This window comes from Myotis nattereri (assembly GCF_964212035.1).
Source record: "Myotis nattereri genome assembly, chromosome: 2".
Classification (NCBI taxonomy): domain Eukaryota; kingdom Metazoa; phylum Chordata; class Mammalia; order Chiroptera; family Vespertilionidae; genus Myotis; species Myotis nattereri.
In genome coordinates, this window is record NC_138076.1 from 163,136,819 (window position 1) to 163,207,650 (window position 70,832).

Below are 70,832 nucleotides of genomic sequence, written 5' to 3' on the forward strand. Positions count from 1 at the left end.
AGCTACAACCTTCCCCGTGTTTACATATATAGCTGGTGCATGTAGGACTGTTAACCAGAGACAGGGACCCACCCTCATCTTTAGGCACACCCCCCTCTGCCCTCAGAGTGCAGCCCTTTCCTCTCTCTTCCTACTTCCTGAACTGCAGGAGGAACTTTTCTTCATTTATAATTTGTGTTTTTCACTGATTTCCAGTAGCTCCTCAAAGCTGCAAACAGAGAAGCCCTTTCCCAGTTCTAACCGTGGTTCCTCTTACCACATCCCTGTACAGATGGAGAAGGGGGCCTCCCAGGCCCCAACTCTCTCTTCCCAGGGATCCTCTCTCCCAGGCTCTTCACTCCTCCCCTCCCCTCCCCTCCCCTCCCCACCCCTCCCCTCCCCTCCCCTCTCCCTGTCCCTCTGCTGGCCTGCCTATTCTTCCTCCAGATCCTTCTTGCTACCATTGGCCTCCTTTAACCTCAAATGCTGAGTCAGCTAGGAAGGCAAGCGCAGAAAAGAGAGAGAAGGAAGGGCAGGAAGACGGGGGAGAAACCTAACTGCAAGTCCCCAGAGAGCTCTGTCCTGTTGGCTTTACCCTCAGCTGGGAAGTTCTGCTTTGAGTCTGATGGCAGTCTTCTGTCTAGCCCTCACTCCTTCCACTCTCCCTGGAGCTGGAGAGCTGATGGAGGTCAGGGTGACTGAGGGCTGGAGCCAGTACTGGGGGCCACATGTGAAAACTCGGGCTCATGGGCTGAGTATGTACCCACATGTGAGCCACACACCACCCCTTCCGGATAGCTCACACACGTACTCCATGCCATTCCCCGTCAAGGACTCCTTCCTTACAAAACAGGAGAAAAACATCTGTCTCTCAATTTAATCCAACTTCCATCCTCTTTGGGAAACCCGAAAAGACGAAACCCTCCTTTCTTTCCCTCTCCTCATCGGCCTCCTTGTCCACTCTGGCTTTTGAAATGTCCACCTAGACCTTCTGGGTGCCGCCGGCCCCACACACTCCTTCCCCCGTACCAAGGAGGCACCAGACAGAGGCTTCTCCCTGCAAAGGACTGAGACAAATGCCAATCACGTTGGGGCCTCTCACGGTGCCCATTCTGCGATGAATTCCCAAGGTCAAAACCATTCTGGTGTTATTAAAAACATAAATGTTGCATACCAGGCAGCGGGGGGAAAAATTATAAGGCAGCCAGATGAGAGGGAGACGGAGGGGCCGGTAATTGTCTTCGTCTTCCCAGAGTCAAGCTCCATGGGGCTGGAGCTGCACACAGAACATTGCTTTTTAATTTAACTCAGTAAGGTCAGCGGCAGCAAATGAGGCAGCGGAGGAATGGCACCTCTGAGGGAGGGCGCGGGGCACAGCCCTCACCTGCGCCTGCAGAGCCAGGGCTCGGGCCGAGATCTCCAGGCAGTGCCAGGGGAAGCAGAGGGAAGGCGGCAGGGAGGACTCCGTGGCTCTAAGCCCTCCGAGGAAGGGAGTGGCTCGGGAGGTAGAGAAGGAGATATCACTGAGAGGGCTCCCTAGGGACTGGGATTTGAGTGCACAGGAAGGAAAAGGCTTCAAAGGGGCTCGAGGTGTGGCCAAAGGGAGTCAGGCTGTTGGAGACTATATTCCCTTCCCATAGACCCATTCTACAGAAGCGAATAACAAGGGCCATGATTAGAACTCAGGGGTCCACCTTGCCCCCAATACCTGTGAACCCTGAATTCCAAGCCGAGAGAGTTCGCCAGTGAAGTGAAACACTCCGTCCTGTCCCCTTCATCTCCAAGGATCCAGTGGGGCAGCGGGAAGGAGGATGGGAGGAGAAACTGAGGCAGAACTGCCCTCCCTCAGAGCCTTCCTCGCAGCTTCCGCTCTGCCACCTTCCCTTCCGCAGCTCTGCTAGCTGTATGGGGGCCTCTCCGTTTCCAGTGCTACAGTTAGACCAAAGAAGGGGCTTCCCAGATCAGCATCTGGGTCAACACAGGCTGGGGTAGGAAAGGCCAAGGACCCTGGGCTGAGCACGATGGGATCAGGGGACCTGAAGGGGGAGCAAGTCACTGGGCATGGGGTGGGGGCTTTTAAAAAGCTGTGCAACTGTCAGAAGCAATGGTGTCCAAAAACGCTTTGGGGTTTATTGGGAAGTTCTTATACAGGTCAGACCTCCACTCCTCCTGCTTCAGTGTTAGCCTGTCCCCTTTCAGGAGGAAGCGTTTGAATAGTAGGTTTGAGACTTTAGGACAGAGTTTCAGTTCTCCCTTTTCATCTAGACGTGCCCTTGCTGCTTGGCTTCCCTTCCAAGTTTCTGCCCCCCTGTCCGTCGGGCACCCCAGCGCTCCCTGAGGAAACCTCCGGCGTCAGTTAGGAATGCTGAGGCCACCACTGTCACAGCGCACGGCGCTGCAGGCGTCCCCTCTCCCTTCCCAGGCGTCTTCTCTCAGCTCTTGGGCCCCAGCCCTGCAGTTCTCAGTGCCTGCCACAAGGTGGCGGCCAATGCGCCGATGGATCGATCCAGAGTCAGAGCCGGGACCGGGTCCTCCACCCCGATCTCCGATCGCCCCAGCTCCTCCTCCCGGGGAAGGAATCAACCCTGACGGTCTCTGGAGGAAGACAGCTTGCTGAAAGAATTCTGGCTCTGTGTACTAGGTGGGCTGCGTGAGGACTGGGACGGGGGAAGGAAAGGGAGGGTGGAAGAGAAGCCCGAGAGAAAACTCTGAACACACCCAATGGTCCAGTGCAGTGCAAAGGCCAAGGCGAGGGGTCAGAGTGGGGCTGCCTGCTGCTCCCCACGCCAGGCCCAACATCCCAGGGGCTCCAGAGCAGTAGACTAGAAGGGCCTGTTCACTGGGCCAGAGGCAACCCAGGAGGAGAAGGACCAGGAGCTGCCGGTGAGGTCTCACCCAGAATAAACACCAGGATGCATACAGGGAAAGAAAGGCCGAAGCTGCCGCCTCCCTCCTCGGGATGACGCCCAGTTGGACGCCATTATCTCTGCCGTTCCCAGAACACAGAAAACAGGGACGGGTTCGGTCAGTTCTCCCATGCAGTCCTGACCTACCTGGCACATGGAGAGGGCTCCTGGGAGAAAGGAGAAAATGCAGGCCTGCCCGTGGGTGCTAGGCCATGTGGGTGGGGGAGTGGAGAGGGAGGAACGACCACAAGACACAGAGCTAGGAAACAGGAGAGAGAAGAACAAGGAGAGACCTGCAGGCACCTCGACAGTGGTTTAGAAAGAGGAAGTTTGGGATCTAGAACCAGGAGGATTAATCAAGGAAGACTTCCCAGAGGAGGAGAGTACGGGGTGATCTTGCTGAGAGGAAAGGGCTGAGAGGAAAAGAGAAGATGCTTCAGACTGTGGACAGACTATGAGGCTAGGAGATGGGGCGGGAGGACTGAATACCGAATAGCTGCCCAGGTGGATCTCACAGACCAGAGTCCTGGGGAGGGAGAGTGGGAAGTTAAAAGACAGGTGTTGAGAGGCCTTGAAGCCCAGCTGAAAGTCACTGTAGGCTTAAGCAAGAGGAAGGGGACCGCGCCGGTCTGGCTGCAGTATCCCTCCCTCTCCCCACCCCACTCCCCAAAGCCCAGAGAATATGAACAGAGTATAAGGTCCTCCGAATGGGGCACGAGAAGGGCTCCTAGATCAGGATCGGGCCTGGGTTTTCCAGAGGCAACCACCACAGAGCAGGGACATTTAGGGAACCCTCTCCCGCTGAGGCCTCTGGCCCCTGTCTGTAAAATAGGGGGATGGAACTTATGGCCTTTGATCTCCCGTCTCTGAAACTGTCCTGTTGATCCTTGCCCACCTCCCCCAAAATGGTCCAGCTCCTCTGAGATCCACCAGGCTTTCGCCCCACATTTTCTCAGTGTGCCTATCCTCCAGACCACGCCCCTAACCAGAAGAAACTATTTCCACATGGGGAGGGTGCGAGGTTCCAATTTCACAAGCTCAGGGTGGGGTTGTGAGCACAAAGTACAAGAGGATTCAAGGTTAGACTCTGGAAGAACTTCCCAGCACAAGGAGTCTGAAAGCTTCAGCTCGTGTGAAGGCCAGTAAGAATGAATCCATGGACTTACCAGAGGCCTCCCAGAGACAAGGACATTGGATTGAACCTGCCCAGGTAGTGCTGACTAAAGAGAGAAGTTTTCACGCTGGGTATGGTCCCCCAGAGTCAGAAGTTTGCACACAAAGATTTCTGGGGACTCTACCACCCTAGGGCAGAATAAGTTTAGCCTAGAATAAGAAATGGCAGCCTGGTTAGAAGTTTATTCCAAAAACCTGGGGGGGGGGGGAGAAGAGAATAGACATGACCCCTCCACTGTTTGAGCACCTCTCACCCTGGCCCACCTCCCCATTGCCCTCTCCAAGCAGAGCAGGGCCTATGCAAGTCCTGAGTAGAGATCTCAGGACCCAGTTTCCACCCAGTCTCAGATGCAGGAAGTTGACACCATCCCCCTGTGCCTGGCAGGCCAGAGGCACCCACTGCTCAGGCTACCCAACCCCCACACCCTAAGCCAGTGATGGTGAACCTATGACACGCGTGTCAGAGGTGACACACAAACTCATTTTTTTTGGTTGATTTTTCTTTGTTAAATGGCATTTAAATATATCAAATAAATATCAAAAATATAAGTCTTTGTTTTACTATGGTTGTAAATATCAAAAAATTTCTATATGTGACACGGCACCAGAGTTAGGTTAGGGTTTTTCAAAATGCTGACACGCCGAGCTCAAAAGGTTCACCATCACTGCCCTAAGCAGATACACACCATTACATACCATAGCCTGGAACCTGCTAGAGATTTAGGCAAATCAAATCAAAGATACCTTCAGCGATGAGTCTTCAGGCTCCCCTGGCACACCACACACACATACACATATGCACACATTCACCTGTACACAGGCAGATAGACACACATATGCACACACCCATACATCACAAACATTCTCACACATAGGCAGCACAAAGACACATACTCAGAAATGCATACATTTACAGACAGGCATAAACCCACAAACGTATACATACATCAGACACACTTGTGTACACACACACACACACATACACACACACACATTCATGCCTTCCTTTCTTCTGACAAAGGACCAAGAGCCCTGTCCTCTAGTTCTGAGGTCTAGAATGTCCAGGGGAAGCGTGGAAATCCACAGAAACCTCTTTCCGGTTTCCTGGCCCAAACTGGAACTCCTTTGCTCTATTCCCTTTCTCTAGGATTCTGGCCCACACCATGGAAGTGGAACCTGCAAAGATATTTCATACAGCAAAGATTTCTGAGTACCTACCTCCTGCCACCCGCCACTTGCACACACCCACTTTGTGCCAGAAGCTGGGGCAAATGCATAGAAGAGTAAGACCTTTGCCCAGTGGTGTGGTGGAAAGAGCAAAAGTTCGGGAGTCAAAGACCTGAGTTCAAATCCTGCCTTTGCTTTTTCTTTTTTTAAAATTAATACATAGCCTTTGCTTCTTAAGCTGTGTTACCTTGGGCACTTTACACAACCTCTCTGAACCTCAGTTTCATCACCTGTGAAGGGTGAGGGGGTAATAAAATTCACCCAATCATTCTGTGAGGATTAAAAGACCGGGAAAGCCTCCATCAGCAATGTGTCCACCCGTGGCAAGCGACCCCCTTCCCTTTCCCAGCCTCTGTGGTGAGCGTCTCCCCAACACCCTCCCTGTCCAGAGTGGCTGACACGGAAACCCGGCTTCCTGGGCCTCAGACCCCCCGGTGCGCGCATCTCGGGAAACTTGATCTTCGACTTGGCCAGCTCCATCCTCCGTCGACTCCCGCCCCCACCGACTCCCGCCCCTCCTGGTCCATGATGCCTCTCGCCCGCCCGTTTGCAGGTCGCGTTTTCCGTAATAACCTTTAATGCGGCTGGCCACGGCCCAAATGTTCGCGATGGAGCGCTGGGCCCCGCGCATCAGATGGACGATGAAGTGTTAATCATCCCCCAGGGAGCCGTCCCGCGGAAAGTCGTCATTAATTTCTCTGAATTACACCAATTCCGAGACATTCTTTATGGACAGACAGTGCGGGAGACAGTTATATGACAGGACTTGCTGTGCTAAGCAGATGTGGGAGAGATTGCGTCGCCCCATGAATACTAAACAATCGCTCGGAAGAAACCCACAGGCTTCCGCGCTCGGAACTGGGAAGCTGCCCGGGCCGCCCCCACCCTGACAGGGGGCGCACCCTGCAGGCGCCTGCAACCGCCGTGGGGAGGGGGCGAGCGGGGGTCGCACCTCCAACCCCTGCGGCTTAGGTGGCCCCCTCGGTTCTGCTCCGCGGCCAGGCCTCAGCCCGAGTGGCAAGTGGCTCTGGGAGTCTTACCCTCACCCTCCTGGACCCTCCGAGGACCCACAAACACCCTTGCTTTCCCCCTGTCTCAGCCTCTGCTGCCTGCATCCCGCCCCCTCGCCCCCCCCCCCCCCCCACCCAGGGCCTGCCCGGCTTCGGACGGCAGCCTCTGCCCGCCTCCCCCGCTCTGATCCGCCTCCTGCTCTCCCTGCAGGGCAGGCCGACCACCTCCGAGTTCCCGCCTAGCACTGCTTCCCCTGGCTCGTCCCCCTCCCCACCCTGCCCACTCCATCGCTCTGACCCCTCATCCTGCCCACCTCCCCTCCGCGCCCCGCTCCAGCCTGGCCACCTCTTTCTCTTGCCCACCTCCCCCGACAAGCCCGCCGCCTCCCAGGGGGCTCCACTGTCCCATTACCTCCGTCTCCTCAACCTGCTGCCTCTTCCATTTTCCCCCTTTCAAGCCACCCCTCCTGCACCTGCTCTCCCCTCTCCCACCCTTCAGGGCCTGGGGGGTGGCAGGGCTCCGAGCAGAATGAACGGAGGAGGCTTGCCCCTTCTCGCCCCTCAGGCCCTCTGCCTGCCCCCTCCCTCTCTTCCTCTGGCAGCCCAGGGGGTGTTATTGAGCGCTCGGGTCATCTCCCCACAAGCAAAGCGGTGGGCGGGCGGGAGGGGTGAGGAAGAGGGTGACCAGGGGAAACCTGAGCCGGCGATTCATTCCCCCCTTAGGGAAGCCCCGCCCACCGGGCAGCCCCGCCCCTCCTGGTGGCCTCCGGAGGGCCCGCCCCAGCCCACCGCCCGCCCCCCCAGGCCCGAAGGGACCTTGGGCAGCGCTGGGCCCAGTTTCTGGGTCACCCGAAGCCACTCCTCTTCAAAAGAGGACGGAGGCAAAAGGTGACTGTTCCCCATCAGGTCGCCCCCCCCCCCACCTCCACCCCCACCTCCACCTCCACGCCAGCTGGAGAGAAGACTCCCCCGCAGCTCCGAGCGCGGGGGGGGGGGGGGGCGAGGAAAGTGCGCAGCCTCTGCGCCTTTTCTCCTCGCAGATAATTTATGTCTGAGAGCCGAGCAGATGGCGGGTAATTTAGCAATTACCGTATGCAGGAATGGGACTCGTGCCTCCGCACGGAAGCCGCACATTCCCCGCCGCAGTCTCACCTTCTTTGCTGCCTGTTTCCTCTATTTTATCTCCCCAACCCCCTGGCACACCTCCCCGAATCCCAACAGACCAGGCGAGAGCCTTTCCTAAGGGTCCCTCTCATCCCGATCCCTTCCCGTTTCCAGCGCAGAATTTCTGGAAACAAGGAGCGCTGTCTGCTCGCTGGAAGTTCGTCCTCTCCTCTCACCTTAATCTTTCTTGCTGCTATAGGTGATCATATTGTCCCGGAAGATTGCGGGGCTCTGTCCCAACCTTCTCCCTTCCCCCAACGTCTTCAGATTTTCCACGGCATTTCTCCCGGATGCCTAGGTTCCAGATCCCCGGGCTTCAGAGGAATCACCCCAGGAGCTGAGGGGTCTGGGTACCTGCGTGGGCGGTGAGGGCGGTGAGGGGAAGGCAGTGATTATTAGGTGACAGTGGTCCCAGAGCACTTTGGGGCTCTGTGTACACAGTGGGTGTGAAATAGCTGATCGAAAAGTTGATTTTGTGACATGAGGGAGGGCAGAGGAGACAGGAATGAGACGGAAGGGTCTGAAATGTCTCCTCCCCCTGCCACACTTCCTCTGGGCACCGGAAAGAGGATGCTATACGACAGGCCCTAAGCCTCCTTAGGCTGAGGGTAGGTGTCCTCCCCTCTACCCAGCCCAGGCCCCCAGGACACCTACCACCAAGCGCCCAAGCCACTGTGCCCCCCACACCCTCCCTTCAGTGGGCTCCCAGGTCGCTGACCCCCACCCTGTACACTAGCCTGAATGCCCTCCTTCTGGCAGAACCCTGGCTGGCCTCTGGGCTCTGAAAAGCTGGGCTCTCAGGCTTTCAGACACCCCACCGCCATCCACCCCAGTTCCTCCTCATTCCTTAACACCAGAGGAGCACTAATTAATTAGCGTGTGCAACCAGCCATGGGCACGATCTTGTTCCTCACCACGGGGACCTGCTGTTAACACACCAGACCCCCTGGGACGGGGCACACACCAATTACACAGCCAGCAGCTCGGTTAATCACGGCTCCTGGTGACACAGGCTCACAGAGGAATCCCCGGCTTCCTCTCCCTACATCCACCCCACACCCATGCTCCTGCCTCATGGAACAGGAGGCTGGAGGGAGGTAAAGACTGTGGTGTCTGTGTGTTGGGGCAGGGGGTGAGGGGAGGTTTTGAAATTGCTGGGAAACAGAAGGCCAGCATGGAGTAGCTGAGGGAAGAGTTGGAAGGAAGAGTAAGTTAGAAAGAAAAGAAAGTTTTCCTACTAATCACTTGGGGCTACAGATGGCCACTCTGCCATTAGTAACTGCAGCAAGAGGAGTGCTGGTTAGACAACAAGGACTTCCTAAGGAGGCCCTCGGGAAGGACTGGGCCCGCGAAAGAGCAGCCTTTCTCCCTATAAGCAGGAGGCAAGAGACGATGGCCACTGAGGAGAAGTTGGAAGGGAGATAGGCTGCTCTAGGGGCAGTTCTAGGAACTTGGGTGTCTGCTCCATCCTGTCCCCCAGCTGCAGTTCAAGGGTACAGAGAGGAGGCGGCCTCACTGCAGACACAGATAGACGCCTTCCCCCACGCACGTCCCATTGACTTTGCCATTCCGCTGTCAATCCACAGCTTCTCTGAGATTTAACATATTGACTCTCCGAGCTGCAGAAAATTGAATTTTCTTCATTACGACTGTCTCCCGACAAAAGCAGCTCATAAATTCTCCATCTTTTTCAGGCTTCCCACCCCCTCATCACCCAACATCTCCCCAGGGGGTTCACATATTTGAACATACAATTCACATGGCTGTAAAGGCATGACATGACCAGCACTCCCCACAGACACCCCACTCACGAAGACCATCCCTCACTTCCTGGACATAGATGCAGCCTACATCCAGACCAGGCCACTGCTCTCAGAAAGAAGGGCGTACATCTTTCACAACCAGGGTCCACGTATATGGTACTCATATGCCCCACAGAGCAAATGCGGTTAATCCATACCAAGGGACTGAAAAGTCCCTTGCCTCAGCCATGCTTGTACTTCTCCTGTGCCCTCACAGCAGTCTCATAGCTGCCATTCACATGCAGGATAGTCATATGTCCTGACATGCAATATCCACCCCAGGTTTACCTTACCATTGCCTGGGCATAGCTAAAGGCCCCCCACCACCACCAGTCTCAGAGCCTTGCACACACCCCCACCTGGGGATATACCCACAAGTAGGAAGCATGCACAAGTCTACACGCTTTGCACAGGCATGGACGGAGAAGAGGAAACATCTAGGACCCAGCAGAGAGTCCTCCTTCACACTATAGCAATCGCTGTTGCCTCCTCCCGACACCGGCCCCAGCCCATACCCATACTAAGGTGCCCGCCTCCATGGACTACAGCCTAGCGCCTCGGCAGTCCCTCCCCAGGCACACACACCCCTTCCACCACCAAGGGGTGTATGTTAGCATTGGTTCCCCACCCAGAGTGTGCTCTCTCCATCTGATTCTCCATCACTTCAGCCCCAGGAACAGAATTAGGGGAGGGCAGGGCCTCGCAGAAGTTCCTTTTGATACCTGTGCCAGCCTGGCAGCTGAGGCTATAATGGATGGGCAAGAGGCCAGGCTGATGGCCAGCACCATGTGGCTTGTGCCCAGGGCCAGATTGGGGCGGGAAGTAGTGGGCTAGGTGCCCAGGCACTCCACCCTCCAAAATGCCACACAATCTGTGAGTGAAAAGAGATAGAAAGAGGGACCCAAATAGATACACACAAGGCCATCTTCTGAGACCAAACTAAGCCAATTTCTGCCCCCATACTGGCCTCTTAACAGCCTCTCCCTTCCCCTCAACTCTGACTCAGGCACAAAGGGAAGTCACCCTGATCTGACAAAAGAGAGGCCAACCTGTTATTTCTTTTCGAGTATGACCAGCCCAACCTTACACAATATAAGCTAAAGGTTTGGGGGTGCAACCAGAAAAGAGGAGAAGGATGATTCCTCATTTAGGACAGGGGCTGAGACTTGGGGTGTCTCCTTGCATTTTTATGTGTGTTATTTACTGTGCAAATGTCATGCCCAATGCAGGTGAACATTTATTGTCTTTGCAATTTCAACCCTGCTTTTAATGGCATTTACACACACACACACACACACACACACACACACACACACACACTTATCTAATTCATCTATGATTGGCTCTTGTGTTTCTCCCAGCACCTGAATTTCTGAACCACCTTCCATCTTCTCCTTTAAGAGAAAATTTAGAGCTGCAGAAAGATAACCAGAAAAGTTGAGTTCCACAGTGCAAGGAATGCTTTCTGGAGACTGAGAGGTACTTCAAACCGTCTATGTCCAAGAGACAAACAATTTCCCCCACCCCCAAATCTGCTTCTGCTGCCAAGGTCCCCATCCACCAAGCCAGGAACCTGGGGTCAGCCATAATTTTTTTTTTCCTGGGTTGGGGTTGGGACAAGGTAGTCAGTTACACTCATTAAGTGACTTTGTTGACATTGAAGGAAAAAAAAAAGCTAAAATTTTACTTTTGGCGGGGGGGGCACACATTCACAGTCATCAAAATTATTTTTTTTAAAAAACAAAATGTCCTGTTTTCTTCTCCTTCATCCCCCCACACCCTGCCCATGCTACCTCCTAAATATCTCCTGAGTACATCGCTTCCTTCTCTCTGGCAGATGCAAGTCAGTTCTCAGCAAGATGACTGAGCTGTCTTCTTACTGCTTTCCCAGGCTCCAGTATTCTTATTGCTTCTCCATGCCCCAGGCACCGGGGAGGCCTGGAAGCTTAGGAGACATGCCCACCCACACAGCTTCCCAGAGTGGAGTATTTTGAAAGGTGATAGAATTGTCAAGTTCATGAAATCAACTACTAAAATTATGACTACAACATAGCTCTGTTTATTTTGTGATAGCGTACAAATTTCCAAACTTTTGGATACAATATAAAAATAAAGAAAAATGATAGGAATACACTCTCTTTTGGTGAAAAAGACCACTTCCACCACCAATCAGCCTATGGCCTGATGCCTTACCAACATTTTAGCTGCCTGAGCTTCCAATCTGTTCTTCAGTCAAGAGATCTTTGACTATGAGTGGTTCACAAAGTTGGTGCTTTATGAATTCTGGTAGAATGAATGAGAGACAAATAGAGATACAGACATATGGGCAGATTTGAATCATTGTCATCAGAGGCATCTTTTCTCCCATGACAACTCTATTAACTCTACAATTTTGACTCGACTCCATGTTGATAGAAAGTGGCGCGGGCACACGACTAACTCAATCTCCAGCCCCTTTGCAACGAGGTGAGGTCTTATGTAACTGGTGATAACCAATGGAATATAAACGGAAGTGTATGTTACTTCCAAGCTGAGAAAATTAAGAATGGTTGTGCCTTCTCCACCTGTTTGCTCTTCCCTTCTCCTGGCAGGATGACACCTGAGCAACCTGAAGCCACAGCATGAGCAGATCTGGATTCCTTGACCCCGAATATTCACATTGGACTATATAACACACAAATATTTCATGTTACTACACTGAGATCTGGGAGTTGTCTGTTGCAGCTGTTATATCTACTCTAACTAATGCATAAATCAAAGTAGTAAGACTAAAATGGCAAGAAACCAGGCTTGAGGCACCGTAGGATTTGAACTGTGATGGATATAGAGGGCAGAGGGGAGCACTTAGGAGTCAGATATTCTTTTTTAACTTCCTTTTTTCCTTTTTATATATTTTTCATTGATTTCAGAGAGGTAGGGAGAGGGAGAGATAGAAACATCAATGAGGAAAGAGTATCATTGATCGGCTGCCTCCTGCATGCTCCACAGTGGGGGATCAAGCCCACAACCCTGGCATGTGCCCTGACCAGAAATCGAACCGTGACCTCCTGGTTCATAGGTTGATGCTCAACCACCGAGCCATGCCAGCTGGGCAGGAGTAAGAAATTCTTTATTTGGACCCTCTACTTGCAGTGTTACCTTGGTCAAGTTATTTAATATTTCTTAGCCTTGGTTTCTGATAAAATTACATAACAATATGACCCACTTCATAGTATTGGTTGTGAGAATCAAGTGAGTCCAAAAATGTGAAAGACGCCCTGACCAGTTCTCAGTGGTTAGAGCATCAGCCCATGCACCAAAGGGTCACAAGTTCAATTCCCAGTCAAGGGCACAACTCCTGGGTTGCAGGTTCAATCCCTGGGCCCAGTCCAGCCATGTCCCCAGCCCCAGGAGGCAACCAATCAATGTGTCTTTCTCACATCAATGTTTCTCTCTCTCTTTCTCTCCCCCTCCTCCCTCCCTTCCAGTCTCTCTAAAAATCAATGGAAAAGATATCCTCTGTGAAGATTAACAACAAAAATATGTAAAAGGCCTTTGAAAGCAGAAAGCTACAAATGTCATTGGCTATTATTTCAGCAGTTGACACAAAATGCTTATTAAAAACCTTTTGAGGGGGCTGGAGGTAGGTTGAAGAGGGTAAAGGTGGTCAAATATATGACGACAAAAGACTTGACTTTGTGTGGTGAGCACATAATGAAATATACAGATGATACATTATAGAATTGTACACTAGAAATTTATATAACCAATGTCACCCCAATGAATGTAATTTTAGAAAATGTTTAATAAATAATATGTATGAATGAATGAATGAATGAATAAGAATAAATGGGTGGAGGATTTCTCAAAGCCACATCTTACTCCCTCCTGATAAAGGAAGGACTAAAGCAATCTGGACACTTTGAGATTAGAGTGGGATTGTGGGTCCATGGAGTGAAGCAGGAGCTACAGGGCCTGAATATTATGGAGAACCGTAAACCACACTTCCGCCCAGCCCACAGAGCCAAAGGACTAAAAGGACAAAAGAAAACGGGACGGGACCCTAAAAAAACAATCAGAATTTGCCCTAAAATTATGTTAATGTTTTTCCTGTTGCAATGGACTGAATGTGTGTGTCCACCCAAAATCCACATGTTGAAGCCCTAAACTGCCATGTGAGGGTATTTGGAGATGATGTGTTTGGAAGGTAATGAGGGTTAAAGGAGATCATAAGGATGGGACCGTCATGATAGCATGAGTGCCCTTATAGGGAGAGACCAGGACGTCCACTTGGTGGTGTGGCTGCGACCGCATGTGGTCAACGGCGTCCACCTCAGACTCTGCCGCACTCCATGCCCTCAGTACCAGCCACTTACCTTCCTGCTCATCTCACTCACTATGTCCAGGTTCACGAGCTGCCCAATTCCTGGGGGCAGAGACCGGCTGCCCGACTGCCACAGCACCATGCCGGGGGTGGGGGCACGCTATACCCACTACCCTGGGAGGCACCAGGATCATTTACGACAGAAAGTTCCTGCTGGGGTGCAAGAACTCACCCATTCCCCCTGCTGCCTCCTGGGGTCACAACTCCTCCAACAGCCCCACCCTCCAAGCTGGAGGAGCTGAAGGAACAGAAGGAGACAGAGGAAGAGATGGACATCTAATCCAGTGCAGATGACCTGTGTGTGGAGTTCGCAGCGGTTCTCAACCTGTGGGTCGCGACCCCTCTGGCGGTCGAACCACCCTTTCACAGGGGTCGCCTAAGACCATCCTGCATATCAGATATTTACATTACGATTCATCACAGTAGCAACATTACAGTTATGAAGTAGCAACAAAAATAATTTTATGGTTGGGTCACAACATGAGAAACTGTATTTGAAGGGCCAGAAGGTTGAGAACCACTGAGTTAGAGGAATCCCTCATGCTGTTGCTGCCACCACCTCTTCCTGAGGTATCCAAAGACCAGCTGGCCTCATCTAATCTGGAAGGGAGTGCTTGGTTCCTGGCCTCCCTTAGTTCTGAGGCAGCTAGACCAAGAATAGGAATGGGCACCTTGCCAAGCCCTTAAGTCTACTTTTTGTTCGGCTTGTAGGCACTCCTCTCAACCCCAGCCTCCCACGCTCAGGCTGAGGCAGAGACCGGGGGGTGAAGTATGTCACTGTCTGTCTGCTTAGTAAACATTCAAAAAAAAAAAAAAAAGAGACCAGAGATGTTGCTTTTTCTCACTCTCCTCCATGTGAGGACACAGTGAGAAGGTAGCTGTCTACAAGGCAGGCAGCAAGTCCTCAGGAAGAAACCAAATCAGCCAGCACCTTGATTTTGAACTTCCAAGCCTCCAGAAATGTGAGAAGTAAATTCCTGTTGTTTGTGTCACCTAGCCGATGGTATTTTGTTATGGCAGCCTAGGCAGACTCCAGCACCTACTTCCCACCGAGTTCATAGTTTGGAAACACTGGGTAACAGCCTACAGTAACTGATGCAACAGCTGCTTCTGTTATGTTTGTAAGGCGCCCAACATGAGCACCTGGGACATGACAGCCGCTCAGTAAATACCAGCCATTCTGATTTTTTGAGAAGCATCTTGTTATATTGGAAAAGATATGGGTTGTTCAATGAGATTGTTCTGAGAGACCTCGGGTAAGTTACTCTTAGAGTTTCCGCTCTTCATCTGTAAAATCTAACAGCACCTTGCACAGTTACTGTGATGGTTTGTTAGGTGAAAGAGCCCTCTCACGTCATAGGCACTCCACCAGTGGTAGCTCCTCAAAGCTTTCCAAGAGTCCAGGACCAGCTTCCATTCAAAGTTTATTATGCATCAGGCACAGGCTAGACAGGGGTGGGCAAACTTTTTGACTCGAGGGCCACCATGGGTTCTTAAACTGGACCGGAGGGCCGGAACAAAAGCATGGATGGAGTGTTTGTGTGAACTAATATAAATTCAAAGTAAACATCATTACATAAAAGGGTACGGTCTTTTTATTTTTTAGTTTTATTCATTTCAAACGGGCCGGATCTGGCCCGCGGGCCATAGTTTGCCCACGGCTGGGCTAGATGAAGAAATACCAGAGGTAAGAATTTTACAGAAGAGAAAAAGGTTTTAAACTTCAGGAAATAGGATTCGTTTTGTAGCAGCTCCTTCCACAACCTCTTAAGAGCCTTGTCAATCTTCTCCCAGCCACAGTCAGGAGTTAGCCTGTATTCTGAAAACCACAGTTCAAGATCTCACAGCCTCGCTCAGGAGTATTTTTTTTTATCCCTCTAACTGTCACTCCCAACAGTCTTCACAGTACTATTCCCTGTGTTTAAAAAAAATCGTCAGTGACTAACTTACTCTTCCTAATAGGAATCAAGTCCAAACCTTTTTTTTTTTTTAAATATATTTTATTGATTTTTTACAGAGAGGAAGGGAGAGAGATAGAGAGTTAGAAACATCGATGAGAGAAGAACATCGATCAGCTGCCTCCTGCACATCCCCCACCGGGGATGTGCCCGCAACCCAGGTACATGCCCTTGACCGGAATCGAACCTGGGACCTTTCAGTCCGCAAGCCAACACTCTATCCACCGAGCCAAACCAGTTTTGGCCAAGTCCAAACCTTTTAACATGATGTATTGATTAATGAAACACTACTGCTCTGGCCAGGTAAGCTCAGTTGTTAAAGCATCATCCCACTACACCAAGGTCGCAGATTCAATCCCCAGTCAAGGCACATACAAGGGTTAACCAATGGATGCATAAATAAGTGGAACAGCAAAGTCAATATTTCACTCTCTCACCCTCTCCCTTCCTCTCTCTCTCAAATCAATAAACAAAAAACATTTATTTTAAAGAGAAAACACTGCCAGAACCGGTTTGGCTCAGTGGATAGAGCGTCGGCCTGCGGACTAAAAGGTCTCAGGTTCAATTCTGGTCAAGGGCATGTACCTGGGTTGCGGGCACATCCCCAGTAGGAGATGTGCAGGAGGCAGCTGATCTATGTTTCTCTCTCATCGATGTTTCTAACTCTCTATCTCTCTCCCTTCCTCTCTGTAAAAAATCAATAAAATATATTTTTAAAAAAATAAAAGTAAAGAGAAAACACTATCTACTATAAAACATAAAGCCCAAAATTCTAGTGGTGTAGTAAATGGAAATTAAATTATTGGTTAAGTGAAGTCCCAAACACATGTTGTTGATTAGCAGGTAGTTCTCTGCCAAGTGGTGATTAAGGGAGCTAGATTCCTTCCAACATGTGGCCCCGTCATCTTTAACATTTGACCTTCAAGGTCACTGTGCTTAAGGTCATGTGCATCAAGCCAGAAAGGAAAGAACATGAAGGATCTCTCTTGAGAGGTTTCCATGGGCCAAACCTGGAAGTGAAACAAATTACTTAACGGGAAACCGAAAAATATGGTCCAGGTATGTGTCTAAGAAAAAGAAGTAAAGAAATCTTGATGAACACATAGCCAGGCTCTGGCATTCAAGATTCTCCACAGTCTGTCTTATACTTACCTTTCACACTTGATCTTTCAAAGTTGATACCATTTACCTTTCAAACTTGATACCGTTTTCCAGATATGGTTATTAGTCAGCTTTGCTGTAGTAACAACCACTCCCAAAAATCTCAGTGGCTTATAGCAGCAAAGATTTATTTATGCCTATTATATATGTTGTGAGCAGGCTGCAGCTCTGTTCTATGGGTATTCTGATTTCAGGACACAGGTAGAGGGAACCAGTCTCCTGTGGAAAACACCCATTCTAGTGGCAAAGAAGAACAAGAAAAATGGAAACAAGATCATACACCATGACCAAGTAGGATTTATCCCAGGGATGCAAGGATGGTACAGTATCTGCAAATCAATAAACGTGATACATCACATAAACAAATTGAAAGAAAAAAATCACAGTCATATCAATTGATGCGGGAAAAGCATTTGACAAAATCCAACACCCATTTTTGATAAAAACTCTCAGCAAGGTGGGAATTGAAGGATCATACCTCAACATAATAAAAGCCATATATGACAAACCCACAGCCAACATCATACTCAATGGACAAAAACTAACACCATTTCCCCTAAGAACAGGAACAAGACAGGGATGCCCACTCTCACCACTCCTGTTCGACATAGTACTGGAAGTATTAGCCATTGCAATTAGAAAAGAAGAAGAAATAAAAGGCATCCAAATTGGAAAAGAAGAAGTAAAACTGTCCTTATTTGCAGATGACATGATATTATACATAAAAAACCCTAAAGACTCCATCAAAAAACTATTAGACTTAATAAATGAATTTGGCAATGTAGCAGGATACAAAATTAACACCAAGAAATTTATGGCATTTCTATACACCAATAGTGAACTTACAGAAAGAGAGACAAAAAAAAAAAATCCCATTTACCATCACACCAAAAAATTTAAGCTACCTAGGAATAAACTTAACTAAAGAGGTAAAAGACCTCTACTCAGAAAACTACAGGACGATGAAAAAAGAGATAGAGGAAGACATAAACAGGTGGAAGAACAAACCATGTTCTTGGATTGGTAGAATCAACATCATTAAAATGTCCATACTACCCAAAGCAACCTATAAATTCAACGCACTTCCCATTAAAATACCAACAGCACATTTCACAGGCCTAGAATGAACTCTCCAAAAATTCATCTGGAATTAAAAAAAAGACCCTGAATAGCTGCAGCGATCCTGAGAAAGAACAAAGTAGGTGGGATCTCAATACCAGATATCAAGCTGTATTACAAAGCCACTGTTCTCAAAACTGCCTGGTACTGGCACAAGAACAGACATATAGATCAATGGAATAGAATAGAGAGCCCAGAAATCGGCCCGAACCAATATGCTCAATTAATATTTGACAAAGGAGGCAAGAACATACAATGGAGTCAAGATAGTCTCTTCAATAAATGGTGTTGGGAAAATTGGACAGATACATGCAAGAAAATGAAACTAGACCACCAACTTACACCATACACAAAAATAAACTCAAAATTGATAAAGGACTTAAATGTACGACGGGAAACCATAAAAATACTAGAAGAATCCAAAGGCAACAAAATCTCAGACATATGCCGAAGCAATTTCTTCACCAATACAGTTCCTAGGGCATTGGAAACTAAAGAGAAAATAAACAAATGGGACTACATCAAAATAAAAAGCTTCTGCACAGCAAAAGAAACCATCAACAAAACAACAAGAAAGCCCACTGCATGGGAGAATATATTTGCCAATGTTATCACTGATAAGGGTTTAATCTCCAACATTTATAGGGAACTCATACAACTTAACAAAAGGAAGATAAACAATCCAATAAAAAAATGGGCAAAGGACCTAAATAGACACTTTTCAAAAGATGACATTCAGAAAGCCAAGAGACATATGAAAACATGCTCAAAGTCACTAATCATCTGAGAAATGCAAATCAAAACAACAATGAGGTACCATCTCACACCTGTCAGAATGGCTATCATCAACAAATCCACAAACGACAAGTGCTGGAGAGGATGTGGAGAAAAAGGAACACTCGTGCACTGCTGGTGGGAATGCAGACTGGTGCAGCCACTATGGAAGACAGTATGGAGTTTCCTCAAAAAACTAAAAGTGGAACTCCCATTTGACCCCATGATCCCACTTCTATGAATATATCCCAAGAAAACAGAAACACCAATCAGAAAGGATATATGCACCCCTATGTTCATAGCAGCACAATTTACCATAGCTAAGATCTGGAAACAGCCTAAGTGCCCATCAGTAGATGAATGGATTAGAAAACAGTGGTACATCTACACGATGGAATACTATGCTGCTGTACAAAAGAAGGAATTCTTACCATTTGCAACAGCATGGACGGAAGTGGAGAGCATTATGCTAAGTAAATAAGCCAGTCAATGAAGGAAAAATACCACATGATCTCACTCATTTATGCATAATAAGGACCATTATAAACTTATGAACAAAAATAGATACAGAGGCAGAGCAGCCTCAAACAGATTGTCAAATGCAGCGGGAAGGCCAGGGAGGGTTGGGGGGCAGGAGGGGAGGGTAAGAGATCAACCAAAGGACTTGTATGCATGCATATAAGCATAACAAATGGACATAAGACACTGGGGGGTAGGGGAGGCCAGGGGATTGTCAAGGGTGGGAAAAAAAGGAGACATATGTAATACTCTTTGTAATACTTTAAGCAATAAAGCAATTAAAAAATTAAAATAAATAAATAAATAAAAATAATAAAATGAAAAAAGAAAAATGGAAACTCACATGCTCAAACATGGCATGAGTCACATTTATTCACATCCCATTGGCCAAGGTATGAAACACAATCAAGTCCAAAATCAGTGAAATAAGATACTGTAAGTCACATAGCAATGGGCAAGGAAGTAAATTATTTCAAACAATAAATCCATCTATTACAACTGCCATCTTCTATCTGAAGTACATGACAGACATTACTAATTAATCCCAGAATTCAATAGAAATTGAGTTATTTGGTTAAGTGAAGTCCAAACCTTCTCAATATAATATTTCAGGCAGTAATTACCAATAATCTGAATTTAGGGGGAAAAAAGTTAAAATTGATGTGCTGTTCTCAAGTGACCTCTTAGACTCCAGTAAACATTACACATTCCCACCTCTGAATCTGTTTCAACCTGCTTCATCCTTCCTAGACCTTGTCCTGCCAAACTATCCAAATCTAATCCATCCTTCGACTATCTATACATTCATCCTGCCAACAAAATGTAATGAACACCTAGCATAGTACCTGACACGTGTTTGTCAAATGAATCTGTTCTACCTTACGCCTTGCACAGAAATACTCAGTGAACGTTTGCTCCCTGATTGATTAACAACACAGTTCAGTTCTGAAACTGGACAACCAATGGGTCTGGGCAGCCTGTCACTACTTGAGCCAATTAAGCAGAAACAGAGTTGAGTCATATATGAGTGTTTATTCTAATAATGCTGCCAGTATGGAAGATCAGCAGGTCACCCACGAAAATCTGCTCTGCACTCTGCCCCCGCCTCACATAGCCAGCTGCTTATATGAGGTAGAAGGACAAAGATTATAAGGGAAAGTAGGAACCACAGGCATGGGGAAGTAGGCAAGTATAATGGTTACAGGTTACAGGCAAATAGCAGGCACCTCCAGGACCAGATTATATAGGTAGTTTTCAGAAAAGGATGGACTGCATTCTGATATGAACTACTATGTCCGGGGCCTACAACTTTCAGCCAGGTTAGAATGTGCTTTCTCTAATCAGAATAGAACGATCACGGTTAACAGAACATGATGAATATTTCTTATAATTATAGTTAGTCCCCACTGTTCTATTTCTGCCCCTAACAGTTCCTTAGAACAATGGAATTTAGTATCACATACCAGGAGTTTCTGGGGTGGGAGTATGGTGTATCTACTACTACTACTATGGTGTACTGACTACCTGTGCTTGAATCCTGATTCTACCACTTACTAGTTGGATGACCCTAGGTCAGTGATGGCGAACCTTTTGAGCTCGGCGTGTCAGCATTTTGAAAAACCCTAACTTAACTCTGGTGCCGTGTCACATATAGAAATTTTTTGATATTTGCAGCCATAGTAAAACAAAGACTTATATTTTTGATATTTATTTTCTATATTTAAATGCCATTTAACAAAGAAAACTCAACCAAAAAAATGAGTGTCATAGGTTCGCCATCACTGCCCTAGGTAAATCATTTAATTCACTTAATTATCTGTGCCTCAGTCTTCATCATATGTAAAATGGGGGGGGGGGCTACTATATAAGGCTATTATTGTATTAAACGGAAAACCTCAGCATAGTTTTAACACATAATTGTAACCACCCAATAAATGGAAGTTATTATTTTTAGCTTTAGCTGAGACTGAGGCTGAGTTTTCTTCCATGCATTTATTCTGGGTGTAAGACATAAACCAAGAACACTTGGGACTTTGATTTCTGAACAGGCCTCACTCTTTTTTTTTTTTTCCAGGTCTTTTGTTTTGTTTTGTAAGAGGACCTCACTCTTAATTTACCCAGGACCTTGAGCTCATCCAGTGGCTTGTAACTCATAAATCCTGACTAATTGTACAGATGTGTCTCAGTGTTTGTGCAGCCCAGTAACTTATAGTTAAGTGCTTGGAGATCTTCAGATGAAAGGCACGCAGGGCAGGCACCAGACACCCGATCCAGTCATAACAACAAAAAATACTACAAAAAAACTTGGAATAAGCAGAGACCCAGAAAGAGCAAATCAATCCCCTAACATGAAGACTGGGAAAGAGATCATAGAATGCCTGACTACTTGGAGGGCCCAGAAGGGGGAGGGCACATGATGCCCAGGTCTTTGACACAACTTGGGCTGTGGGAGGAGTGTGACTCTTTCACCTCTGCTAAATAAAAACAGGAGCAACAACATGTATTGTTACCCTAATTAATTTAAAGGCTTGGGCACACTGGCCCCAGTAAGTGGCTTGTTTGTGAGTTGTGATCGGTCCTGAATTATGCCAGGCTCCCCTTCCAATTTCATGCTTCTACTTCTCCTCCCTCCCACCACCACCCCCACCCCCACCCCCACCGCCCCCTCAGGCTATAGACCCTCTTCCCAGACCTAGAGTCACTCTAGGGCAATGGTGCCCAACCTTCCTAATGCCGCGACCCTTTAATACAGTTCCTCATGTGGTGGTGACCCCCAACCATAAAATTATTTTCGTTGCTACTTCATAACTGTAATTTTGCTACTATTATGAATTGTAACGTTAAATATCTGATATGCAGGATGTATTTTCATTATTACAAATTGAACATAATTAAAGCATAGTGATTAATCACAAAAACAATATGTAATTATATATGCGTTTTCCGATGGTCTTAGGCGACCCCTGTGAAAGGGTCGTTCGACCCTCAAAGGGGTCGCGACCCACAGGTTGAGAACCGCTGCTCTAGGGGGCTCCAGTCGAGGGGTGTATTGGCAGGCCCATCACTGAAACACTCAAGTTGTAAAGAAATAGCGGTGCACAACACGTAGTTTTTACAGGGGCTGTCCCTGGGGTTGCAACAGAGAAGAAACTGCTAGCACAGCTATTAGTTTCCCATCCCTTAAATGGCAGGTGGCTGTGAAGTCGTGGCATTTATAGAGACATGCAGTTCTGCTGTTCTACCATTTCATAACTTTGATATTTTAGACCGGCTCCTTAACCTTTTCAACTTTAGATTCTTCCTCTATAAAGTGTGTAAAACAAGACTACCTATCTCAAAACTTGTTAAAAGTAAACTAAAGAGTGCATCTGAACTCGTTCGGCGCAAGACGCACTGTAAAGTATTACACAGCGGGCGTTAAAGCCCTAACCCCTCCCCACCCCCCAACTACGCACGTTACAAACCCTCAGTCACCACTAACACAGCCTGCCCCCTCCTAAGGAATCATGGGCCGTGAAGTCTTTTGATGGCCACACCCTCGTTTGCTGTCATGGACGTGAGAACTACGTCTCCCAGAATGCAGTGGTGAGGCCGCCGCCACGACCGCCCTCTTCTCCGCCCTCCTTGCACAATAGCCTCCTGGGATATGTAGTCCCAGATCCAAGTCAGCTCTCCAGTAAAAGACCGTGGAGGAACCACAAACCCCAGAAGTCCTCGCGCTCATTCTTCTCCCTCCCCTCTCGGAGACTGAGTGCTGTTTTTGTTGTTGGTGAAAGGTAAGGGAACAGCTGATCCGTCTGTGGGGTAAGAAACTTGGCCTAATTTGGGGGGATCTTATGGGGCGTCACCCCACTTTCAGTCTATGAAAGGATAAACTAAGGGGACTGTAGAAAGGGGTTGCAGAAACGTTTGGGTTTTAATACTTTACGTACGGGAGAAGCCAGCACCACTGTTGTGGGAGTTCTTGGTCTCAAGGGGGGCCCTGATCAAAGGAATACCGCCCCTCACTGTTCTCACCTTCTTCTCTGTCCTTCTCAAAAAAAGCTTGATATGCTTAAGGGAGTTGGGGAGAGACTGAACTATTTGCTCATCCTTCCACATGGAAAACTTGGCCCTCACAACCTTCCCTTTCCCCTTACCACCCCCACACCCCTCGCCAATCCAAAGGCCTTTACGACGTTTGCCTCGCTGCGGGGCGCGGGGGCGGGGAGGGGGGGACCTTCCAAGGTGTAGAATGTCAAGGAACTCTAGAGCCTTACGGAGTGGGATGATGGTATCCCACCGTGCGAACACTTCAGTTTGACTACACACGTACAGAGCTCTCTTTCAGGCCTGTCCCAACTCTTAAGGATTTTATTTGTGGCAAGTATTTGGGATTCCCCAGGCTTAGATCTTTGGGATAATATATACCCCCTAAGAAAACCGGAGAATTGTATTTGAAGAAAACATGGAGTGGTTTTTTTTGTTTGTTATATTTTTATTGATTTCAGAGAGGAGAGGAAAGGGAGAGAGATAGAAACATCAATAAGGAGAGAGAACAATTGATTGGCTGCCTCCTGCACACCCTTTACTGGTGATCGAGCCCGTAACCCTCGGCCCATGCCCTTGACTGGAATCGAACCTGGGACCCTCAGGTCTGCAGGCCAACACTCTATCCACTGAGCCAAACTGGCTAGGGCTGGACTAGTTTTAACTAGGGATTTTTAAGAGAGATGAAAATCTAAAGAAACCCATTTTCCTCAATTCAATTAAAAAGTTGCTCTTTATGGTAGAGCTGGCCCACCTTTCCTTCTCTGCTGTCTCTTCTTTTAAAGTTCCTAACCCCCCCCCCCGCCCCCGCCCACCTTACTTCAGCCTGGTGTGGGGTTGTGATGTTCAGGGGTGTGCACATGACTAGTGGCTATGGCTGATTGGAGGCAGTCAGCTGTGGCTGACACAGGATGTAGATTAGTGGACTAGAGAGAGGGATGAGGAGGGCCATCTCACAGCCCTAGGCTGAGGAGTTCTGTTGATTATTATTGTTATTGTTCCTCTCCCCACCTAACTCAGAACGCCTCTTCCTCTCACTTTCATCCTATAGTGTGCTTCCAACGATCAATCCAAGCAGATGGAGGAATGGAGGTATTCAACACTTAGAATTGAGGCTAGGGGAGCAGAGAGAAAATAGGGAGGAAAATACCGAAACTGGGTTACACATAGTCAAACCAGTAGGTTTGCCTGAAGAGATGAATGTTAAGTTTTTTTTTGAACTATCTCTTCCTTCTCTCAACATTACATATAAATATCCCCTTCCCAGGGCTCCTTACTTCCCACCTTCCAGTCTGTCCCCTGCCCAGGGGTGGGGCTTTCCTGGCTCTAGGCCCCCACATTCCATCTCCCCACACCACCACGTTCCTGCTGAGTGTGTCACTCCACCCTTATAGCCGCCGCCTCCAGAATTCTTGACTTCCTGAAATAATGAAGTTGAGGACATAACCTGTCTTTCCTTACATCCTCCCTTTCCCTTTGTCTCTTAGATGAGAGTCGAAGCTGTTTTGTTTGATTATTTGTTTGTTTTTAATTCTTGGGATTAGACAGCTCAGAGAAGGGAAGAGAATGAGAGCTCATGGGCCTGAGGATTGGGCTGTCCCTCCACCCTCAGCCATATGTTAGCCTTGAAGATGCAGTCGTTACTTTAAGAGATTTGTTGCTGTTTCCAGGTGTTGTAGTCATTCCTGTGTAGTTGGGTCAGCAAGCTCAGGTGTACACAAGGAGACCTGCTCAGAATGAGGGGGCTCCATACCTCAATTGGATTTTTAATTCAGGGGCCAGAAGATGTGGGGGATGGGATGCAGACATGGAAGCTGAAGAATTTGGAATCCTCAAAGATGTTAAAAGATGGAAGAGGAGGGACTGAGGAGGGCAGAGCCTAGGATACTGAGACTTGATCAATGGGGCAGTGGAAAGGAAGCAGGAATTAACTCTAGGAAGAGTTTATGACTTAGAATGGGAGAGTGTGAGACAAGACCAGGATTGACATGGAAGGCCAGCTTCGGTCCTGCAGGCTAAGAGTGGTATCTCTAAAAGGGTCTAAAACCCTCAGGGACTGGATACTAAATATGACTTCACCTCCAGGTAGTGGCAAGGGCCGTGTGTAGGGGTGGATGGAGGTAAAGGGGAAAAAATGAAGTGGAGCAACTTTAGGATATTAACTCTTTGTTTCCTAGGAGGGCACGTATCTCAAGGGAAGGATGGAAGAATCATCAGTAAGCCGGGCACCATCTCGGGGAGGAGTCAGCTTTCTGAATGTGGCCCGGACCTACATCCCCAATACTAAGGTGGAATGTCACTACACCCTTCCCCCCGGCACCGTGCCAAGTGCCAGTGACTGGATTGGCATCTTCAAGGTACACCTGGAACCCCTTTTGCTTAAGTTCATGGGCCATGGGTTGGTTGGAATCGGGAGAATGACTAGGCTCTTGGATTCTCAGCCTCAAGTTGATAGAGAAGAAGGGAAAAGATGGCAAGATGACAGAGAGTTTTCTGTATAAGCAAAGCTCATCTCCCCGTCTTAGCTTTGCTCTCTTTTGACACATTATTGTCCCCCCACTTTCCCGGTCTTTCATCATCCTTGCCACTGTAACACAGTCCTATTCTCCCATTCAATCCCTCAGCCCTTTCTACCATCTATAGCTGGTAGTCGCATCACCATAGCCCTCTCTCACCTTGGACTTTCACAGGTGGAGGCTGCCTGCGTTCGGGATTACCATACATTTGTGTGGTCTTCGGTGCCTGAAAGTGCAACTGATGGTTCCCCTGTCCATGCCAGTGTCCAGTTCCAAGGTACAAGGGAAAATAGAGGACTGGGAGGGAAGAGTCAAGGGGGATAAAGGTTTGGAAAAAGGAAGTGGGCTCAGAAACACAAAAGTTAGGCACAGAGAACAAGGAAAAATAAGCTCAAAAAAATAAAATAATATCCAACATGCTCAGCAGACATGGGGTTATCATAGAATCAAGGACTTAGAGGTGGAAGGACCTGTACAGTGCAACTAATTCCACCTCCTACCGAAAGAAGCAGGAACTAGCGGGTAGGGAAGAGGGAAAAGTGGTGCCGTATATTGAGAAGAAGGTGGTCATTAGATTCTAAAAGACCTGGATTCAGATCTCAGCTCTAATACTTATAAGCTGTTTGACACTGGGAAAATTACTTAACCTCCATGTGTCTATTATCTTAACATTAAAATGAGATGCCTGGTTTATAGGGATAATAAAAGGATTTTAACACTGTGCCTGGTACATGGTGGGCACTCAATAAATATTATTATTATTATTATTATTATTATTATTATTATTGAAGATAGATTTGGGAGAGGAAGGAAAGGACTAGGCAGAAAGGAGCGAGAAGAGTATCCCAGGGAACAGAAATAGTGTATGGGAGGTGGAGAGGAGAGAAAACAGAATATGGAACAGGAAGCAAGGGACCAGAGCCAAAGAGTGGATAATAAAATATACCAAGGGGACCTGCTGAGCACTGGAGGGCCTGGGATCATACTGCGGTCCTGGGTCCATTCTTTTTCCCACAGCCAGCTACCTGCCCAAACCAGGAGCCCAGCTTTACCAGTTCCGATATGTGAATCGCCAGGGCCGGGTGTGTGGGCAGAGCCCCCCTTTCCAGTTTCGAGAGCCAAGGCCCATGGATGAACTGGTGACTCTTGAGGAGACTGATGGCGGCTCTGACATCCTGCTGGTTGTCCCCAAGGCAACTGTGCTGCAGGTGAGAACAGAGCAGCAGCTGCTCCTGGGCAGGGGCGTGGGAGGACAGCATTGCCAGGGGGCCCGTCCCAGTGCACCTTCCCCTCGGCTATAGCTTCAGCTGGAGACCTCACTGGGAGTTATACAAAGTCTTGCCTCCAAGAAAGTCTCCGTCTAACATAGTCAGACATGAACACGTAGGGCAGGAAAGCAAGCCACCCACAGACTAATGTTACTCGATTCCATAAGAGCTTTTTGAGCATTTCTTCTTCAAGTGCTTCATCCTGCCCTAGGCCCTAGAGGATACAAAGGGTAGAGGGAGGCCACTCCAGGGAAGGAGCAACCAGGGGAGGGGAGGATGAAACCCACTTCCGGGACAGGTGAGGAGTGAGAACAGATAGACAGGCCCAGACCTGCACTGACCTATACTGGAGGTGCTACCCTCGTGTGGCTCTTGAGCACTTGGAATGTAACTGGCCCAAATCGAGTTGTACTGTGTGGGTAAAATACTAGATTTTGAAGACCTAGTGTTAAAAAAAAGTGTACAGATCTCCATAATTTTTTATATTGATTACATGTTGAAATAATAGTTTTGATAGACTGAGGTAGATAAAATATTATTAAAATTAATATCTTTCTTATTAGTACTTTATTTTTAAGTGTCTACTATAAAATTTTAAATTATATATGTGGCTTGTATTATTTTTCTATTGAACCAAATAGAGAAGAATTAGGGAGTAGAGACAGATGTTAGCAAGGAAGACTTCCGGAAGAAAGGTGAGGACAGTGCTAGGTGGGGAGGAAGTACACTCCCCAGGCAAGAGGACGGGCCTGAGGAAGGTCAGAAGAGGAGAATGAGTAGCTTGTCTTTGATTTAGATAAACTCCAGCCCTCTAGAACCCTCTAAACACATGTAATCAACACAAGAATAGGAAGAAGATGTTTATATCTTACATTAGTCAGAGATATGTCAGCTCCTACACTGTATTCTGTTTTTATATTAATCATTGTCATTACAATTATCTTGCAACAACCTAGGCTAAGGGATCACTTTACAGATGACACAGAGATTAAGAGAAGTTAAGTCACTTGTTCAGAGTCACATAGCTCATAAACATTGTGTTGGAGATTTAAACCCAGTGTCTGACTCCAGAACCAATAGGTTAAAATTAGGGGCGCCATCTGTCTTGTCTATGTGGATTGAGAAAGATTTCTGCAATTGCTGAGCCACGGAGGGGGCCAGCCCTCAAGTGGGAAGAAGTAAAAGAGAAAAGAAAAGAAACAAAAAAAGAAGTGAAAGAGGAGTGGGGTCCTCGTTGGTGTGGCTCGGTTGGCTGAGCATCATCCTGTGCACCGAAAGGTTGCCAGTTCTTTCCCAGTCAAGGCACATACCTAGGTTGGGGATTCGATCCAGGTTGGGGCACGTATGGGAAGCAACCGATTGAAGTTTCTCTCTCACATCAATGTTTTTCTTTCTCTCTCTTTCCCTCTCCCTTCCTCTCTCTCTAAAATCAATAAAAACATTTTTTTAAGAGGAGTGGGCAGTTAAGAGTGCCGGGAGCTGGTGGGTGGACAGACTTCAGTAGCACACAACTCATCTCTTTGTATCCTATGCTGATGTATCTTCCCAATCCTGAAATGAATCTGCAGAGTGATGGGATGGGACCTCGGAATGGGTGCTGCACGAGCACACCCTCTTCTCCTCCTGCCCCCTGTAGAACCAGCTGGATGAGAGCCAGCAAGAGAGGAATGACCTGATGCAGCTGAAGCTGCAGCTGGAGGGGCAGGTCACGGAGCTGAGGAGCCGAGTACAGGAGCTGGAGACGGCCCTGGCAACTGCCAGGCAGGAGCATGCGGAGCTGAAAGAGCAGTACAAGGTGGGATTGGAGAGGGGGGTGGGACAGGGCCAGCTGCTCACCCTAGATCCAAAATATTAACCCAGTGAAGAGGGTAAAGGGGAGATATTAGTGGGCTTTTACAGATGGTTCTGACATGAAAGAAATAGGCTTAAGTTGTAACAAGTAGGATTAAATTTGATATGACAGGAGACATGTCCCAGATTTGTAAAAGACTCAGTTCTCTGAACACAGGAATGCTGAGGTCGGGTTGGGGTAGGTATGTCCGCTGGTAAGGGAATTTTTCCTTGTGTCTTTTTTCAAGGAAGGTTACTGGGTAAGGGGGTTGGAACAAACTGGTATGCTCCTTCTAAGCCTTTGCTCCAATCTTTGAAATGAGTCTCAACTTTTCTCTTCTGGGGGAACCTTAATTCCAGGGGCTTTCCCGGTCCCACGCGGAACTCACAGAAGAGAGGGACATCTTGAGCCGGCAACAAGGAGATCATGTGGCACACATCCTGGAACTGGAAGATGACATCCAGATCATCAGTGAGAAAGTGCTGACGAAGGAGGTGGAGCTGGACAGGTGAGGGGGCCTCCTGTGCCCCATTACATTTCCTGTGACCCTGGAACTCCAGCTTCCTGTTTCAGGGAGGCAAACTGCTCTGTCTCAGGTGGTTTGTCTTTGCTTTCTCAACTTCTCTTAGGGTATTTCGTTAACTGAGGATATCTTTTTCTGCCTCGCTCTCTTCCGTCTTTCCAAACTTACTCTGTATTCCTCACCTTCAGAATTAATTTTAGTTACCATTTATTGTGTAGCAAAGGCTAAGCAGGAGCCAGGAGTAGAGGACTTGAAAAAAGAGAAGTGGCTAGAACAGTCAACACAAGATAAGAGAGGATGGATTTAGGCTCGTACCACAGCAAAGAATAAGATTAGACTTGTTCTCACTGTTAGGAAATGATAGAACTGGTGATCCATGAATGTTATGGAATCTCTGCCCTGAAAAATGGAATAAATCATAGATTTTTAGCATTGGGAGCAATGTAAGGTATTCAAGACGACATGTAAGAGAAGATCACTACCTCAGGAGGCAGCCTCTTTACTGCTGGACAGCTGTCATTTTTGTACCTCTTGTGTTGATTCAAGCTCACCCATTCTGTAACGTTCACACTTTGGTCCTGCTTTAGACCTCTGGAGCCACATAGCATAAATTTCTTTCTTCTGGCAGGCAGCTATTATTTCTAGCAAATAACACAAGTACTGACCACCTCCCCTTGCCTGTTCTTCAAGAGAAATACTCTAATTCTTTTTTCCGCCAAATGACATAAGTTCCTTTCATTCAGTACTGGTAGATTTGATATTTTTTCAAACTCTTTAAAGGAAAGAGGCATTCTGTCCAAGGCCCAGAGTAAAAAGTGAGTTGTTCCCTGAGGCTTCTTCAGTTCAGGATGTTAGTCTTGCCCTAGGGAGATACTAAATGTCTAGGTTCTAAATCATGGAATAGAAAATCAGGGATCAGACTGAGCATCTGGAAAAGATTAGTTACTGTCTAGACCAGGGGTCAGCAAACAGTGGCCCATGTGCCAAATCTCAAATGCCACCTGTTTTTGTACAACCCACAAGGTAAAAATGGTTTTGATAGTTTTTAATGGTTGAAATATTTTTGACATGTGAAAAATATGTAAAATTAAAATTTCAGTGTTCATGCCCTAGCTGGGTAGCTCAGTTGATTAGAGTGTCATCCCAATATGCCAAGGTTGCAGGTTCGATCCCCTGTCAGGGCATATCCAAGAATCAATCACTGGATACTTGGATAAGTGGAACAACAAATTGATGTATGTTTCTCTCTCTCTCTCTCTCTCTCTCTCTCTCTCTCTCTCTCTGTCTCTCTTTCTCTCTCTCTCTCTCTTTTGTTCCCTTCCCTCCCTCTCTGTCTCTCCTTCCCTCTCTCTCTCTCTCTCTCTCAAATCAATAAATTAAAATTTTTGAAGTTCTCAGTGTCCATATAATTGTATTGGAACAGCCATGCTCACGTATTTACTTATTATCTATGGCTTATTCCTCACTACAGTGACAGAGTTGAGTGGTTGCCATGGAAACCATATGGCCTATAAAGCCAAAAATATTTACTGTTAGGCCTTTTACAGAAAAAGTCTGCCAACTTCTCACCTAGACCAAAAGTTTATAATTAACAATGAGTGTCACTTGTCTAGAAAAGACTGGATTCTGGTCTCTTGACTGAGTGAAAACAATGAGGGAACCATCGACAGGACATTCCTTAAAGTGATATGAAAGAGAAAAGAAAAACTGTTTATTTCTAGATTGTGCTCTAGAATCAGGAGTCTTGGGTACTTCGGGCTTAGAACTCGGTTTGGGAATTTGAGCATCCCACAGAGAAGTGGAGGTCTGGGCCCAGAGGAGCACCAGTCGGAGAGCTCAAGACAGAAGTTCGAGTCCTTCATTCCCTCTCTGGTGACCAGTCGGTTATCTGACATTCTGTCCCCCACTCACAGGGTTAGAGACACAGTGAAGGCCCTGACTCGGGAACAAGAGAAGCTCCTTGGGCAACTAAAGGAAGTGCAAGCAGACAAGGAGCAAAGCGAGGTAAGGGCTCAGGGTTGGTTTGCTTTCTCAATTGTTCATCCAGTGTTTATTGAGTTCCTTCTGAGTGCTGGGCACCAAGGGCGATAAAAATGTAAAGAAACATTGTGTACGCTCTCCTGGGGAACATAAGTCAGGATCAGTCAAAGGGGAATATAGGAAGTATCAACAGAGAAGTGTAATCAAGTGTGATGGTGCTCCACAGAGATGAATGGGAGCACATTTGTGAGGGACATTAGGAAGGACTTTAAAAGGGGACATAAGCTAGTTTAGTATTTCTAAACTTTTTCAGCAGCAGGAGCTTTTCTCCCCCATCAGTGAAGTTTTGCATCTTAAGTGGAACCTACTGAATAAGTAACAGCAATATTTCATTACTGTAAGTTTATTTTTATAAATGTAAATGTATAATATTTACATATAAGATAGTAAAAGCAATTAGGTAATTTTGATGGATACCAAACTTGGAAACTGGAGGTTATGGATGACTGTTCTGTCAGCCTCAGTGGCTAGGTAGAGTATTTTGTTATAGTTGTACAATATTGAGAACACCTTGCGTCACACACAAGTAGGTGCAAATTGATAACAGTTTTTAAACTGTCCACCTTGCAATCTCATTTTTCTCTTCACTTCAATAGAAACTACTATAGAAACTTTATTCTGAGATTTATATAAAAATTAATTAACCTGGCCCCAGCCTTTTTGGGTCAGTGGATAGAGCATTGACCTGCAGACTTAAGGGTCCCAGGTTCGATTCTGGTCAAGGGCACATGCCCAGGTTGTAGGCTCGATCCCCAGTAGGGGGTATGCAGGAGGCAGCTGATCAATGATTTTCTCTCATTGATGTTTCTATCTCTCTCTCCCTCTCCCTTCCTCTCTGAAATCAATAAAAATATATTTTAAAAAAGAATTTAACCTGGAAGCACATGTCAGTGGATTGGTGATCTCCAATGTGTTAACTTGTGAGATTGTGCATTTTTTCACATAATTTTTAATATTTTTAAATATTTGAAGTTTAAATTCAATATTTTCAGAACCTCTAAATGACTTCCTAAGAATCCTAGGCTTCTGTAGAAGGTTGTTTAAAAACCATTTGCGCCGTAACTGGTTTGGCTCAGTGGTTAGAGCGTCGGCCTGCGGACTGAAGGGTCCCAGGTTCTATTCCGGTCAAGGGCATGTACCTTGGTTGTGGGCACATCCCCAGAAGGGGGTGTGCAGGAGGCAGCTGATGTTTCTCTCTCATCGATGTTTCTAACTCTCTATCCCTCTTTCTTCCTCTCTGTAAAAAGTCAATAAAATATATTAAAAATAAATAAATAAATAAAAACCGTTTGCTTGGCAGTGATGAAAAGGTAGAATTTGAGTAGGCAGAGATGAAGGGAGGCCATTCTAGAAACAAAGGAAAACATGAGCAAAGGCTTAGAGTCCGGAACACTCAGGGCAGTTGAGTATGTGAGTGAAGAGTTTGAGATAAGCCCTGGTCAGATTGTAGACGCTCCTGAGTTTAATCTTTATTCTGTAAGCAGTGAGAGGCACTGATGATTTTCAAGTAGGTGACATGTACTCAAAGATTAATCTGATTGCCTTGTGGAAAATGAGCTAGTTGTGAGGTTTTTCAGTACTCCAAGCAAGACATGACCAGAGCCTGAGCTAACATGTTGTGGAAATATTAGAAGAGAAAATGGATGTGAACAAGATGAAGAATGGAGAAGCAATAGGCTTTTCTGTGGGCTGCTAGGGAGAGAACAGATCCAAGCATGGCACCAGGGTGTCCAGCTTAAGTGACTTGGGAATTAGTTTGAACCATGGATAGAAATAAGAAAGGAAAGACCTATAGTAGAATGGGAGGTAGAATATGTTGAGTTTGAAGGAACTGGAGGACATCTAGACTGATGTTTTTATTTAAAAGAAAAAGTGGAAAAGCAGAAATGAGACATGGGCTACCTAGTTATGTAAGACCCTATACTGTGACGCTGGATACCGCACTTCCTGGGAGCGGTGACTGGATGTTCAGGATTGAGTCACTTTGAGCTGAGAACCCAAGAAGGGGTGACGAAAGCTGAATGCTTGAGTTTGTGTTAAATCTGAGAAGTGGAACCTTGACCTCTCATCACAGTGGTTCACTTCCCTGGCCACCTCTTTCCTTACCTGTTCAGGCTGAGCTCCAAATAGCACAACAGGAGAATCGTCGCTTGAATTTGGAGCTGCAGGAGGCTAAGGGCCGGCAGGAGGAGCAGGGTGTGCAGACCCAGCGACTAAAAGACAAGTTGGTTCAGATGAAGGACACCCTAAGCCAGGCCCAGCAGCGGGTGGTGAGTGAAGCCTCTAGGCAACAAGAAGTAGAGAAAGTTGCAAGGACTCACTACAGAAGTCTGGGGAAGGATATGACTAAAAACTAAACAACCCAATCCTGAGTCCTAATGCAGTGGGGGAGGAGGTAGCCTAGTTAATATCTTCCTGGTTCACAATGACTTACTGGGAGCCCTGATCTCCATCTCTTCCTTTCTTCTGAGGCTGAGCTGGAGCCCCTGAAGGAGCAGCTTCGAGGGGCCCAGGAGCTTGCAGCCTCAAGCCAGCAGAAAGCCACCCTTCTTGGGGAGGAGTTGGCCAGCGCAGCAGGAGCCAGGGACCGCACCATAGCCGAACTACACCGCAGCCGCCTGGAAGTGGCTGGAGTCAACGGCAGGCTGGCTGAGCTCAGTCTGCATCTGAAGGAGGAAAAAAGCCAGTGGAGCAAGGAGCGGGCAGGGATGTTGCAGAGTGTGGAGGTAGAGGGATGGAGGAACCTGGCAAGCTCACAGCCATCACCCCCACCTCTATGTGGTCAGATCTCCTAGGAGGAGAGAAAAAAAGGGGGCAATGGGAACCTCAGAAGACTTAGGTGGGGAGGAGCTGTGAGGGAGGAACACTTCATTGTCCAGGTGTGACTCATCCCTAAATAGTGTCCCAACCCTGATCTCTGTAGCACCTTGGTTACCACCTTGATTCAGAAACGTGGACCGTTCTGGGCACCAGACCCTTGCCCTAATGCCCATTACTGATCAAGCAAGTCCCTTGCTTTCAGGCCCCTTCCTGTGTTCACGGGTTTGAGGGAGTCGGGGAGGCAAGAAGGGGAAGTGGCTCCAAAAGTAGAGGAAGGTCACAGGGAGGGATGGTGCCATTGCCAGTGGTGTCCCTTTCCCTTCATCTTCCCATTTTCCTTTCTGGCCATCTCCCAGGCAGAGAAGGACAAGATCCTGAAGCTGAGTGCAGAGATACTTCGGCTGGAAAAGGCAGTTCAGGAGGAGAGGACCCAGAATCAAGTGCTCAAGACTGAACTGGCCCAGGAAAAGGATGCTAGCCTGGTGAGGCGCCAGCCACCCCTGAACCCTGGTCCTGTGACCTCTTGAAGCCTGTGCCCCCTCTCTCTTAAGTGCAAGGGGCTCCCTTATTTATTGGGCAACATCTCACTTGCACATCTCCCAGCCCTCATTGGTTTGAAACATGCAGTGTCCCTTTCTGCTCTTACATTTGGGCCTAGCAGTGATGACTTAGGAGAAGTGTGGCTTGCCCCTTCCATGCCCCTGCTATGTCCCTGCACCCAGCCCAAGTCCTCAAGGTCCACACTTGAGGCAGAGACTGAATTTCCCGTGGCCAAGGAAAGGGGCTCATGGAAAAAGTGTTGGGGCTTCCCCTGTGTGTGTGGGGGCAAGGGAGGAACGAAGGCACAGAGACATGATTCTAGGTTGTTGGGTCCCAATCCCAGAGCCCGGGTTTTTTAGGTACATTTTAGGCTCCTTTCCGTTTGGCCCTTTCCCTCAGGTGCAGTTGTCAGAGAGTAAGCGGGAGCTGACGGAGCTGCGGTCAGCCCTGCGTGTGCTCCAGAAGGAAAAGGAGCAGTTGCAGGAGGAGAAGCAGGTGAGAACTCCCTGGTGGCCAGAACTGAGGGCTTGAGGACTAGAAACTGTGTCTCTTGGCTTAGGAACCGGTACCTCTAAGAGGACCCTGAGGCTAAAAATGGGACCATTATCAGCTGATTTGGCAGGACGAGATGATTGCTAGGGGAAGAGACATTGTAGGGGGCGAAGGAGGGCCCTTGGGGTGGGGGTGGGGGGGCGCTGTGAGGATCTACCTTAAGCTTCCCCACCTTTGGTGAAGGTGTCCAATCCTCGGGAGCTCAGAGTTAATATTGGATGCAGAAGGTTCTACAGCCCAGCAAGGTTGGCATCTTTCCAGCCTCTTGCACCTCTTTCCTCCCCAACACCAGGAACTGCTAGAGTACATGAGAAAGCTGGAGGCCCGCCTTGAGAAGGTGGCCGATGAGAAGTGGAATGAGGATGCTGCTACAGAGGATGAGGAGGCAGTTGCAGGGCTGGGTCTGTACACCCCCAATTTTGTGACACCTCTTCCCCACTCCACCTTGCCCTGTTGGGGAGAGTTCCATGTGACCACCCCTGGGTGCTGCCTCTGCCTTCTGTGTTTTGCCTTTTTCTTCCCAGTCCTGGCCCTTGTCTAATTTAACTGTTTCTTTTATCCAAAGGAGTCAGAGCTGATGCAACCCTCTAACAACGTACCCTTCTTTCTCTGCCCACTTCCTCACCTACAGGCTGCCCGGCAGCTCTGACAGACTCAGAGGATGAGTCCCCAGAAGACATGAGACTCCCACCTTATGGCCTGTGTGAACGTGGAGATCCAGGCTCCTCTCCTGCTGGGCCACGAGAAGCTTCTCCCCTAGTTGTCATCAGCCAGCCAGCTCCCATCGCTCCCCACCTCTCAGGGCCAGCTGAGGACAGCAGCTCTGACTCGGTGAGCAGGGGCAGGGAGGAGGGGGTCGGGCCAAACTCAAGTGGCCCAGCCTCCAGAGCAGGAAGACAGGCATACGGGGCTCTCATTTTTCTTTGGGGAAGAGGAGGCAGGCCCAGCCGCTCTCCAAGGCCACCCAATGGACACGACCACAAAACCCTGTCCCACTCAATAGCCTCACTACTCCCACACTCATTTTCTTCTTATCCACCAGCTCCCTTCAAAACACCTTTCCTGCCCCACTCTTACTGTCGCCCTCTGTTCTGTCACGGCCTGGACTGTTCTTCCCTTACCTGTCCCACTGTGCTACTCCCCATCGTGGACACTACCCCAAACCCAACCTATCTCTTTGGTGCCCAGGAGGCTGAAGATGAGAAGTCAGTCCTGATGGCAGCTGTGCAGAATGGGGGTGAAGAGGCCAACCTGCTGCTTCCTGAACTGGGCAATGCCTTCTATGACATGGCCAGGTGAGAGTAAAAATGGGGGGCAGGAGAGAGGTAGGAGAATGCCAGCCGAAAGGCTATCCAGGTGAACAGTCCCTGCCCTTCCCCCAGCCAAGAAAAGGAGACATAGGTGTGATTAACACAGAAAATTATCTACCACTCTAAATCCCAGGTGCCTTCGTGTAATCCTTCCCCTCAGCTTATCGGCACACATGCACTCAGAGGCCCTGCCTTTAACTGGCTTCTGTTTTCTAGCACCATCTTTCGTGGAGCCCAAATTGCCCTGCATCCTCTCTCACCTGCCCCTAACGTTTCCCCAACCACCAGGTAGGTTCCTAGGCTCCATCGGGGGAGGAAGGGAAGTAGGAGACCAAGCCCACAGGGACAAGAACAGAGAAGAGACTGGGATCCAGCATCCATCTGACCACCCCTGATATGCTGTGTCTTTCCTGACTTCCCTGGGGGACCCTTTGGGTGGTGAAGCCACAGGGGTGGGGAATTCAGGTATCAGGTTGCCCCCTCTGCCTTCCTTTTCTTCTGCAGGTCAAGAGGGGAAGGCAGAGGGAAGAGAGATTTTATCACCTAGCCCCCAGCTTTGCCTGGATGTGAGATGGGCTCAGGGTGGGGTGGGGGTATGCTGTCATCCTTAGCTGGAGCAGGAAGATGAAGGACGATGTCAGGCTCATTTTCAGCTTCATTAGGCAGCAGATAGAGATGGAGGGAGGAGAGCAAGAGGTTGGGGGATGGGCTCTGCACTGTGGGGACCAGCAAGGACTAGAGAAGGAGGGCACAGGGAACCGGGAAACTCCCTAGCATTGTGGGGAGAAAGATGCTATTTAAGAGGCTCGGAGAGAGAGAACTACCAGGATGCTGTATTAGGAACAAGAGAATGTGGGAACCCAGGTGCACGAGTCCCTCTCCCTGAGGTCTGCAAGTCAATAAGGCAACAGAGCACACTGACCCTCTCCTTCTCCCTCTGTCTCTCTTTAGTGGCTTTGCAGTGGGTCCCTTGTCAGAGGCCAGCACCGGGGGCCCTGCCACCCCCCCATGGAAGGAGTGCCCGATTTGTAGGGAGCGCTTCCCAGCTGAGAGTGATAAGGACGCCCTGGAGGACCACATGGATGGACACTTCTTCTTCAGCACCCAGGACCCCTTCACCTTTGAGTGATCTCACCTCTCCCTAGTACAAGCACAAACACACACTTAAACACACACACACACACACACACACACACATTTAGGTCTCATGCCTCTTTTCCGACACGGTGGGCTCCATGATATTCTGTCCCTAAGAACCACTCCTGTGTGCCGTTTTTATTCCAAGCTCTCCAGCCTCCTCCTCTCCTACCAGCCCTTTTGTCCAGGCAGGGGTCCTTCATGGAAGAATGGCTGAATTTACCCCCTGAAAGCGGTTTGGGAGAAACCAGAATGGAGGAGGCCTCCCCCAGGGGGAGTAGAACCTGCCCCCTCCTAGCCCTGGTTGCTTCTGTCACTCACCAGCTACTGCAAGCACCACCGCCACTCCACACACACACACACACACACACACACTCACACTCAGTCTCTGATGCCCCAAAGCCAATCCCTGGGGCACCCTACCCTCTCTTCTTTTGGGGTCTATGTTTGTTCCCCTGGGTTTCCTCTGGGGCCTGCATTGAGGCAGCAGCATGGACATCATGACCTCCTCAGGTCTCAGTTCTGAACTTCATTGGTTCCTCTTACTGCCCCCGCCCCCCCATTGCCTTCCACACTCCACCCCAGCCTTTTCCCATACCATTGGATATTAAGTTTGGAGCTTTCTTTTTGTATTTTTGAGGTTTTCTGTACTCTTACCTTCTGCCCCTCCATGCCAACCCCCCTCCCCCCACAATGTCCTCACATGGAAAGAAATAATGCGTTGTGCCTTCTGTGAGGGATGGGGGAACAAATGGTCCCAGGTCCTCCCACTTCCCAGCCCTTCCTCCCTCCAGGTTCCCCATAGCAGTAGAGCTTTCTCCCCAATATCCCTCCCCCTACCTGTAGTTTGGACAAATATATTTATATGGTATGTATAACTCTTCTAATAAAATGTGTTCTTATTATAAGGTGTGACTAGAGCAAAGAACATCCCGACACCTGGCTCTTAGACTTCAGTGGAGGGGTAAGCGAGGGAGGGGGCTTCAGGAGGCTTTATCCCATTCTGCATGCTGCGCTGGCCACCAGTGGGAAGAGGAGGAGGGAGGAACCTTTGTCCCAGGTGGAGGTCTAGCTTGGAGAACACTGCAGTGCAAGAGGAGCAAACTGTGGGTTGGTATTGGCTTGCTCAGGTTTTAGTCCTGGACGCGGGCGGGGGGCGAGGGGGGAGGGTAGAGGGAGGGACTCAGGTATAGGGCCAAAGTGCATCCCTTAGAAGGCAAGGGTGGTTTCCACCACTCAGACCTTCACCCTCCATAGCAGCCATCACTGTACCTTGGGCCAAAGGACAGGCATTACTCCTGTCAGGAGTGTACACCTTTGAGTATCCACTTTATAAAAAATGCCCTAAACCCCATACCCCTAAAGACTATTTGATATTCTTCCCATCTCTGCCTCCCTCTCTTCCTCTGTTGCCATCCTCACACACCCGTGTGCACACTCTGACTCCACAGTCATGAAAACACATTCATCCACTCTAACCAGCTTCACGGGCTAGACAGAGACAGCATCATAAAGCATTTATTAAGGACCTGCATGCTCATCAAGGCTCTCAGGAATGCCCAGTACAAGCCATGCCTATAGCCCCTTTGTTCACTATCCCAGTAGCTCCCTTATCCACCCTTCATTCCCTTTAGGGCCCCTGGGTGGGCCACTGCCACCCCACCATTTCTTCTATCCACCTGAAACCCTCCTACCCACCCCCCTTCCAACCCCACCTGAATGACATCTTACATCCTTCCTTCTTCCCTCACATCGCTGTATCCTAGCAACCCCATTTCATTCCCTGAATCCCTTCCAAGGAAATTAGAGATAATGGATCTCTCCTCTCTCCATCTCAACTCCTCTTTATTGATCCTCCTTTAATGAAAGTTAATTATAACAATGATTTAATTAATAGAATCCCTCTCTTCCTTTATTGCTTCCCGTATTAAGACTATTAATAAATACGAGCTGGGCTGACAGAGGCATCCATCACTGGCCTGGGATTCCCCCCATACCCTCCTTTTCCCCTCCCCTGAACCCCCTCCCATTCTTGGCCTATAAACTTGCCGGGGTAGTGGGGGTTAATCAGAGAGGAATTATGAGCCAACATCCCCAGCAGGAGGTGCATTTAATGAAATCACTTGTGATTTATGTCTGGGGGAGGTTAGAGAGGGAAGAATCTGGAACCCAGATATCCTTGCTTCTAGAAAGGTGGCCCCTAGTGCAAAACAGGAGGAAGAAAGAAACAGGAACCCAGGGCCCCTGCTCCCACCCACAGCCCCTGCCAAGGCGCGCGCACCCCCTTCCCCAGCAGGAGCCTCACGGGTAGCTGCACAAGGCCATTGACACACAGGCTACCAGACTAAAAGCACTGGGAAAACTGCAGCGTAGGTTTCATCCTTTCCCACCTAATAAAACTTGACATGGGTCATTCTCACCTCACTTTCTCCCCAGCCCAGGTCTGCTTCATCTTCCTAAGCCTGCTCCACGCTCCCCTCCTCCATGAAGCCCCTCAGTACCTCATCAGACCCCTCCATGTAACTATTTAGAGCCCGCAGCTGCTCCTTGCTCTGCCCTTGTATGTCTCCTGATGTGCAATCTGCACCTTCAGGCTAGACATTTAAAGCCATTTCTCTTACCTACCCCAGGATCCAGGGCCTGGCCTCTGACACAGGGAGCTCAGGGAAGGGTAATTGATTGCATGGGCAGAGAGGAAAGATACTTCCAATTTGAGTTCTTTTTCCTACTTACTGTTTGGTATTTGGCAGCTCAGCCTTTCTGCTCGTTTCCCTTGGACCAGCTCGTTCCCCCCTCCTTCCCAGCATCCAAACAGCATCTAAACTGAAAGGGCTTGAGAGCCTGGTGTGAGAAGATAAGTCAGACCAGGAAGCAGCAAATAGGAACTAGGATGTCAGTATTGGTAGGAGATGAAGGAATGAATGCAAACATCACTCCCCTCGTACAGAACCTCAGTGGCTGCCTGGTCACTGGGAATGCGAAGTGCAGGCTGCTGAGTGTGCCAGTCAGGGTCTGCGCTGACGGTCCCACTTCCCGTTTCCTATCCTGAGGCACCCTGGACTCCAGTTTTCCAGAACCACTCCACAGAAACGGCACTACTATTGCATGCCCCCGAACACATGCTTTCCCCTCAGTTCAAAGGCCACCCCCTCCTACTTGATTCCTTCGGTTATTTTTGAGACACCACAGAGAGCACTTTGTAAATACGCTCTACATCATGTTTACAAGTTACAGAGTTTTCCATGGATGACAAACAATATGGGGCTGAGTCTTAAAGAATGGGTAGTTGTGAACCAAGCATGTGCAGGCAGAAGGAGCAAAGTGTGCAAAGACCTACTTGCTCAGAAGTCTACACACTCAAGCAGGGCTGTAGAGTGAGGATCAGACACGGTGTGTGACATGAGGCTGGAAGGATGGACTCCCAGACATTTACTCATATCGTCACTCAACAAATATTCATTGAGTGCTCGCTATGTGCCAGGTATCTGTCTAGGCACTGGGAAGCAGGAATGCCTGCTCTCATGGCGCTTACACTCTACTGGCAGGTCATGAAAGTCCAGAAAGCCAGTTGGGAACCACTGTAATGACCCCATGAGAAATGGTGAGCACCAAACTTAAGCTGTGTCACAAGGTAAAGAGGCAGAATTCTTTAGAATACGGAATTAATGGGCCTCAGTGATAATTAGATATGGGAGGTGAACAAAAGGAGTCAAGTTGATCCCAGGTTTCCCGTTTCAGTGTCCAGATAACCAGTGATGCCATTCACCAAAGAAATAATACAAACGGAGAACTACATTGAGGGAAAAGATGATTGGTATAATCTTGTCTTGTTGAATTCCCAGTGTCTTTGGGGTCTTCTGACGGAGAGAGATATCCAGTAGGCAGTTGGATAGATATTTTAAGTCCAGAGCTCAAGAGAGTTTGGAACTGGAGAAAGAAACAAGATCCTTGAAAGTAAAGGTGATGAGAGTGAAGAAAGATTACCTAGGTCTCCCCCATGTACAGTAAGAGGGTAAGAGGGCCAAGGGCAGCACCCAGGAGACCGTCAATGTGGAAGGAAGCATGGAGAATGCAGAGTCACAGAGAAGACAGAAGGATCAGCCAGAGAGGTAGTAAGCAATTCAGGAGAGAGGAGTCAAGGAGAGAGGTTAGCAGTGGTGGGTATGGCAGAGAGGCCAGGTAATGACTCCTGGAAATCACTGGATCAGCAGCTGGGGCACCTTTTGCTCAACAAGGACCTTAAAGGGGAGTGTTGCAGGTGGACGTTACTGTGCAGCTGGACTTCATGGAGCCTGCAATAGAAATGCAATTCTTCTGACCTGTGGGATTCGGAATGTGTCTCCAAACTCACAGAGAAACAATGACTTCTAATTTAAGGTATAAGAAAAATCAAGGGAGGGAGCCAAGATGTCTGGGTCCAACATCATAGATCCTGCTGTCTCTGACTAGCCAGGTGTGAAGCACACTGTAAGCCTGCACTGCCCACTATAGTAGCCACCAGCTGCATGTGACTATCAAACACCTGAAATGTAGCTGGAATGAACTGAGATGTTGTAAGTACAAACTACATTATAGATTGCAAAGAATCTGTACAAATTTTTTTAAAAAATAATTTTATATTGATTGCATGTTGAAACTATAATATTTTGGATATATTGGTTATATAAAATATGTTATTTAACTTGGTTTCACCTGGTTCTTTTTACTGTTTTTTTAAATGTGGATCCTAGAAAAATTTTTGTTGTTGTTGTTAATCCTCACCCAAAGACATTCTTCAGTTGATTTTTTTAGAGAGAGTGGAAGGGCGGGGGAGAGACAGAGAAACATCAATGTGAGAGAGACACATCAGTTGGTTGCCTCCTGCATGCATCCTGACCAGGGCCAGGGATTGAGCTCACAACCGAGGTATGTGCCCTTGACTGGAATCGAACCTGGGACTTTTCAGTCCATAGGCCAATGCTCCACTAAGCCTGCTAGGGCAGAAATTTTTGAATTATATATGTGGCCTGTGTTAAATCTCTACTACACAACACTAGCCTAAGCCTTGCCACTGATTAGAACCCCCGCCGCTTGGACCATCCCTGGACTCACTAAACTCCCAACATCCCTTCTAGTGGGAAGATAAATACCTGGAATGTCCACTATTGCATTCTATATGCACCCCTATGCCCCATGCTCCCAGTGCCATAACAATGACAGGAAATTCCAGTGCTTAATACCCATCTCCAGTTCCCCCAGTCCTGGTCCTTCATATTTGTTTTCTTTTTCTGGGTCTGTTGATAATCAGATGAGAGCAGAAATGTCCTGTTCTCTCACAAAAGTGGATTTTTTCCCCCAGTGTAGAGTCCAGAATCTCCCAACCCTAAATTTAGAAGCCACGTCTTCTCCCTGTTTTCCCCATTCCTCAACTCCTTTGTGTTTCTGAAACTGTGGAAATTTCCCAAATTGATATAAACACGGTGTTGTGGCAATAGCACAGGCTTTAGTCTCTAAGACTTAATTTGTCATACTTCCTAATCATGTGACCTGGAGCAAAACACCTGATATCTCTAAGCCCTCATCTGAAAAAATGTGGATAACTCCTACCTGGAAAAGTTATTGTGATAATTATATGAGTTCAGATGTATAAAATGCCTTGTACAAAACCTAGCACACAGTAGGTACTTTATAATTTGTGGATCCCCCTTTACATCTTACCCCTGCATATTTGGAGATCTAGGGAAAGAAACAGAGCAAACACAAGTTTATGTATATGGACTGACAGAACCTCAAAACCAAAAGGGTGTTTAGAGATATATTTCCAGCTTCTCATTCAGTACGGAAATTCCCTGGACTACATCCCTTATTGGTAGTCATCCAACATCTGCTTAAACATCTCCAGGGACCAATCATTGGTTCATTCAATAAACAAGAACAAGGTACTGTGGGAGCCACAAAGAAGGGCAGACACAGATCTTGCTGGTAAGGAGCTGATATATTAGCATAAAGAATACATAGAAAAATAACTGTAAGATAAACATGGTATGTGACAATTGAGGTGTCATGACAGCCAGCCAACAGCCTTACAAGTTAACCTATTTCAACAAAGGCTAGTTCTAATATAAAAATCCCTCCCAAACCTCACACCTTGGTTTTCCCAGTCATTTAATAGAAACTGGAACAAGATCCATACTAGGTCATGGTTCATCCTTAAGGAGGACATTTCTGTAATAACCTTAAAATTCCAGGAGGATGTGAACATGGAAAATACTAAAATGGACGAATGGAAGCACAAGTGTGGGGAAAATTGGATTAGCTGCAAGATCCTCCAGCCTCTTCTGTATTACAGAATTTCCTGGGGTCCCTAGATGTCCACCCATCCTCTACCTCTAGGTACTACCAGCAATTCCTGCCCCCTGGAAGGCCCTGCACATCCCTACTCTCAAGAGGTATTCAAATGTTTTCTGTCTATGCTTTTCTCTCCCTTTTATCTCTCTCCCTATCACATTTTCTTCATCTTTTATCAGAATCTCTCTAATTTTCTTTGTGTTCATCTCTGCTTCAGTCTGTCCCTCTCATCATTTAGATTTTTATCTGTTATTCTTGAGGTCTTTCTGCCTCTGTCTTTGTCTTTCTTTTACTCTTCCATCGTCCTCTGTTTCTTGGTCAGTTTCCATTTTTCTGTCTCTGGCCTACCTTTCTCCCCAGCTGCCGCAAAGCCATAAACCCAGCCGCCATGCAGCAGGCAGCCGCCAATCACTGGGCTCCAGAAGATGAGGGGAGGGAAAGGGAGGGGTGAGAGATGGGAACATGGAAATGCTGGGGAGCTGTTGCTACAAAAGGGGAGGGGAGAGGCAGAAAAGAGCAGAGAGATGCCACTCCCAGAAGGCAGCCACAGCTGCCTCCACAACCTGTGTCTGGACCCCATCCCAGCAGGGAGCAGACACCTGGCCTCTCTTTCTGCTGTGAGGCAGGGTATCTGGGTCCCTCCCATATACTCCCCAAACTATGATTGCTTATTTAAAACCTCCGGCCACAGACCTATAAGAGATTTACCTCCTCCTTCATTCTCAGGCCTCCCAAGATGAGGGAGGTATAGGGGTCTGATGATGTCTGGGACAAGTGCTTACGTAAACATTGGTACAATAAAATGATGGTGAGGACAGGGGGAAGTGAAGGATGCAGAGAAGTAATGTGTTGGAGAGGCACTGAGAGAAGGGGGAGTTCTAATTGGCCAAGAGTGAACCAGAAGTTTGGGCACTCCAGGCTTCTTACTAGCTCCTTGGCTGTTCATTCCTAAAGCAAGATTGACATCCAGAATCCAGGTTGGGATTTGGCAGTTTAGGGTGCTGCATAATGGGCAACTACCCAGCACATGGTCACAAACATACAGGGTCTGGGCGGTGGGGTGGGGGCTAGAAGGAAAAGCAGGAAAGGGGAGGGATTTTAGAGAGAGATTTTAGAAGAACAGAAGAGAAGGCACATTTCCATCCCGCTGGGCAGGAAACAGACCCAGCAAGTGGTAATTCCTGGTGTGCCGGCGACCCCTGCTGGCTATGCACACCACTGCCTGGGAGAAGAGAGTACAGCCAGCCTCTGTGAGTTCTGTGTTGGTTGAATGCGACAGTATGGATGTGTGGCTGTGTGAATGTGACAGTGCGTAAATGTGTGACAATGAGTGCAGCGCTGCCTGTGATTATGTATGGGCAACCCTGGGTAAGGGCAAGGAAAGAGCACAAAGCCACAAAGTTCAGGCCCTGAACTCCTGGTTCCTATGTGGGGAGCGTGGGTATCTGGGAACGGTGAGGTCTTTGAGCCCAGCAGTATCTCCTCACCAGTGTCGCATCAGTAGTATAGATCCACTCGGTGAGGCACTGATGGCATCAAAGTAAAACTAACTAGTTCAGGTTTAGACTTTCCTGAGTTAAAATTCTGATTGCCTGGTTACTAGCTGTATGACCTCAGGCAAGTTACTTAACTTCTCTGAGCACAATTCCCGCCCCTGTAAAAGCATAGTAATATATATCTCACAGGGCGAGTGTTTCGCACAGTGCCTGATGATAGTAAGCATTTAATAGATGTTAATTTTCTGTCTCCCTCTTCCTTTATCTACTCCCACCCCCAAAGTTGAGCTGGGATTTCAAAAGGCAAATAAACAACAGAGGATGATGTTGACAATGATGATGGTGGTAGTTTATATTTACATCACTCAGGCAAATCATTTTAAACATTTTTAATACACAGTTTTTTTCCTTTTTACTAGCCAAGCACATCATGATCGTGTTTTATTGGAATAGAAATATCCTGGTGTTATGGCAGGTATCTAGAAGGATGGCCCAATGAAGTGATAACAAGGCATGACAAATCTTTCTTTATTGTGATACGTTTTCATTACTCGGGTTAATCAGGAATTAGCCATTAGAACAAGAGCTTAAGATAAGTACATGACAATTATCTGTGGAGATCAGAATCTCCTGATTTTCCAATGAGTATCTAATTGTTATTGCTGTTGTGGGGGACAATTAATGTTTTGATTGAGCTGGTCTTAAAACATTAGGATATGTCTTAGGAGATATGTCAAGGAGATATGACAGTAGTTAGAAATAGTATATTCTGAAATTTCAAAGAGGACAAATTTGAATTCAACCTAAGAATATTCTAACCTCTATACCTGTCCAGTGACAGGGGCAAACTGTCTATAAAGTAAAGAGCTCATTTCAACAGAAGCATTCAAGCAGAGTCTGGCTGACTCCCTGGCAGGCTTACTGAGAAAGAAATGTGGGCTGCAGAGGGAGACCGGATAAGAGGCCCTCTGAGGTCCCTCCACAGATGCACTCCAGTGCATAATGAATACTTAGCTGGGTAGAAGTGTTGTTCCAAATGGCATTACTGCCTACAGTCATTGTGTGTCACCGTGGGGTGGGGAAGGGGTGGATAAGAGCAACTGTTTTTTCCTCCCTAAGACTGTTCTTCCCCCAAAAAGACAAAGTTCCAGAATCTTTCCCTCTCTAATCATCCCCACATTCCTCTTGATTTCTTCTGCAATCCTTTCTCTCCTCCCCCCACCTCCTTTCTTGGTATAATGGGATTCATCTTCAAGTAGCTTAAAGAAAACCTTAAAGAAAGGGCTTTCTTCATCCGTTAGTTTCCTGCCTCTAAGAGGCAGGCTGGCAAGGGTGGGGGCGGAGGAGGAAACAAGCATTTGTGGAGGTTATATTTAGTGCAGATGTTGTGATTTCTGCATGTGATTAAGAGAAATGTGTATCTGCTTTCCTGCAGGTAAATGAGCATGTGTATATTGTTTTGTAAATGTGGATGTAAATGTAATGGGTCTGCAGGAATTCTCTGCTGTTCGGTTCCCTCTGAGAGATTTTGCTGTCCAGCTGCCTGCGAGGGAAACCTGTGTGCAGCTCCTCTGAGGATTTCAGTGCCTTCTATGTGCACATAGATTAGCCAGGAGTTATTCTTCCAGCTTCAGGATCCTTGTACACGATCCCAGGGTAGTCTGTCCCCATCCTAGGTACAAAGGGTGCTATCACAGGACTCGACTGCCTTCCATGTGTGCATCACTATATTTCCCACCTGTCAGCGGGCATGTAGGTCCCTGTGCCCAGCCTGCCCCACATGAAGCTATGTGTCCCACAGCCCCTCCCCCCACTTCTGTAAAGAGTCCTTGGCACCCTCCCCTCCTAGCCACCCCCACTCCCCACTTTCCATGCCAGGAGAGATCTAATTACACAGAAATTAGTACAGAGAAGGATCGTTTGCTTTTATGGCATCAGCGCCAGGGCAGCTGTAAATCTGGGGCTGCTGCTGCAGCAGCCTCTGGGCATGTGCAGTCTGTAGGGGGGCTCTCACCTCCAAACCCCCCGTTGCTCCATCTCTGCCCAACTGCAGAGCCCTATTAGGTACCCATCTTAAAAGATGGGGGGAGCCTGGGAAAAGGGAGGGTATGGTCAAACAAAAGATGACATGTAATAGGTGCTCAATAAATGTCCTCTGAATGATTAGAGCAGTTAATCCTAGCAATGCTAGCTCCTACCCAACTCCCAGACCAGTGGCCAAGGGATGCATATTCCTAGTAAGCACTTACCAGATAGTCTCCACTTTCTCACAAATCCAGATGAAGTATGCAGGGCAATCAGTCATTCTGACTTCCACTTTAGAGACCGTGAACTCCTTCGCAGGCAGCACAGATAACGAAGACAGCCCAGGGTTCAGATCGTGATTCTCCCGTTTACTGGCTAAATGACCCTGGGCACACCACACATCCTCACCTGACCCTTGGTTTCCTCATCTGTGAAATGGTGGTCATGAAGCCTACTTTTCAGGTTGTTGTGAGGCATCAATGAGAAAGCACTGGACCAAGAGGAAAGTGGTCCATTAACCCTTGTTATCACTGTTCCTGTCTTGCTAGCGGACACTTCCATTTTCCCATTACCCCTTTATCCCAATCAACTCCCATTCAAGTGCCACCATACAATTTGTGGCAATAGGCTATGCAGGCAGGTTATGCCCAACCTAAAATGAATGTTTATTTATGTTAAGAGTCTCATCAGGCCCTGACTGGTGTGTCTCAGTTGGTTGGGTATGGGCCCATGGACCAAAAGGTTATGGGTTCTATTCCATTCAGGGCACATGCCCTGATTCCAGTAGGGGGCATACAGGAGGCAGTCTATGTTGGGCTTTCACATCGATGTTTCTCTCTGTGTGTCCCTCTCCCTTCCTCTCTCTCTAAAAATCAATAAAAATATTTTGTGGGGGAAAAGAGTCTCATCAGAAGCCAGGGGTGAGGACAGGTGATTCCCACAATCCTTGGACACCTAAAGAAACTGTTTCACCCATAGCAAATTTTCTCCAAGAATCTACCTTGGCAGTGGTTATTTTGTTCTCCGTTATTTTCATAAATGTGTTCCTTTTGGTACTGAAGAGTCTTGTATATGATTGGGTAGAAAGAATCAAGGACTTAGGATGTCAGGAGGGAGCAGGAGCTGGGGAGCTGCAGTGGACACGGAAGACTTAAACCCATCCCAGAGCAAGGTTAGGGCCCTTGAGGGAATAGCAGAGACAGAAGCCCAACGTCCAGCTTCCCAACTTCCTACCAACACAGTCTCCAAACCAAGGGAACAGGGGTCTCCTCCTCCTCCTCCTCCTCTCCTGCTCTGATGGCTCCAGCCCAGGGCACTCAGCCAGGGATTCCTGACTTTACCCTTAGGTGGATAACCCCGCAGTGCTCTAAGTGGAGCGCAGGCCAGGAAGGGGAGAGCCGAAGAAAGGAGGGAGTATTCCCCCTTCCCTAACGCCAGACTTCCCTGGTCTCCGAGCTCCGTTTGTGCAGGACCCCCTGCTCCCACCATTTAGGGGCAGGAGGAGCTGGCAGGAAGAAAGCTGAGCACGTCCGTGTCCGACGTCTCACCCCCTGATCTGCGTCCCAGGGAGGGTGAGGATTTGGCGTGAAGGGCAGACCGACTGGGGGATCTCTGGCCCCCGCCTCCCCCCACCCCCAACCCAACTCGGGCTGCAGTCTCTCTTCGTTGTAGCAGAGGGAGAGCAAAGGGACGGGCAGTAAAGATGAGTGATGGCGTGGAGACAAGCAGAAATACACCATCATGAAAATGCTAATGACTCCTTGCTCTCTTTCTTTATGGTTGGAGTAATACAGACTTCAATCATAAAAACAATCTCCCAACATTTTAATGGGCTCCATCATGCCCGCACTTGTCGGTATATTTGAAGAATAAATCACCCTCCCCGCTCGGAATGAATTCGCTGTCAAACTCGGCTCCCTCGGAGAAAATGGATGGGGAACGAGAATAGGGGGTGTTTTGGGGGAGGGGTCCTCTCCCCCTCTAACTCCCTCCTAAATCGGGCTTTAGATTGTTGTGCGAGACGCCTGCCTCCTGAGCGGCAGGAGAGGAGCAACGAGAATTGGAGGTGAGCCCAAAGGCAGGGTTTGTGGCAACAAGGCGCAGGGACTGAGGGACTCTACAGGCCCCTTGGACGGATGTGGACGAGAGAAAGGGGTAGGAACCGTGGTGGCAACGAACCGAAGGGGCAAAATCTTGACACTGAACCGAGAGAATGCAAAAAGCACACAAATCCGCATTATGTCTGCGTTATTTGGTCGCGTTTCTTTCACACTAGGCCTCAGGCAGGGGCGCCAGGGAGAAGGGAAAAATTCGAGAGATCTCTTCAGGGGAAAAGGAGGCAGAAAGGGCAAGAAACCAGCCCCAGAATTCCTGCTCTGAGCGTGCAGGTTGCAGCGCACTAAGCCACAGGTCCACAGGGCGGAGAAGCGGCTGAGTCTCGTGTAATCCTCATTTCCATACAGGTGGCCGTCAGCCAATGAACACTGGCGATGCACACACTGCGAGCAGCCAATCCCAGTTAAGGATGAGCCCGGCAGCCTGGTCTAATTGCGTCTTGATTGGTTGTGATGTTGCTAGGCAGAAGTGGGGTCCTGGAGATGGATGCGGTCAAGATTGAAGAGACAGGTGGATGTGAAAATATCTGGAAGCCTAGGCTCCTGGGCTGACATTTTCCTTCCTTCCTGAGCTCCTTCATTCTTAAAGGATTAATGGAGTCAGTGAAAGACTCTCCCTTTTCTCCTCCACTTGAGTGGGATAGAGCCAAATAGGTTTCCCCCAAACACTTGAGAAATCGGGGTCTTCTAAACCGAAAAGCCCCTGGGGGAGGGGGGTCTTTACCTCACGCTCGGTCTCCCCACCAAGGAAGTCCTTTCTGAGGCCTGTCTCCAAGCCCGCAGGCTGTGGTTTAGGGCCAATTCTCTCCGATACGCTCAAGAGATGGAGAAATCTTGCCTCACGTTCTTCCTTCAGAGCAAAACTCCAAGAGCAGGGTGTCCCTGCCTCCTGGCTACCCCACCGCGGCCCAAGGGTGGCGCGCAGACCCTGGGAGGGTCGAGGAGGCCATAACCTTCCCCCAAAGGGCAGTCGCGGGGGTGGGGGGGGGGCATTCCCAAACTCGCAGCTCGTGCGCCTTCATCTGCATATCATTTGCATAAACCCTGTTCCCCTACCACCCCCCAAGCCAACCCACCCCCTCGGCCCAGCCTGGGCCCAGCTCCCTGACACCCCCTCTTCCTGCCCCCCCACCCCGGTCACCCGCCCGCCGCCCCGCCCGGCGCACTCCCCGCCCGCGTCTCCGCCGCTGGAGACGCGGGGCCGGATCCTCCCGCGGCGCCGGTGTCACGGCTCCCGGGAGGCCGGAGCGGGGCGGGGTGGGGAGAGGCGGGGGCTGCCGCCCGCAGCTAGGAACCCGCAGGCCGCAACTCGACGGTCCGCGGACAATATGGCACCATTTAAATCTGAACGCACGCCAGCCGCCGATTGTGATGTTAATTCGGCGATGATTTAAGGGGGCGGGACGGAGGGGGGCTGGCCGCCTCTCTGTCAAAATGCTGTCCGGGGGCTTAATATTTGTAATTGAAGCTGATGAGGACTCCGTCTCTGTTTCTACTGATAAAAAAAAAAAGGCAGGGAGGGAAAAAGACCAACTAAATTATGGGGCTGGGAGAAAAACATGATTAATCAAAGGTTTGAACTGTCGCCGTGTTGGAGGCCCAGTAAATCTCGCCCGGCCGGGGCTGGTGAAGGCCGGAGGATAAATCTGAGCCGCCCGGTGTTTGCCGCCCCTTTCTGTTTGCCTCTCGGTTAGCACGTCAATTAATTCGATAATTGGATTTGAAAAGATGTCAGGAGATTATGGAGGGGGAGCCGGGAGGAGCGCGTGCGGAGGAAGCGGCCGGAGGATGGCGAGGGGGAGGCGAGCGCCGGAGGTCAGGCGGCGCAGGAGAGCCCGGAAGGGCGGCCGGGCTGGGCTTACCCTCGGCCACGGTTCCCCCCAAGAAGCTCTCCACGTTTTCTCTAAAGTCTGCCCGTAGGCGGCAGCCGCCTTTCCCGGGTCTGCTCTCCCTCGGGAGCTGATGGCAGTCCCTGCCTGGATTCATTGCAGTTGCTTGTGTATTGATTTGGAAACAAAGTTGGGCTGTTCCCCGTCCCCTCCTCGGGCTCACCCATCTAACCCAGGTCCCTGCACCCGACAGAGGCCCAGAGGCAGGACCCAGACTGCTTTTTGAATCCCTCCCCGCAGGGATCCTCGCCACCATCCCACTTCCTCCCCCCCCACACACATGTAGAATTCTAACCTACAGTCAGAGCTCCCTTCTGCTTAAGGAAAATACCTTTACAAACAGATGATAGCCACACGGCGACTGACCCAACGCCTCAGATCACCAGGCCCTCAGCTGCAGCCTGACACACCAGTAGATGCTTCAGAAATTCAGCCCTTGGGTAAACCACAGGAGGATCCCCAAGGGGTGAACTCATTTTCTAGAGGGAGTACTGTTTTTAACGTTTCCTTTTTTTTTCCTCTTTGGGAGTGATCTTGAGTTGATATTTGGGAACATGGTAAAGTCAGAGGAGAGATGAAGTTTTCCTGCCAGTGTGTGTGTGTGTGTGTGTGGGGGGGGGTGTGTATGTGTGTGTGTGTGTGTTCGTGCACTGCGCATGAGAGAGATTCCTCTGCAGAGGGGCCCCATTTCCCCGCCCCAACTCTGCAGAATTTTATGCAGGGATGGAGAAGGAGGCTGAGAAAAAAAAAAAAAAAAGGCATACAGGAGAACGATGCAAATTATTCTGGAAAATGAGCTTAAATTGGAGGCCCGAGAAGGTGATGAGGCCGGGAATAAAAGCCATCCTGCTTGATCTTTAACATCAGGTTGCCTAGGAAAGGACACTAGCAGTCACCCCAGCCAGAGACTACCCTGGTGAGAACAGAACACGCAGCTACAGACTGAGGAGAGCTGAGCCAAATAACAACATGAGGGGTACAGCAAGCCCATTTGTATTTATGCATATCAACTTAAAATACTGAGGCCAGACAACCATGCACACTTGTTCAAATAATCATCATCCTTTGTCTGTATACCTGGAGGTGGAGGCAAAATCCCATCTATGAAGGGACAAAATGGAGGGTTTTGACAGCTTCAATTTCAGTGTGGAGGCTCCTCAGAGTAGCAGATTTGCTGCTCTTTCGTGTTACCTGGTCTCAATCTCTTGCCCATGTTGAGCAAGCTGCATCTCAGAAATGAATTGGACCTACCACCTGCCTTTTGGTCAGAGCCTGGTTTGGGCTATGTGCTCTCTTAATGGACCCTTGATAATAAACATCCTGTATACTGGGGATTTTTTTTTTTAACCCAGAAATTGAAGGATGGGAGTCACAGGAAGAAATCGGGTTAAGGGGTCTTCTGCAACTCTCTCTCTATAGTCCCCATCAGCCAAGCCTTTCACAAAGCCATCAAGGTCTTCATATATAATCTCTCAAAAAAGAAAGAAAAAGAGCACTCATTTTATGAATGACCATAGCACAGGCTGCTGCAGATGCCACAAGAAAATAAAAGATGAGATTTAGGGGAATCACCATCAGCTTTAGGCAGGTGAAACTGGTGGAAAGAGCACAGGACTTGAACTGAAACGAGTAGGGTTTAAGCCAGGGGTGGGCAAACTTTTTGACTCGAGGGCCACAATGGGTTCTTAAACTGGACCGGAGGGCCGGAGCAAAAGCATGGATGGAGTGTTTGTGTGAACTAATATAAATTCAAAGTAAGCATCATTACATAAAAGGGTACGGTCTTTTATTTCAATAGTTTTATTCATTTCAAACGGGCCGGATCCGGCCCGCGGGCCGTAGTTTGCCCACGGCTGGTTTAAACCCTGGCTGGGTGGCTCAGTTGGTTGGAGCATTGTTCCAGGCACCAAAAGGTTAAAGGTTTGATTCCGGTTGGGGCCTGTACAGGAGGCAACCAATCTATGTTTCTCTTTCACATCAATCTTCTTCTTCTTCTCTTTCTCCTTCTCCTTCTTCTCCTCTTTCTTCTCTCCCTTCCTCTTTCTCTAAAAATAAATGTAAAACATGTGTTCCAGTGAGGATTAAAAAAAAAAAATGAACAGGCTTTAATACTGGTACTGTCACCCTTAAATTATGTGGTCAGAAGGGACTAAAGACCAGAGAGGTGAAATGACTTCTGCAGTCACACAGCATGCCAATGGCAGGGCCGAGTCTAGGACTCAGTTCTCCACTCTGCCAATTAATTCTGTAGGCAGTAGTGTGGAATCAGACTTTCTGGATTCAAGCCTGGTTTTTCTGCTTACTAGCTGTTTCCTCGTCTGTAAAATGGGGATAATAATTATATCTACTTCATAGGTTTGTTGTTAGGATTTAGATAACGTATGTAAAGAAAACAGCACATCTAGCACATAATAAGTATTCAATAATAGCTGTTTTTATTATGGTGATGAACATAGTTCTATAACTCACCAACCTGAATGACACAAATTGGCCAATGCCTATAAAATGCTTTGTAATTTAATCACTAGGCCTTAAGGGAAGGAGTGAACACTGTTTTGAAATTGCCTTGAAAAGACAGTAGGTTCTCTGTTTTGATGCTTCTAAAGACCACTTCTGCCCTCAAACCAGTCTTACACCTTAAAGTCCATTAGAACTAGGTTTATATAGGAGGGGTACGCCTGGAACAGTGTTTAGTCGTTTCGTTCATTCATTCATTGAATACCTAGTTGAAAAGCAGCATGGTTCATCAATCCATCAAACATATATTGAGGGCCCATTATGTGTGCAACACTTTTATAGGCAGTTATCAAACCATGAGTCCATAACATTATTAGCTTTCTAGTAAAGAAGATTGTGTGTATATATATATATATATATATATATATATATATATTGCATCTTTGAATCCCCAGCACAGTTCAGGCACACTGAATAAATGCATAGACCCCATAAGAAAGAGAAGATAAATAGAAACATAGGTCTCCCTTAATAAGCTTAAACTCTATTTGGGGAGAGAAGACTTGCACACATGAGTTAGAGAACAATACAAGACAGTAATCATATTAAGACCTTGAATAAGTTCTAGGTGATAAAAACTAGGAAGAGCTCAAGGGAAGTGGGGGATGGTGGTGGACAGGGATGCTTAACATGAAAGGAGTGGACCTGAAATAAAGAGTAGAATTTGGAATGGTAGAAAAGGAGGAAGAGTGTTCCAGCTGCAGGAGCAGTGAGAGTGGCAGCACGTGGTAAGAATCTATACACGCTGTCTCTGTGTTTGAAACAGTCTCAGGGTTTGAGAAATGGAATATGCCACCTGGCCCGTGTTGCTCAATGGTTGAGCATTGACCCATGAACCAAGAGGTCACCGGTTTGCAGTTCGATTCCCAGGTCAGGGCACAATTGATCCCCAATTGCGGGGGGGGGGGGGGGGGCGGGGGTGGTTGGTATGCAGGAGGCAGCCAATTCATGTTTCTCTCTCGATGTTTCTGTCTCTCTATCCCTTTCTCTCTCTCTAAAATCAATAAAAGCATATATTTTTTAAAAAGGAAAAACAGAATCCATGTTTACAACCATGTGTTTCTCTGACCATGTTGCTGGTCATCAAGAAACGATGTTTGTATTTTATATTATTTTAGATTATTCACAACTTCCCCTACCGGAAAACCAAGAACCAAACAGTAGCCAGCTGCTACTGTCAGCAAAACAAACAGATTGTAAAAGCAATTATGCCATTATTATTTCTCACTTATCTGCATCCAAGATAACTTACTCTTCCTCTTTCTCCCACATGGACCCAGCCAGCGCTGGGATTATTACAGTCTCCCTTATAAACTTCTTTTTCCTAGACACACTCCTCCCAGAGAGCCTTGCCTGAAAAAGACTATATGTTTTTTCTCCAGCTCCCGTGGTTACTGTGAAGGAAGTATGGTAGTGAGTGGAAAGAAAACAATGTGAACGAGTGGTGGTTACTAACTACCAGGTGGACTGCACATATTAGCTTATTTAATTCTTACAACAACCCTATGAGGCAGATATTATTATTGTCATTTTACAAGTAAGAAAACAGGCTCAGAGAGTTTGGTCAGGTTCAAAGAAGAGTTAATAAATATCATAATAGGAATTCAAATTCAGTCTATATGATTTCAGAGTCCACACCCTTAGACCTGGCAAGAAGGACCTCTTCTACGCCAGATGCCTGTTTCAGACAGCGTCTCCTCCTCCAGAGTGAGCAGAACTTAAGGCCGAAGAGTGTGCCTACCCAGGGCTCATGCTTCCCCTCTCCTATGTCATGCTCCAGTTGCCAGATTCCCCTGCCAAGCAACCTCAAGCTCACTTCCAGGGCCTCTTCCTTGGGCCCCATCTCCTGAGAGTACGGAGGAGCTGCGGAGGTCACACCGCTAGCCCTGGAGTGTGGGTGGAGTTTAAATGTGTGGCTGCACTCAGCACACACTTTTGTGTTAGGCCCCTCAGGTCGTGGGACAGAGCCAGGAATGCTGGCTGGAGGAGTCCCAGAATTCTAAATATAAATCTCTCAGTTGATATTGATATACTTGTCAAAATAAAAGGGTAGAACATGTTTTATTTAAGTTTGTTAGCTTTGATTTATAACTCTTACATATTTGGATATTTGGTATATTGGTTTATATATTTTTATCTTGCCCTAGGCTCCACAAATATGAGCAATAGGCCAACTCATCTCACTATAACATACTGACTCTTTGCCTCCTGCTTTCTATCCTTTCTGCCTAGAAATCCCCAAACTTGCCCACTGGGCAATTCACCCCTCTTCATTCTCACAGCTTCCCAAATCCACCTTTCACCCGAAACTTTTCAGCTTATTGCAAAAGGAGGTGCTGATTTCCTCTCTCCTGCCCTTTCAGAGCTGCCAAGACTTTTCCTGCTATTCCCAGACTGAAGAGGATGTAACTAACTTACAGTGCATACCTGTAGTCATTTTATTGTCTGTGCTGCCATTCTCCTGTTCTTTATTTCTAAAGAGGTGTGCTATATGCAGCCACACATCCAGAAGATGTCTGGTCTAATTAGCATATTACCCTTTTATTATTATAGATGTACATGTCTTTCTTACTGACTATAAATTTATGAGGGGATTATGCCTTCCTCTTTATTCTCAATATGTAGCACAACACCTTGCACATAGTAGATGCTCAATAAATATTGGTTGTTTAATTGAAGTCATAGGAGACAATGGCAAACCAGGAAGGACAAATCTATGCTATTTATATTTAAAACTGGAAGAGAACTTAACAGTCACCTAGTGTTTTCCTACATTTTGAAAGAGAAGGGGGTCTTCAAGCTGCATATAGCACACCTCAGAGCTCAGGCCACCACCATCAGTGGATGGCATGAGCCACAACCCTGCCTTAGCCTCTGTGGAATGATACTTATATAAGCTCTCCATCGAATATACAAGGCAGGGCCGAATGACTTAGGCAGAGTTAGAAAAGCAAGGGCACAACCAGGGGATCTATGATAGTTTCAGTTTCATTTAGCAGGGAGAAAATGGAGGGAGTAGAGCCCAGAAAAAAGGTTAGATTCCTGTAGGCTCATCGAGTACAGGACCAAGTTTAGAGGATGGTCAGCGAGGGGGTAGGGCCCCTATGTTGTGGAGCAACCCCGTCAGGGTGGTTCTTAGGATGTGGAGGTGCAGAAGAACTAGGCTTGGAAGAGAGCCAGGAAATGGCACCACTCAGTGACTCAGGCCGGCACCATCTTCATCTCTCCCTCAATCCTCCATCCCCCACAACAATCAATCACTGAGGCCTGATCACTTCTTCCTAAACCTCTTGAGCTCTGCCTACTTCTCTCCATCCCCACTACCACCTCAGAGCTCAGGCTACCACCATCTCCCATCTGAATTATGACAACAGCCTCCTATTGCACTCTGTACCCCCAGTCCGACCCCCCACCCCTGCCGCCAAGCCATTCTTCACACTAGAGCTAAAATGATCTTTCTAAAATGCAAATTTGAGCTTCTCACTCTTCTGTTGAAATAATTCCTTGCTGCTTCCTGGATAAAATTCAAATGTCCTACCTTGATGCTCAAGATCCTTTAGGATCAAGCTGCTAACAACCAGTCTCACCTCTCTGTACCCTGCCACACCCACCACTGTTCATTCTGGCCACACTGAATTACTTGCCCTTTGGGGAAGAGAACACGCAATCCCTCTCTTCAAAGCCTTTGTATTTACTGTTTCTTCTCTATGGGATAGCCTCCTATTTCCTCCTTATACAGGGGCTTAACTGTCTCATAAATGTCACCTCCTCCTGGAAGCCTTCCTTGACTACCACTTCTCAGAACTGGATTTGTGTTCTTCCTATGTGCTCTGATAGCATCACGTACTTACCCCTCTTGTAACACTATTGTACAGTATTAAAATAATTTGCCTTTTAATTCTCTGTATTTCCTGCTAGACTATAAACATTTTAAGGTCAAGGACTCTCTTATTCACCATTCAATCATTCATGAAATTTTTGTTGAGAGCCTAGTATGTGCCAGGTACTGTTCTAAATGCTGAGGATATAGATATAGTGGTCAGTAAGGTCCCTGCCCTGGTGAAGCTTATCTTCTACTTGGGAGGGGTGGGGGGGGGGAAGAGGAGGAGAAGCAATAAAAATAAAAATACAATACATGCTAAAAAGAAAAATAAAGGAGGATAAGGAGATAAAGAAGGGAAGGTGATGGCTGTTTAGATTGGGTGGTCAGGAAAGGCTTCTCTAAGGAGGTGATATTTGAGATGAGACCTAAATGAAATGAGAGAACGAGCACGATTGGAGGAAGAATGTTCCAGGCAGAGGAAACAGCAAAGGGCCTGAGTGGGAATAAGTTTGGTGTGTCTAAGGATCAGTAAGAGTCTAGTGTAGCTGAACCCTGAAATTTTTTCTGTGAGTACTGGAAAACTACTGGGAGGTTTTAAGTTGCATTTTCTGACCTACATTTTAAAATATTACTTTAGCTACTTACTGTGTGGAAAGTAGACTGTGGCAAAGCCAGATTGGAATCAGGGAGGCCAGCTAAAAGGCTATTCTAGCAGTCCAGCAAGAGATGTCAGTGGCTTGGACCCAACTAGATATTGGAAGTGGTAAAGGGTGAAAAAATGTGGGATTGTATTTTCAGTGTCTAGCATGATGTCTGGCTAGACATTCAATAAATATTTAATTAATGAATTAAGAATTAATTAATTCAACTAAATGAGGACTCTGAGCTGGAACTGAAACCATCCATCCTTCAAACCTCACTAATAGCTGCCACTAACAAAGGATCAGTCCTAGGCTATATATATATATATATATATATTTCTATAAATCAATATGTAGATGACAAGTAACCCAATAGGAAAACAGGCGAAAGACATACATGAATAGGCATTTCACAGAAGAGGAAACATGATTGACCAATAAATATATGAAAAAGTGCTCAACCTCATTAATAACCAGGCAAATATAAATTGAAACCACCATGAAATACCATTTTATATTCAACAGATTGACTAAATACCAAAATTGGTAAGGATAGGTAGCAACAGAAATCTTATATACTTATGATGGGCATAAATATTGGAAAACAATTTGACATTATCTAGAAAACTTAAAGATTTTCATATCCTACAATCCTACATATATATCCTGAAGAAACTATTGCCCAGGTATACCAGGGGACATGTACAGAAATGTTCTGAGAAGCATTGTTTGTAATGGCAAAAAGCTAGAAACAAACTTGACTACTCATCAACAGGGTAATTAATCAACAAGTTGGTGGATGATTATACATCAATGAAAATAAATAAACTACAGCTGCCTACATCAACATGGATGAATATTAGAAACAAAATGTTAAATAAAAGAGCAAGCAAAGAAGTCTAAAAATAATTTATGCCACTCTTAGAATGTTTTTTAAATGGTGGAGCCCAAAGTAAACAATATATGGCACTATATCAAGAAAAACCTTGAAATGGTAAACATAAAATTCAGGGGCTACTATAGGAGAGCAGCATATGGCCACCCTTCCCCATGGTACTAGTATTTTTTTTTCTTTTCTTGAATTAGGGGTGGTTTAAGGGGTGTCCATTTTATTATTATGCTTCATCTTTCCTATGTAATAAAAGTCTAATATGCTAAGTGCCTGGTAGACCAGTCAACCCTTCAACCAATCAAAGAAATAATATGCTAATGATATTCTAAGGCTGCTCAACCACTTGCTATGATGTGCACTGACCACCAGGGGGAAGATGCTCTGACCTGTAGGTTAGCTTGCTGTTGGGGTCCAGCCGATCAGGATTGAGACAGACTGGACACGCCCTGGAACCCTCATGAGGTCACTCCCTGGCCCCAATCATGCACCAGTGGGATCACTCGGCCTGGCCTGTGCCCTCTTGCAATTCGGGACCCCTCAGGGGATGTTGGAGAGCCTATTTCAGCCTGATCCCACAGGCCAGGCCAAGGGACCCCACTGGTGCATAAATTTGTGCACCGGGCCTCTAGTGATTTATATAAAATGTCAGCTCTGGGAAGGCAAGGATTTTTGTCCTGTTTTGTTCAAAGTTGTGTTTCCAGAACCTAGGATAGTGCCTCACACACAGGATCTCAATAAATATCTGTTGAATAAATGATATTCATTACTTGCAACTTTTATGTAATTCAAATACTTCATGCTTTCTACAAAGAAGAAAAATACCTACTTTACTCATGGTGCCCCTTGATCATTGTAGCTGAAAGTCATACTACCTCCTCAACTCCTATTACCCATTTAACCTATTAAATTTTGCCACATATTATATACTAGAGGCCCGATGCACAAGAGTAGGCCTTCCTTCCCCTGGCTGCTGGCACTGGCTTCCCTCAGCACCAGGGACCTGAGCTGGCTTCCCTCTGGCCGCCTGCAGGCACCAAGGACCTAGGCTGGCTTCACTTGGATCGCCTGTAGGCACCCAGGACCCGGGCTGGCTTCCCTCCAGCCCCAGCTTCGTCAGGAAGGATGTCCGGAATGACGTCCAGAAGATGTCTGGTCTAATTAGCACATTACCCTTTTATTATTATAGATGTACATGTCTTTCTTACTGACTATAAATTTATGAGGGGATTATGCCTTCCTCTTTATTCTCAGTATGTAGCACAACACCTTGCACATAGTAGATGCTCAATAAATATTGGTTGTTTAATTGAAGTCATAGGAGACAATGGCTAACCAGGAGGGACAAATCTATGCTATTTATATTTAAAACTGAAAGAGAACTTAACAGGCACCTAGTGTTTTCCTACATTTTGCAAGAGAAAACAACTGAATTCTATAAAGGGGAAGTGATTTTCCTAAAGTCACATGATTAATTAGTAGGTTTCTAAAATCTAGATTCAGATCTCTAGTTTCCTGCCCTTAGCTCTTCACAATATATCACAATGACTTTTATTTTCTGTTTTGTCTGTGTGTGTTCCTTGGCTTGGGAGCCTCTAAACAGGGACCAAATCTGTTCACATAGATACTTAACATGGCTTCTAGATAAATGTGCAGGACCTGTACAAATTCACCTTACCAATTCAGAAGAACTCAGATTCTTCCCCAGCAAAAATTTGTTTGGTCATCCTTTTGCCACCAGTTCTCCCTCAGAAGCCTGGACACTAAGGAGCGTTTTCCTTCCTTCATTTACTGTTTTCTTTCTCCCAGAATAGGTTGGTTTGCTAATTAATGGCTTCACAGTTCTGCTGTCCCGAGGAGCTGATTTAGTATGAGAAAGTGTCAAATCCACCCAGCCTCAGGAGCCTGAAATTAGCAATCATAAACAGAGGAGTTTAAGGCCTAAGAATAGTCCTTATTGGCAGTGCAAAGGTACCACTTTAACTTGTACAAAATTCCCTGTTTAGCAGAAAGAAAGGGACTCCTAGGAGGTTAACTCTGGATGGAACCTTAGAAACCACCTATTTCTCTCTCCAACTGAGGAAACTGGAGCTTTGACAGGTGAAGAAACGTGCAGTTACTCGGGTAGTTAGTAGCAAGGCTGGGACTAGACTCCCAGTCTCCTGCCTCCAAGCCAGCTATTCTTTCCATGCCGTGTGCTGGCAACATGTGCATCTAGCAAAATGCATCATAGAGTAGCCTCATCTTAAACCATCAGGAATGAAAAACAAATTATCCAAACCCTTCCTCTCCTCTCTGGCAATTATTTTTCTTTGTGTTTCCATGTGTCCTGGTCTCTCTCTTTTTGTCCCTTTTATGTTTCTCTCTGTGAATCCCTCCCTCTGTTTGCGGTTTCAAATTGAGCTGTAGCATGTCTGCATGATTCTCTTGATTCTTCTTCACTAAACGACTGTGTCTTTCTAAAAGCAAACATGCAGAAACCTATCAAGGCTCTTTCTTGGTGACCTTTGTGGAAAAGAACACGGAATTTCTGTATGAGAGGTGCTGGACCTCCCTCCTCGCCTATCCAGTCAATTAAAACGAGTCTCTGGCCCTGATTTGTTAACCAATCCTGAGAAAGAAAAAAATCAATCTCCTTTCTTCGTCACTACTGAGCAGGGAAGCTGCTAACCAGTCAGAATCTGCCACCAAGAGTCATTAGAAAAGCCGGCCAATCAGGCCAACCTTGTTACATGGTCTGGTAGGAAAAGGAAGGGATTGATTGGAAAGGATGGTTCTGGCTCCACACCCTTTCCTTTCTGGACCGTTTTCCCCTCACTGAAGTTAGAGAAGGACTCTTTCCCAAGTCCTCAGTAAAGAAAATCCCTAGGCCCTTCGCTAATATTCCCTTGAATAATCTTTTCACCACTAACTCACATATCTCTGTCCACTTTTTGTAATCTCATTGTTCCCTTATTGACTTAATTTCTGGCTTCAGACCTAGTAGCAATAACCCCCAGGATTCTCAGCCTTCCCCACAGAGCTCCAACCACCAACCATGTCAAATAACTTGTTTTGGATGATGGATGTAGATGAAAAAAATTCCAGTTGAGTATTTTCAGCCATCATTGAAAGGACCTTGTAATAATGCCTCTGAGGAGCAGTGCAGAATTAAATGGCAATGCTAATAATAATAATAATAATAATAATAACAATAACAATAATAATGCTGTTACTACTCTTACTAGCATTAACTCTTACTGAGTTCCAAGCACCTTGTTAAAAGCTTCACGTTTATTACCCCAATGTTCGCTGTGGTGTACGCACTGTAATTATTCCCAATTTACATAGAAGGTAGTCCATCTAGAGGGGCTAACCAGCTTGCCCAAGGTCACACAGGGATTTGGGAAACGAGGTTTGTCTGAATCAGAGCCCGGTGGAGTAGGGGGGAGTAGACAGGGCAAGCTGTCACAACTTTTGAGAGGAGCCAGCTCTAGCTCCTCGGAGCCCCTTCTGCAAACCTCCTTGGGGACTGTTAGCGGCACCCGAGAGGGTCAGTGTGGTCCCAACAGCCGCAGAAACCGTTTGCGGGTAGCGGCCCTGAGAACCGTGAACTTTTTGCCTCGGAGGACAGGAAGCTGCGAGCTAACAGGAACTCAGGGCGGACGGAGTGGGGGTGTCTGGGGCCTGGAGGGGACACCCTTGCTCGCCTGCCTTCCCTAGTTCCTCGGCACCTGGCAGCGCCCCGCCCTGCTTGGTACTTGGAACCAGTAAATACCTGTTGATTGATTCGCAAGGCTTCCAGCTTCCTTCCTCACTCACCCTCGTCCCCCAAGACACCCACTGGCCCTGGAGGGAGATGGGGGGTTTTCAGGGGAACCCGTGAGAATCCTCATCCAGCTGGAGCCGCGGCTTTCGGACGGGAGGGGCGTCCCCCCCACCCCCCACCCCGCGCCCGCGTCTCGGATTTCTCCCCGCGCCTTCCCCCCGTTTCAGGAGCTCGGGGCCATAAAAATGCAGATGGAGGATCGGTGTGAAATAACGGGCCCATATAAATCCCTCTGCCGCCCGCCTGCAAGATGGATTGGCCACATTGAAATTCCTCCGCGAGGATAATTAAACTCGGGGCCTCATCCGGGCAAAATTACATTCCTGTAATGGCGTCGCTCGGGGTCCCGGGAAATTGCTCCGTGGGCTTTCAGCGGCGGTTTTTATCGCCGGCCGGGGTGTGCCTGGCTGCGGCTCGCCTCTCCTCCGGGACCGTAAAGCTGCTGCCGTGATTTATCCTCCCCTTCTCCCAAATCCGATTAAATGGAGGAGCTCGGGGCCGGGGCGCCGCGGGGCCCGGGAACCGGGAGGGGGCGGCGGGAAGGACGAGGCCAAGGAGGGGAGGACAAACGGCCCCTCCGAGGCTGGTGGATTTGGCTTTATTTACAGCCGCAGCATTCTTTTTATTTTTTATTTTTTTATGGGGGTTTGGTGAGCTTTCCCCGTCTTTCTCCTGCTGCGTGCAAGCCCGACGCCTGGACGCCGGGGTCTGGCCAGGAGGGGACTAGGTAGGCCTTGCACCGCCTCTTGCAGGGGCTGTCAGACCCCGCGGAGACAGGGGCCGGAGGAAGCAATGAGGCCCGTGGCGCCCCCACTTCCTTACGTGGCCCAGGGAAGGACAGGCCGAGGGGAAAGCTGGGGGGTCTTCATGAGAGCACCTCTTTGGGGGGTCTGCTGGTCTCAGAAGCCTGGGCAGAGAATGAGCAATCTCACCGCAGGTCAGTTTCAAGATTGAGAGTCAGGTGCTTGAGTCCCATCATCTTTAGCCCCTATCTTCTGGTTCGCTGATGCTAGTTTCCTCGTGGCTGATCACTGCAATTAAGAAAGAGAGAGAGAAAAAAATAAAGGCAAAGCCACCCGTGGTAGCTGGGGCGTGTTGCTGACTATTCCCCCATTGAACAGGTTTCCCATCCATAAAGCCAAAGTTCCAGGGGCAACAACGCAAGAATCCCGTTACATTTTGGGCACTGAACCCCAATCCCGATTGTATGCTATTTAACATTGAATTACTAGGTAGATTTTTATTTTCAATGTGACTGCGCATGCTCGGGAAGGAAACGCGAGTCCAAGATCCCAAATGCTGTGCAGACCATACCGCAGGCCACATAACGGGTCGGCTTACACTGCGGAGTTATCCTTATTTCTGCAGCCGCTCCGCCTGCAGTTTCTCCTCTACAACGCCAGGTGGAGCGACTGGCCGGATGCCGCCACCGAGGTGGCAGGCGGCGCTGTGGCGCCTGAGCCGCCTCCACATTGCAGCCACTCTATCCTTGGCGGAGCGACTCGTTGGTCCGGGCCGCGCATGCGCGAAGCCTTCCTTTCGCTATTCCAGCGCCCCCGCCCCTCTCTGTCTTCTCTGCACTGGGAGCAGGTAAGGCTTGGCCCCTCGTGCCCGCTTGCGCCGCGCACGCGCGCGGGATACCCTCCCTCGCGCGGTTGCTTTGAGGCCGGTACCTTGCATGCTCCCACCCGGGGCCTCACGCCCTTCCTCGCTGCGGGTATCCCCGCATCTTAAGATCTGCCCCTTCCGTGTGCCGTTGACCTCCAACCGCGCGGGCCTGGCGCCATCTTGGATGACTCGCTGTGGGAGGGCGCGTGGGAGCTGGCGAAAGTCAAATGCCAGAGTGCTCACTTCGCCTGTCCCGACTCAGCCCTTACAAACGCTCTTTTCTTACCCTCTTGCCCTCTCAGAGTAATCACAACCCCTAGAGTCTCCCCTCCAATCTCTGCTTTATCCTCTCATCCTTACCCCGTGCCTGCCTTATCCTGAAACCTCCAGACTTCAGGACCTCAGGTGCCGAGCCATGGAGATAGTGGATCATCCAAAGCCACCAACCCCTCTAGTCAGCACCCCTCCGTTTAAAAAAGTAAGCCGTGAACGTGGTAGAAGTGAACAAAACAGTCAAAACATTCCCTTCAGGCTGTGACCTGGGAGCGCTGTTGCAGGAGAGGCCGGTTTCTCTGGAACCTTGGGTTGTCTTCCATGCCGGCCTCTTCCTTTGACCGCAGTGAAGTTGGGGGAAACAGCGGACGACAGTGAGGTTTTCTGTGGGGGGCAGCGGGCGCACAAGCGTAGGGTGGGACCTGCATGGGATAACGTGCACCCGCCCGCTCCCGTCAAGGGCTTGGTGAGAGTCCCTGACTCTGCCCTCAAGAGGAAAAAGACAGTTTAAGGAGGGGAATGGCCAAGTCAGCAGTCCAGTAACCCGGTGACTGACCTGCAGGAGGAGGAGGCCGGTGGTGACGTGGGTCCTGGGTTCCGGGTGGTACCGTTGCCTGGGCTGTGGCAGGCCAGCAGTTGCAGACTGGCCAGGTTGGGTGGCCAGTGGAGCAATCCGCGCCTCTCGCAGCTCCTTAATTGCCACCCTTGGGCGTGGTCTTACTGTGGGCCAGCACCACATGAAGCTCTTTACATCAGTCATTTCATTTCATCTCCCCAAGAACTGCATTTTACAAATGATGATATTGAGGTTTAATCCTTGGGAAAAACCAGTCCTCCCTTTTTTTAAGCTGTAAAGAGATTTTGGATTTGACCCAAGGAAACCTGAATAGTTCAGCACAAAGTTAGGTTAGAGTTAAAGATGGGCAGAAATCAGAGTTCTTGGCAGGATGAGAGTTGAAGACATCCATTAATCTAAAAGTAACTTAAAAGATTCTGGATTCAGAAGAGTAACCTAGGAAAATAGGAGTCCAACTCCTTTAAGGAAGTGTCACTTAACAGGCCTAGGAAATTGGTGAGTGTTTTAACCTTTAGCATGCTATAAAGCTTTCATTTATTAGTAAGAAGAGTTAAAGTCCTGACTTTACCACTGTTATAAGCTTGTTTGAAATACAGGTGCTGGCCTTAACCCCGGAGATCTTGGCCAGGAAGGTCTAAGGCAGCGGTTCTCAGCCTGTGGGTCGCGACCCCTTTGGCGGTGGAACGACCCTTTCACAGGGGTCGCCTAAGACCATCCTGCATATCATATTTACATTACGGTTCATAACAGTAGCAACATTACAGTGATGAAGTAGCAACGAAAATAATTTTATGGATGGGTCACAACATGAGGAACTGTATTTAAAGGGCCAGAAGGTTGAGAACCACTGGGGTGAGACCCAAGAATATGCATTTTTAATACATACACCATCCTTACACCTAGGTAATTACTTCAGGTGGGCCCCTCACTTCACTTGGAAAAACCCTGCCTTTAGATGTTTAACTCGCCGGTACCTGTCAGATAAGTTAAGTTCTACCAACATAGGCACCTACAGAGTGTCAGCATTGTTTTAGATCTTGTGTATACAAAATTGAATTCCCCTTCGAGTGATGGTGAAAATGAATACTTTAACAGTGGTTGCTAATTAGAGTAATGGCAAAGTTCCTCATCGATCTTCCTCACCCTGTTAATTGATAGAGGAAATGGAGAATCAAATGCTTAAAGTAATTGGAATATCACTGGCGACCCTTCCAGTGTTTTGGCCTTCTACAAATAACTCCCCAGAGTCTTTACAGGGCAACTTTGTTAGGCCCAGATAATGAGGGCTTGAAAAGGGTTCCTTTTAAATAGAAACTGAGGAAAAATTAGGCAAAGGACACTGAGCAAATTTCCTCTTGACAACCCCAACTCACGAGGCTATGGAAGTAAATAATGGGTCTTAAAACGGACCAGTGGCTACTTGCTCAGACCAGGGAAGTCACTTGATTATAAGGAAATCTTGACTTCAGAGTTCTGATTCCATCTCTTTCAAGATGAGGTCAGTCACTCTGCTCTCGGGGCCATTTAAATTTTCCAGAGCCCCTTTTCTGCTAATAAAAATTGTCATTTGGTGAGCAAGGACAGTGTTCACAATGTGCTTCTGTAATTCCAGCTCCCCTCATCCCCTGAAAATGTATGCCTGCACCAAGTTTGTGTCCACCCCCTCCTTGGTGAGTACCTGCCTTTTCTAGGAGACTTTTCAAGAGGGGCATCTTGTCTCTTCCTTGCAACACCTTGTTCTTTACAGTTGGGCTGGGGGAAGATCCTTTGCTATGCTAGCCTGACAGGAGAGAGAATGTTTACCTGCCCCATATCCTTTGGAGGCCAGTTAATTCTTCTCGTCCACCAATCTTAGAAGAGTATAAATGAGAATCTAGACTGAGATCAGGTTATTTCTACCCTAAACCTTTCTGTAAACTGGAACCCAGCCAGAAATAGTAAACATGAAGTAGATTGCCTAACTTGCATTGAGTATGCACTGTGTACAGGATTTTGTCCTGTCGAAGAGCCATAGCTAAGAGACCCTCTGGGAGCTTAAATTTGGGTGGGAAGCTAACATACATGTAAATACACATTGGAAAAATCTTTTACTCAAAAGCACTAGCATGGAAGAAATTACAAATTATTAAATGGTGGAAGTGGTGCTATTGGTGGGTACTATTTATTGAGCACTTACTATGCCTGGCTCTGAGTTTACCAGTTTGTATACACAATCTTTTTTTGTTGTTGTTAATTCTCACCCGAGGATATTTTTCCATTGATTTTTAGGGAGACTGGAAGAGAGAGGGAAAGACAGAGAAACAAAACACCAATATGAGAAAAACACATCGACTGGTTGCCTCCTGCATGTGACCTGACCACGGCCCGGCCAGGGAGGAGCCTGCCCTTGACCGGAATTGAACCCAGGACCCTTGAGTCCGCAGGCCAGCGCTCTATCCACTGAGCCAAACCAGCTAGGGCTACACAACCTTATTTACTTTTCAAGTCAACCCTGAAATAGATTATTCCCATTTGAAGAGGAGAAAACAGGCTTAGATATAAGTGACTATCCTAAGGTCACACAGCTGATTACAGAGCTAAGATGAATCTAGGTATATCTGATTTAAGCCCTGGCTGTTAACCACCATGTTGTCTGCCTTGGAGATACTGGCTTGAGGTTAGAAAGGCTAACAGAAGGTGGTGAATTTACAGCATGGGACTTTGTGCCTAGCTTTAGAAGGATGTGTTTAAGGAAAGATACTCTAGTCGTTGGGTTCCTTATGGGCTAGCCAGTACCAACATATATCTCTTATTGAGTGAAGCAAATCCTTCTGAGGCTTATATCTTTTCCCATTCTCAAGGCCTGTGAAAGGATACAGTGAGGGTAGCCCCTCAAAAAGCAGACTTCCTTGTCTTAAAGCAAAGGTGAAGCCTGGGAAGCAAGAGAGAAATAGTGAGGTTCTTCAATCTAGAATTAGCTAAAAGTAAAAGAATGACCCAACAGTCTGATTTAAGTTTGAAAGAATGAAAGGGGCATTGAATAACAACTTAGGATGGTTCTAAAACTCCTCTCCAGAGCCTTCCTTGACTTTCTTGCCCTTGTGTCATTCCTGCTAGGTCCGGAGCACCTCTCAGCTGAGCCGGTCAATGTCTGCAGTGGTGCTGAAACGACCAGAGACACTGACAGATGAGGTACCTTATAGGTGGAATTGGGCCTGTGGTTTGGGAGTAAGGAGTGGCGAGGGTTTACCTAGAAGAACCAGTAGGGGGAGTCATCACAGGAAAATTAGTGAAGAATCGAGGCCATTGATTTTAGGTGGAGATGCACAGCAGTTGATAGCATATATGCTCTAGTGTTCCAGCTCTGGCACTGGTAGCACATGCTTATGTGTGCTACTGATGACTGCCATTACTTGGCCTAATTTTCAGACTTCATTTGGAACATTTAGTCCCAGAAAGATGATCTCTTTGAGGCACCAAGCACGGTTTAGGATTTTGATCTTAGAAAGCATACTTGAATTTTAAAGGTATTTGAAGTTCACCTCTTGCATTAAAAAGTTTTTCTTGGCAGCATTTTAGGAAGTTTTCTAGAAAGTAAAAAGATTTTCTGTTTTTGGCGGGGGGGCATGGAATTTGACAGCATAAAGCTTTCTTTAAGTGTTACAAAAGTTTGCAAAGCAAAAGGGGATTCCTAAAAATTTTATCTCCTATATTTCTCCTCTTCACAGAGCCTCAGCAGCTTGGCAGCCCCACGTCCCCTGACCTCGCTTATTTCTAGCCGTAGCTTCCAAACCAGTGCCATTTCAAGGGACATCGACACAGCAGCCAAGTTCATTGGGGCTGGGGCCGCCACAGTAGGGGTGGCAGGCTCTGGGGCTGGAATTGGGACTGTGTTTGGGAGCCTCATTATTGGTTATGCCAGGTAAGATGGGCCCTCCATTAGTCTCTGATGTGTTTCCCAAAGGTTCGGACAGAAATATTTGGGGATCTAGATCTACATTATCCTATATAGTAGCCACTAACCTATATGTGGCTATTTGAATTTAAATTTCAATTAATTAAAAGTACACCAAGTTTAAGTTTTTTGTTTTTCAGTCACACTGGCCGTATTTCAAGTGGTCAGTAGCCACATGTGACTAGCGACTACTGTACTAGACAGTGCAAATATACATTATTGAACAGCTTTGGTTTAGAGCAGGAGTAGGCAAACTAAGGTAGATGGGCCATAACTCAGTTTTTATAGCTGAGCTAGGAATGGGTTTTACATTTTTTTAAAGGGTCATGAAAAAAAAGGCAACAGAGACCATATGTGACCTGCAAAAACTAAAATATTTACTGTCCAGCCCTTTACAGAAAAAGTTTGCAACCCCGTGTCTAGAGCCCCTCTAGAGTCAGTAGGGTGTTTCACTGCTATTTTCCCCCATCTCTGAGAATTCCCCTCTGTCACTCCTGGGAAAACTGCCTCCACAGCCCCACTGCTCCCTGACACTTGGACTATTTGGTCCCCACCTATTCTGGGCACCTTGCTGTTAAAACTAAATTAATTTTCTAGAGGCCCTCAAGTTCTCTTAATGTCTTCGGAAAAATGAGTTTGTTTTAGGGTTTGTGTGAAACAAGAAGCCTAACTGCTTCTGTGTCCAGAATTCTGTTAAAAGCTGGTGTTGCTTTGCTTTACCATGAAGGCTTCCAGAGATGACAGAGTAAGGGAAATAGAAATTATATATTGGCTTTCAGAGTTGGGAGTTCTTTATACCATTTTGATTCATATCATCTAAACTCCATAGGCCAGTGGTCGACAAACTCATTAGTCAACAGAGCCAAATTCAACAGTACAACGATTAAAATTTCTTTTGAGAGCCAAATTTTTTAAATTTAAACTATATAGGTAGGTACATTGTTATTAACTTAATTAGGGTACTCCTAAGGCTTAGGAAGAGCCACGCTCAAGGGGCCAAAGAGCCGCATGTGGCTCGCTTGCCGCAGTTTGCCGACCACAGCCATAGGCTATCTGTAACTTCTTAAAGTCCAAAATCTTTTGACTATTTTGAAACGAGAGAAGGTAGTGTTTTCCTCAGACTCCCTTGTCCTCTAGTACACTGTTTTTCTAATTGTGTTCTTAAAGCCCTAAAGTTCTGAGGGTATACC

At 47.5% G+C, this 70,832-nt stretch overlaps 2 protein-coding genes across 5 annotated transcripts in view; both read left to right on the forward strand.

The window, feature by feature from the left end:
- The first annotated feature begins 22,890 nt into the window (after window positions 1-22,890).
- Window positions 22,891-38,629, forward strand: CALCOCO1 (calcium binding and coiled-coil domain 1). Of its 3 annotated transcripts, none has more exons than XM_081083132.1 (15): window positions 22,891-22,931; window positions 25,362-25,541; window positions 25,875-25,977; window positions 26,718-26,908; window positions 28,605-28,763; window positions 29,159-29,307; window positions 31,236-31,326; window positions 33,477-33,632; window positions 33,834-34,088; window positions 34,539-34,664; window positions 35,122-35,217; window positions 35,567-35,675; window positions 35,906-36,105; window positions 36,463-36,569; window positions 37,536-38,629. In XM_081083132.1, exons 2-15 carry the CDS (start codon window positions 25,386-25,388, stop codon window positions 37,711-37,713), a joined length of 2,076 nt encoding a protein of 691 aa, XP_080939258.1. In that variant the 5' UTR covers window positions 22,891-22,931; window positions 25,362-25,385; the 3' UTR covers window positions 37,714-38,629. The 3 variants fall into 3 exon arrangements, with proteins under 3 accessions (XP_080939258.1, XP_080939257.1, XP_080939259.1); XM_081083131.1 differs by having other exon boundaries at window positions 22,909-22,959; XM_081083133.1 differs by lacking the exon at window positions 33,834-34,088 and having other exon boundaries at window positions 22,909-22,959.
- A 25,646-nt stretch (window positions 38,630-64,275) lies between these two features.
- The window catches only part of ATP5MC2 (ATP synthase membrane subunit c locus 2), a 7,308-nt gene continuing 751 nt past the window's right edge, over window positions 64,276-70,832 (forward strand). The window contains exons 1-4 of one of the 2 annotated variants that reach the window (XM_081084332.1): window positions 64,276-64,840; window positions 67,321-67,378; window positions 68,805-68,879; window positions 69,416-69,609. In XM_081084332.1, coding sequence (XP_080940458.1) covers window positions 64,512-64,840; window positions 67,321-67,378; window positions 68,805-68,879; window positions 69,416-69,609 — 656 coding nt within the window. In that variant the 5' untranslated portion in view covers window positions 64,276-64,511. Of the gene's footprint in view, window positions 64,841-65,160; window positions 65,337-67,320; window positions 67,379-68,804; window positions 68,880-69,415; window positions 69,610-70,832 lie in introns of those variants that run through there. The other variant, XM_081084333.1, reaches the window with a different exon arrangement.

Bases quoted from the DNA above. Each gene is read 5' to 3' on its own strand.
- CALCOCO1 (XM_081083132.1), top strand. From the start codon at position 25,386: ATGGAAGAATCATCAGTAAGCCGGGCACCATCTCGGGGAGGAGTCAGC. The intron at 28,764-29,158 runs GTGGGATTGGAG...CCTTAATTCCAG, and splicing joins AGCTGAAAGAGCAGTACAAG to GGGCTTTCCCGGTCCCACGC. The intron at 36,106-36,462 runs GTGAGCAGGGGC...TTTGGTGCCCAG, and splicing joins AGGACAGCAGCTCTGACTCG to GAGGCTGAAGATGAGAAGTC.